The 55,865-nt window shown below is 34.9% G+C and overlaps 1 protein-coding gene across 1 annotated transcript; it reads right to left on the bottom strand.

The window, feature by feature from the left end:
- Window positions 1-13,306: 13,306 nt before the first annotated feature.
- LOC102419763 (ovostatin homolog 2-like) lies at window positions 13,307-50,362 on the bottom strand. Its single transcript, XM_014451667.2, has 36 exons — window positions 50,203-50,362; window positions 49,741-49,924; window positions 49,067-49,223; window positions 47,832-47,884; window positions 47,446-47,466; window positions 46,667-46,835; window positions 46,080-46,164; window positions 41,866-41,983; window positions 40,739-40,850; window positions 40,178-40,287; window positions 39,685-39,843; window positions 38,165-38,392; window positions 37,105-37,159; window positions 36,520-36,665; window positions 36,026-36,175; window positions 33,135-33,305; window positions 32,215-32,359; window positions 30,901-30,997; window positions 30,218-30,446; window positions 29,706-29,835; window positions 27,586-27,701; window positions 26,950-27,001; window positions 26,111-26,194; window positions 25,215-25,391; window positions 24,038-24,119; window positions 23,274-23,430; window positions 21,367-21,453; window positions 20,373-20,538; window positions 19,393-19,604; window positions 18,011-18,220; window positions 17,451-17,575; window positions 16,041-16,131; window positions 15,604-15,672; window positions 14,884-14,986; window positions 13,825-13,898; window positions 13,307-13,433 (listed from the first exon to the last, which is right to left on the bottom strand). Exons 1-35 carry the CDS (start codon window positions 50,265-50,267, stop codon window positions 13,846-13,848), a joined length of 4,368 nt encoding a protein of 1,455 aa, XP_014307153.1. The 5' UTR covers window positions 50,268-50,362; the 3' UTR covers window positions 13,307-13,433; window positions 13,825-13,845.
- Between the last annotated feature and the right edge of the window lie 5,503 nt (window positions 50,363-55,865).

The raw sequence follows: 55,865 nt of genomic DNA on the forward strand, positions 1-55,865 counted from the left end.
TCTTTCTTCTTCTTCTTCCTTCTTCTTCTTCTTCTCCTTCCTCCTTCCTTCCTTCCTTCCTTCCTTCCTTCCTTCCTTCCTTCCTTCCTTCCTTCTTCTTCTATCTTTCTTTCTTCTTTCTTTCTTTCTTCTTTCTTCTTTCTTTCTTTCCTTTCTTTCTTCTTTCTTTCTTTCTTTCTTCTTTCTTTCTTTCTTTCTTTCTTTCTTTCTTTTCTTTCTTTCTTTCTTTCTTTCTTTCTTTCTTTCTTTCTTTCTTTCTTTCTTTCTTCTTTCTTTCTTTCTTTCTTTCTTTCTTTCTTTCTTTCTTTCTCTCTTTCTCTCTTTCTCTCTTTCTTTCTTATTGTTGACCTTATTACAGATGTCCCCTATTCCCCTCTCCCCACCCCCCAGGAAAGTTCATTTCGATACTCACTTATCACGCAACAGTAATTTGAGATGGAATTAAATGTAAAAACTTGAACCAGGACTTTTGTTCTCACATATGCAAGATTTCATCACCACAAAGATCTCTCTAATGCTATACCTTTATAGTCACACCCTTCTCCCTTGCTCTATCATTCATAAGCCTGGGAATCACTCATTTTTTTTCATTTCTGTAATATTGTCATTTCAGGAATGCTATATAAAAGGAATTATACGATATGACCCCTTGAAATTGGCTTTAATTTCACTTAGCATAATGTTTTTGAGATTCACCCAAGTTGTGTATATCAGTAGTTTGCTCCTTTTTATTGCTGAGTAGTATTTTGTAATATGAATGTACATACCACAGTTAGTTTAATCATTCACCTATTGATCAACATTTTAGTTGTTTCAATGCTTAGAAAATTGTGTGCTTTTTCTACCTTCCTGTGGGTTACTTGAACATTTTTTGCAATTCCATTTTATTTGAAGTGATTTTGAATGCACTTTTTTGTATAATATTTTAGTGTTTTTTAAAAAATTATGGGGAATAGGTACATATTTCAGAAGGGAAATATAACATTGATAAGGAACAAAAGAAAAAATAGAGTTGTAATTATCATAAATTTATTCAACATACAAATTGTATCTATTTCCAATTTCTCTTCCTTCTTTCTCCCACTATCTTCTCTCCTGATAAGTCTTTGTTCTTCGTTTGTGGGGAATTTCATTTGATAAGACCCGTACATTTCCATTTTCAAGCATTTCCATGTTCAGATTCTACACAGTAAAAGGAAAGGTAGAAATATTAGGGAAATTCTGTGTTTTACGAAAGGAATAATGTTCATATTTTATTTATAAAGAATAAATATTTAAACTTAATATATTTTAATTATATTTAGTGATAGAGCTGTTGTAGTTTTTTCTTTTTATATTTTAAAGCAGAGAATTGAAAGTCTCTCAGCAAGTGTTCTACCGTCAAAGATGAACCCTGTCAACCTCTAGAGGAAGGTCTTGTAGATCACATCTCTCACTCTGTGCTGTATGGATAGTTACAGTGAAAAGTTTCCTAGTCTAAGTTTAGAAACACTGTAGGAAGGTCACAGATGATAAATGTATTACCACTAGGTATGGAACCTAAAGTAAATATTAGATTACTTGTTTTTTTATATGCAGCAAATTACTGAATTCATCTTTAAACAAGTTATCCCAGACACCAGTAATTATACTTTACTTGCATTTTTCTATTGAGAAATTCTATAATACATTTGAAATACTTTAATTCATAAATGATGCTCCAGAGAGCTTTACAATTTCATAAAGAGATATTCAAGAATCAGCATTGTGCAGGCAACAGATATTTATTTTCTTTATGTTGGCATTAGATTTCTGTTTCTACTTTACCAGCACTGCATGGAGCACTGTATTAGTTTCAGGTATAATCCAGTGATTACACATTATATAATTTACTAAGTGATCATCCTGATAAATCTAATACACATATCTTTATAGCACTGGTAATTTATTATGATCTAATTTCCCATTATAATAAATATCCACTTTTAAACCTTAAAAAAAAACACACAGAGAGAAAAGCAGGAATGTAAGAGAAATTTGAAGATGGTGTGCTACTGGCATTGAAGATAGAAGAAGGGCCCATGGATTAAGGAATGCAGGAGTTCTTTAGAAGCTGGAAAGGCAAGGAAACAGATAATTACCTCGAACTCCAGACTGTTGACACCTTAATTATTAGCCCAGTGAGAATTTTGACCTAAGAACTCTAATAAATTTGCATGGTTTTAAGGCAAAAAGTATATGGTAGTCAATTACAGAAGCAATAGGAAACATACAAAAATATACAGAGTGAAATTTTTCTTTGGTGAATTTCTACATTTTCAATTATTTTCTGCATTTTTAAAACCATTATAAAATGAATATATTTTATTTTAGAAATAAAATTTAACATATAAAAATACTATAAAAAAAGAAAAAATACTAAATGAACCAAACCTCTACGGCATCCTGTTGTATCAGCTTCTTCATGAAGGTTGTTGATAATTTTCTCTAATGTAAAAATAATCCTTTCTTGCTAAAATGCTCAAGATTTGACAATATGAGAGAAAAAAATAGGAAATCCTGATAGTACTGACTGTCCCCTTGTTCAATGGACAACACATGGATTCCTGATTGGGAGATGCTTCCTCTTGCTTTAATCTAAAGACAGAGGAGATTGCATTTATTATTATTTTAGAGGGTACATATTAAACTTAAACGTATTTGTCATGTATGAGTAAACAATAATCTCACTACTCCAACCCAGAAGTTATTTTGGATCACCAAGTTTTTCTTCTAATGCTTTTCTATGTGTATAGTTATGTACGTTAAGTAAGAAACATATACTTTTACAAAGTTTTTGTATTTCACTTAATATCATGAATATTAACACTTCAAATTTTCATAGTTTTTTAACAAATATTTTAAGATCTATTATATCCAAAACAACCTCTACTGAAGGCAGAGGTAAAATATATGTAAATATTCTCTATAGTCTCTATTGAAAAAGCACACAAACTAAATGTATTGACACTCTGTATGCCAAATACTGAACTAAATAGTTTTAGGATTTTATTTAATTTGCACAATAACCTTATGAAGTTGTTATAAACACCACTTCAATATTAGAATAAGATGACTGACATTTCTCTTTACAAATGAGATTAGGTAAATTGTCCAAGGTCACGTAATTAGGAAGCAATAAAACTAAGATTCTAGGTTATTGTCATTTTTTAAAACTTTTTCATAGAATTTTAAAGAGTATTATTTATAGTTAATGTTCCTATACAGAATTTCCTACACATACATTTTTTCTTCTAACAATGACTTACTTGGGTAACTACTAGCTTTGAGTATTTTTAATTTTGAGACATAAACAGGTATTTTAGCCTCAAAAATATCATATCAATTTATAATATGCCTGTGAATGTACTTTTCCCCTGCAATTGCACCAGTCATAAACTTTGTAAATTATTAGAACCTTTATACATATAAAATGATACTGCTTTATTATTTTAATTTTCACTTCTCCAACTAATGTCAAAATTAAATATTTTTCCAGAATATTGCTTAACATTTTTATATTGATATCCCATAAATGGCATTACTTAGATAGAAACCCAATCTTTTAGGGATTGAAAACAATTAGAGCTACAGTGGCTTTTATTCTTACCAAATAGTAGAAATTTAACTTCTTTTCATCTTTCAAAATCTGTCCATTCAGGGTGTAGTGTGTCCGGATCTCTTGGGTTTTCCCACAGGCTATGGGATCAGCAACAGTTTCAAGGTGAATATAACTCTTGCTTGGGGAAAAAATACGACTTACAGTGTGCGCTGCTTGTGGATGAATTTCTCCAAGCCACCAGTTATCAAGGCAGTTGCTTTGCTGTATGTAAGTGACCTAATGGAAGGAATAAATGTCTTAAATAGGCTTTTTATTACTAATCTATATTATGCATTTGTTAGTCACTCTTTATAATTTATTGAAGATTTTATGTGAATTATACGTACTTTGTTCTATTATAGGCTGATTCTCCAAATAAAGCATAATCTATGGATGATTTTCCCTTAAGTTTATTTTAGGTTATACTGTACTGATTTAATACATATTATTCACTCATGATCAAGACCAATTACTTTTTCTTCATACCCTTATGGCTGTAAATTGCACAAGATCATTTGATTTTTCAACACAAAACAAAAATAGTGGTATACCAAAGAAACCAAGAAAAACCTAATCTATACTAATAAAAGGGTAATATGCTAATTAGACTGGACATCTTTCGGACTTCATTCCGGACGTCCTTCCTGATAAAGCTGGGGCCCAAGGGAAGCCAGCCCAGGTCCTGGGTGCCTGTGGGCGGCCCAGGCAAAGCCAGCTGAGGTCCCGGGTGCCTGTGGGCAGTGGGAAGAGGAAAGCCTGGATCCCAGGTGCTGGAGGGAAGCCGGTGCTGGCAGCCAGGGGAAGGAAGGTCTACTCTTGCACAATATTTTCATGCATCAGGCCTCTAGTTTATTATAAAATTGTAAAAATATTGAACTTTTCAAGGGAATATCAAGATGATCTAACAAATATCTCCCAAAACTGTATCTATCTAATAATAGGATAATATGCAGATTGGTCGGGATGCCGTCATGTAACGACTGATCAGCAGGGACCTGAGGCTGTGTGGTGCCTGGCTGGGGAGGGGGACCTCAGGCTGCGCCTCCACCATGGCAGGGCTTGAAGTGGGACCTCAGGCCGTGCTCGGCCCAGCGGAGCTTGATGGCGGACCTCAGGCCACACCCACTCCCTGGCGGGGCTTGACAGAGAACCTCAGGTCGCACCCAACCTGAGGCTACGCCCCCCACATGGCAGGGCTTGATGGAGGACCTGAGGCTGCACCCCCTGCCCAGTGGGGCTTGCCGGGAGTGGGGCCGGCTGGGTCTGGGTCTCGCCCAATGTGGGTGGGGCTGGCCGGGTCTGGGTCTCCTGCGATTTTGAAGTGCATGCGGGTAGGCAGGGACTTGACTCTGGGACCCGCAGCATGCCCCAGGCTCTGACAAGAGAAAGATTTTCATATACATTTTACTAATTTTCTTTCATCTCTGACACTTATTATAGAGAAAGGGCAAATAGCAATATTAAAATATTTAATATTTAATATTAAAATATTAAAATATTTATTCTAATTAGTTCCCTTTTAATGTGCATGAATTTCATGCACCGGACCACTAGTTATGTTATAAACAGAGTCGATTTAAAGTAAAAGTTTCTTATAATTTAAGTCTCTACATTGTTTGATTTCTATTTTACTCTTTATTACCTTTTATCCCTAGAATAGTGTGCTTACCATATATTCTTAAACTATGTGGCTTTAGTGATTTCTATCTTCAGTTCCAGATGTCCCTTTCCACTTACCTTAACTATAATCTTAGAAGATGTGAGGTTAGTGGTATCAATGGAAATGTTCACCAAACCATGCTCATTAGTAGTAGAGCGGGAATATATAGTTAGATCCAAATGGACAACTAGAGTTTTATTGGGAATTGGCTGATTCTTCTCATCAGTTAGATGAACATAGAAATGTGAAAATGACAGCTGGTTTCAAGTATAACTGACTTAATCAAGAAATTCTCTCACAAAGAGTAATAATGAACATAAAAAATCATTCATTAAAGCCAAAATTAATATTAGTAAAATTTTAGATGAGTGGAAATGTTTAATAATAAGATATATGTCATATATTGCCTTGATAGAATATTATTTACCTATCAAAAGTGATAAACATGAAGACTATCATAACATCAAAAGCTTTATTAACTTTTGTATGGGAAAAAAAACCAGACCAAAACCTAAGTTTTGACTCTAATAATAATAGTATTTACAAGAACAAGAGAATAATGAAATGTGAAAAGAGCTGACTTTGTAATTGCTGATAATTCTGACATGTTCATTGTATAACAATTTTTTAAAACTTTCATAATAAATCTATTTTAAAAAACTATGAAAGATATTTTTACCTTTGTACATATTTTTAAACCAATGTTATTTTTCAAGAAACAATGTGTTTGCAGAGGATTGAGCAACTGTGAGTGGGGGGAAATGAAAGTGTCCCTGCCACCAGTGTACACTGGGGGAGTAGAGTTAGAATCATTAGCATACGAAACATTTATAGCAATATTTGTAATAAAAGAAGCAGGAATTCTGGTTGTGATCACTACTCCTTCATGATAACTTGCTGGTTTTCTGTATATTTTTCTCCTTTTTAATGTTTGACCAGGTAGAGAGCAGGCTGGACAATTCTGGGGCTTAAAGGACACATTTTCATTTTTTAAGGACTTCCTGGCATGAATTCTGAGAGCCAAGACAATGATAAAATAGAATATAAGAAATGTGCTATTTTTTTTTTTTTTTTTTAGGAAGACTCATGTTTAATATTACCATGCTGGTTCAGAGATCAGGCCAGTGGACTTATCAACTGAGTTGTTTAGACTACAGTAATATTTTCTTCAGACACATCATTAAAAACTGCCCCAGTGGCAAAACAATGTTCTATCTAACCTAATGTTCTTCTTCTGAGTTATTAGTAGAAGGTTTGTGCAGGAGAATGGCATTTTTCCATGCCTGCCACCCCAGTTCCCACACCCCAACCTGCTGACTCCTTTACCTTGTCTGTTTCAGCCGTACCAAACTCCTTGCTTTCCTCTAGCACTTGCGAACCTTCCTGCCTTAAAGACTTGGTAATGTTTGTCCTATTCTCCTGCATTTCTTTTCTCTTATATGTCAACATAGATAGCTAACTTTCTCACCTTTGCTTCTCTATCAACTTCTCAGTGACAAACAAGGGTCATGTCTTAGGGGCACATGATTCTTTATCCATTTATTCAACAAATAATTATTGAACTCTTGCTATCCCTAGATATAGCTTTCATTGAGAAGGAACAGTGACCAACAAGGCAAAAATCTCTGCTTTATATTCCAGTGAGAGGAGCTAGGCAATAAACAATAAATACAATAAGTAAACACATTATATAATATGTCAGTGGGGGGCATGCAGGAGGCAGCCAATCAACAATTCTCTGTCATCATTGATGTTTCTATCTCTCTGTCTCCTTTTCCTTTTCTCTCTGAAATCAATAAAAACATACTTTTAAAAAAGAAAAACAAACAATTTAAAGTCAAAACAGATTAAGCCTCACTCAAAATAGAATTACTGACCTAGATGATACGTATGAGAGCAAAAAAATTATGAGTTGAAAGGGATTTGAAAAGGAAATAATTTTGATATTCAGAGAAAAATGATCCAAAATAAATATCACATGTGTCTCCCAAAGCATACTAACAAATAGAAAAAATATTTTTAAGAATAAAGACACCACTATTTTGAAATTTAAATTGCGATTAAACCTAAAGGTCATCTTTTGAGTATAAAATAGTCAAAGGAATCCACAAATCCTTATTTTGCCTTCCATTCAAAACACCAAATCAAATGTAATATTATGGGAATTGGAATTCATTTCAGCTCTGCCTAAAGATGGAAACCTTTGTGTGCAAACAACCCTCAGGCACAAAGTAGTACACTGCTCTCTCATGTCAGGTTTTCCAGGAAGTACTGGGTGATAGACACCACCTTTAGTTGAGTTCCCTGTAAGTCCTTTGGCTGAATTATTCAAAACAAACAAAAAACTATGAGCTGAGAAAGAAAAACTGTCACTCTGTCACTGATCTAATTACTTGACTGCATCCCTCCATTTGCACTGATTCAATTTTCATTGATTTAGCTTGCTGCTCTTAAAAAGTGAATCTTTCTGGTTGAAGTCTCTCTTCTTCGATTTCAGAAATGGAGTGCTTGCCATCCAAGGTAAATTATCCTTTATTCCCAAAGTAAGGTGAATTGGATTAGCAGAAAACTATTATCAAGGTTGTATAATTCTTTTAGGACAAACAAACATCTAGAAGATGCCAAGAGAAAATTCACATTGGATGATGAAAGCGCTAGTAACTGTGTTCAGCTCTTTAGATGGAAGAAATGTTGCAGGAAGAAAGTATTAGTCGCTTGAATTACTTCACTCCCTAATATCTATGTTAGTTCTACAAAACCACACATAACTGTAAATGAACTTGTGAGGATTATGGTAGTATAGGGATGAAGCATGAGTTCACTGCACCAGTATTGGATTTGCCATGAGCCCAATATTAGGCACAGCATCCCAGTAGCATTGAGGGAAAACCATAGACTATAGAACTTTCCCCAACTGAACTGCAGTGACCTAATTGCCTGTGAATATTCCAAATAAAATCTATTGGATAGAATTTAAATCTGTAGGGATAACCACAGACTTGGTTTCACTTTATATTCTGAACAACAATATTTAGTAGAAAAAGAGTCTCACATAAATGCCAGATTTAGTCATCTACCCATGCCAGGAAACTGAGTGGCAACCTTATGCTCAAAAGTCTTACCAAAGTGAAAATCTCCTGAACGTTATTTTCCAGAATTATTCACTGGGTATTCCCTTAAACCTACTCATAAGGGAGGTTCTCTCCCATAAAGGTTTGCCTTTCACAACATTGTGTCTGTCTTCAGAATTTGTGGTTACTATTATTTTATCTGTCGCCTTTATAATTCGTAATATTAGCCTGCTGACTTACTTTTATTTCTTTTTTTCAAAATATATTTTTATTGTTTTCAGAGAAGAAGGAAGAGGGAGAGAGAGATAGAAACATCACTGATGAGAGAGAATCATTGATCGGCTGCAACCCTCTGACCCCTCCCCCCAACTGGGGACTGAGTCTACAACCCAGGCACTTGCCTTTGACCAGAGAGAGAGAGAAACCCTATTGGTTTTGCCTTCAAAATACACCTAGAATCTGATTGCTTCTTACCATCTCCTCTCCTACAATCCTGGTCCAAGCCACCTTTATTTTTTACCTGGATTACTGCAATGGCCTCTGTCAGGTCTTTTTGCTGCTACTTTGCATTCCTACAGCCTGTTTACACAGAAGTTAGGTGATCATTTTAAAACATAACCAGATCAGGTCGCTCCTCCGTGCAAAACCCTGCATTGGTTCCCAGTTTAGCTCTGCGTTAAAGCTGAAGTCCTAATGGTGACCCTCAGTTGCCTACTCTATCTCCCCATTCTGATTTTCATCTTCTTATCTTGTTCTATATGCTCCCCTTGCTTTCTCTTTTCTGGCCATAACGACTTAGCTGCTGCTCCCCAAACACAGAGGACACACTTCTACCTAATGCCCTTACATTTTACTTTTTCTATCTACGCCCGCTGCCTCAAATATTCTTCCCTCAGACATCTATTTGGCTAACTCCTTCACCTCCCTTAAGCTTTTGCTCATATCTGACTGCCTCAATAAAGTTGGCCCTAAATTTCCTACTTGGTATTTTAGCCTTTTTTCTTTTCTCATGAATTATCAATAGTAACTAATAAGTGTGAGAGATGAGAGAGGGAAGGAGTTAGGTTGATACTCATATGATTGTTTGGTGATGATATTATCACACACTGGATAGGAATCCCAGTAGAATATTCTTTGGGTGTAGATGATGGATCCCATTGAGGTGCCTATTGGACATTTGGTTAAAGAATACAGTAGGTAATGGAATACATGGGGCTACATGGAGATATAGAGGCATTTATGTTGAAATCATAAAAATACAGATGATAATTTAAATCACAAAATTTTTAGTATGTATAGTAACAACAGAAGAGGGCTTGCTACAATCATTAAGAAATATTATTTAATATTTGGGAAAAGAAATTAGAACCAAAAAAAAAGATGAACAAGTTTCCAGAAAGTGAGAAGAAAAATGTGTATATTATGGGAAAGAAAGAAACATCTTTAAGTGATGATAGAAAAAAAATAAAGGGAAAGAATCTGAAACTAAAGAAAAGAGAAAGAAGACAAAATTGATGAAATGAGGAGGGGACCAAAGAGGAGGGGGTTTCTAGAAGACGGTAAAAGGGATTTAAGTATTTTAGGTATTAAATGTATGTATAATTTATTTCAAGATGCAAAATAATGTGTGATTACTATGTAAGAATATGACAGACGGAATGGATTCCCATGGTCCAAAGTACATTTGTGTGGAGGGAAAAGAGGAGCAAGTACCAGATGATGCTTTGAAAACACAAGCCTTATTCAAACCAGATTTATACAGCCTCCACTAACTATTTCATGGTGGTCTAATTTACTTCTTAAACACACACACACACACACACACACACACACACACACATCAAAGCTTGTAGTTTCCTATTCAAACTCTTAAAGTGGAATGCTCCTTATACCCAAGTTTCTGTTAAAATTGGAACTAAGGAAATGACTCATTTTCTGTGAAAAATAAACTAGAGAGAGGTTTCAGGGAAAGGGTAAGTAACAGAGCTATATTGTTCATCTAGTCTTCAGTTTTTTTCAAAGATATTCTGGCCTTGGTTCCTTATTACATTCCATTCTCATTGTAACACCAAGAAATTTTGCAAATGTAAATAGTAAACCTAAGACTTTCTCTGTGCCTCGAGGTACAGCAAGTAGTTGACTCTGCATACCTTCCTCGCTTGCTTATCATTTGAGGAACAATATTACTATGTGAGCGGACTAATACTCAATACATGTCAAATAAAATGCAGACTAAGAATTGATCACTTACTTTGGAAAAAAAAAAGTTTCCCACCAAGAGAAATGATTTCTCTTAAAGCAAATTCCCTTCATTTTTTCTTGAACCTTTAGCACAAAATATACTAGAAGAGTCACATTTTTCCTTGAGTGGAATCTTTGAATAGCTATAGAGCCTGGGGTGTTTTTATTTTATTTTTAAAATTTTAGCTTTATTATTGAAAGTATTGCAGATGTCTCCTTTGTTTCCTCCAATTGACCCACTCCACCCTGCTCATATACCCTCTAGGCCAGTGATGGCGAACCTATGACACTCATTTTTTTGGTTGATTTTTCTTTGTTAAATTGCATTTAAATATATAAAATAAATATCAAAAATATGTCTTTGTTTTTACTATGGTTGCAAATGTCAAAAGATTTCTATATGTGACACAGCACTGGAATTAAGTTAGGGTTTTTCAAAATGCTGACACATCGAACTCAAAAGTTTCGCCATCACTGTCCTAGGCCTTCACCACACTATTGTATGTGTCCATGTGTTATGCATATAAATCCTATGGTTAATCTCTCCTCCCCCCCACCCCTCTGAGATTTGTTAGTCTGTTCCATGCTCCCATGTCTCTGGATCTATTTTGTTTGTCAGTTTATTTTGTTTAAGCCTGGGGTGTTTTAAAAAAATAAGAATAATTATGTCTTTTTTTTTTAAATCCTCACTTGAGGATATTTTTCCATTGAGTTTTAGAGAGTGGAAAAGAGAGGGAAAGATAAAGAGAAATATAGATCTGAGAGAAACACATCAATTGGCTGCCTCCTGTACACACCCAGACCCGGACCAGGCCCAGACCAGACCCACAACCGAGGTATGCACCCTTGACTGGAATCAAACATGTGACCCTTTGGCCTGCAGGCCGACGCTCTATCCACTGAGCCAAACCCACCAGGGCACGAATAATGATGTCTTATCTACTCACCTGATGCGGCATGTTTTGGTAAAACAGGAGAACTGAGATGGTGTATGAAGTGTGGGAAACCGTTTGTCTTCACTAGCTGATAAGCGTAGACAGAGAACCCCCCCCCCCCCCCAGCCCCAAGGCTGGGTGCCTTTGAAGTCCTAGCAAAGGTCGGAGCTAGGTGCCACCTCTGTTTGTCCAGATGGTGGTAGCTGAAGCAACTTCCCCATTTATTATTATGTAAATCCTTGCTGATGGGCTAGTCTGCCTGTTGCCAGGGTCACCTGCCTAAGGGCTATGCTATGGGTGTATCCCAGATCAATAAAAGCTTGGTGAGGCCTGAGCATGGGAGGAAGTCCTTCCTCCTGAATTGGACTTACTCGCCTGGTCCCCCAATATTTCCAAATTATCTCGTGTATTTTCTCTGTCATTTGTGTGCAGCTCTGCTTCCAGTTCCTGAACCCTGATCCACGCGGGACGTGGGAAGCAAACACTCAACAATGAAGAAATTATTAACACAGTAAAATAAACTTCTGTAGCATCAGACATGGATGGACCTTAACAATTCATCTGTGATAAACCATTTATTATGAGCCAGCTGTAATTTAGCTATTAGAAGGGAAGCTACAGAAATAAGTAAGTCTAACTATCTTCTATTAAAATACTGTATTTTAAATTTGTGAAATATTGATGGAACACTCTGTTTTCAAATTTCTTCCCTCCAAAACTAGAACATTTACCTATGGATTTTTCTTGTCTGCAGCAGTAGCTCAGCAGTCAGAACCCTGTGTTAAAGTTAGTAGTGAAATTGTTTTCATTTCTTTCCCATTTTCTCCAGTTTTTTCCTGCTCACTTTTTTCAATCTGAATTCATTACATGGATAGTAGTGTTCCAGGGGTGGGCAAACTTTTTGACTCGAGGGCCACAATGGGTTCTTAAACTGGACCGGAGGGCTGGAACAAAAGCATGGATGGAGTATTTGTGTGAACTAATATAAATTCAAAGTAAACATCATTACATAAAAGGGTACGGTCTTTTTTTTTTTTTTTTTAGTTTTATTCATTTCAAATGGGCCGGATGCGGCCCGCAGGCCGTAATTTGCCCAGGGCTGATTAAGCAAAGGACAGACTTCGAGTATCACTTTTCAGTAATAAGTGATAAGCTCAGAAAAAAGAAAAATAATTTATTATGATAAAATGCCCTTGGATTACCTTCTCAATCATAAACATAAATTCACTAAGTCCATCCATCAGTCAATTTGTGACTCTCTAAGCCAGCCGTGGGCAAACTACGGACCGCAGGCCGGATCCGGCCCGTTTGAAATGAATAAAACTAAAAATAAAAAAGACCGTACCCTTTTATGTAATGATGTTTACTTTGAATTTATATTAGTTCACACAAACACTCCATCCATGCTTTTGTTCCGGCCCTCCGGTCCACTGTGGCCCTCGAGTCAAAAAGTTTGCCCACCCCTACCAATGCCCCCCTCATTTTTTGATAATCTTTTACTGAAATATTTCTGTGTGTTTTTGTTGTGTTTTGGTTTTTATTTTCGTTTTCTTGAACTCACATGAAATTCTCTTCAATTTAGTCTCTTTCTCTACTCCTCATCAACTCTGACTTTCTCTGGATGTTGGGGATTCCATATTTTCTGTATGTCACAATGTCTAAAAACTTGAATTTAGTATTGACAATAATATATAGTTTGCTACCAAATGAAGTCCTGTGTTTTCTAGGATGAAAATTATGAATGAAGTACTGAAAGAAAAAAAAGTCATAGACTCAAACGTGAAATCACAGCATTTAATGGGTAATAAGGAAATAAAATCTGAGAAGTATAACAGGTTACAGACTATGAGTGGTTTCTTTCAGTTGATTCAGAAGGATAAGTTTGTTCAAAGCAAATAGCTTTCCACCTGGGATTTAAAAACATAATGAAATATAAATAAATATATAAATATACAAACATACCTATATACACACAAATACACCCACATACACATTTAACAGATACATGACTATGTATAAATAGATGTGCATGCATATATAATGACCTATCAACTTATAAAACAAAAATGAGAGATTTTTTTAAATGAGAAATTTGTAAAAAGCATATACATAGCTACACATTCTTTCAAGCTATTTTAAAGAAATTAATAAAATCTTAATGACTATGAGAATACTCATCCAATATCCCAACCTCCATAAATGCCAGAGACCTCTCTTTGTGTCATTCATTGCTATCTTTAGGTTTTCATTTGCTTACCAGATGTGTTTTCAGTGTTTTATGATACACAATTTCCTTACCTTTTTCTGTGCTTTGTTTTCTCATTGGGAAACTGAAACACTGTTGACATTGTAGAAAACAATGGCATATTCATCTGGAAAATAAAGGAAAAATTTATCCTTATTAAATCTCCAACTTTCTATAATCAGTTAAGTCAGACAATTGTAGATACATTAGGTCTAATCTTTTCAGTAATTTTGCAAGAGAGCCAATCACTTCTGTTTTTGAAATTCAACAATATCTTATTGAAATTTAAGGCACTTGCCCTAGCCAGGTGGCTCAGTTGGTAGGAGCATTGTCCCTTATAGCAAAAGGTTGCAGGTTCCAATCCTGGTCAGGGCACATACCTAGGTTGCGGGTTTGATTCCCCGGTTGGGGAATGTACTGGAGGCAACCAACAATGTTTTTCTCTCACATCATTGTTTCTCTCTCTTCTCTCTCTCCCTCTCTCTCTCTCTCTCTCTCTCTCTCCCTTCCTATCTCTCTAAAAATTAATAAAAATATATCTTCCAGTGAAGACTAAAATAAAGTTTAAGGCACTTGATGAAATATATTCTATTAGTAAAGAACAGAGCCAGAATTCAAATACTTCCTGACAAACTTTGTATGACATTCAACAAGGAAATGATATCACTAACAATCCAGGGAAATTTTGTGTGGTCTCTATGGCATCTTAGTAATTGGTTTGGAACCTAATCTAGTAACATTTTCCTATAACATTTCAGAATATTGTCCATTCCCCTTCTCAAATTGAAATTCATAAAGGGTAGCATAAAATGATAAGTCTTGTCAGTAACAACAACAACAAAAAGGAGTTGACACTTAACATAGTTTATATTTCAAGTGACAGGGATGCTCTTGCACATTGTGTCTAAAGGATTCTAGGTTTGAAAAACTCTGTAATTGGAAACTGGTCCACTCTGTAGATATATCATGAAGTAAAAAAAAATCAGTACAAAACCATTTATTGTATAGTCTTTGTAGACTGAAGGTGGTTTTGGAAAATTTGGTAGCTCAGGGATTGTTAAGATTTAGATATGATGTTCAGTAGCTTTAGGGCATGGTTGTTGCTTGCCTACCTTTTTCATAATAATCGTAGACCATAACTGGGGCTGGCTGAATGTTGGACACAAGGTTGCTTTGCTCAACAGAGAAAGTGAAACTCTTTGCTGTACCAGAAACCTATAAAGACACAAATTACAAATACATCAGAGTAGATGTGGAAACAAAATCCCTGAGAAAATATCTCTAAGAGTTCATGATCTACCCAATTAAATAGATCTATGATATTAATATCTTATATAATTTTATGTAATAACTTAATATTAAATAATTAGGTAACATTAACTTGTATATAAATTTAAGTTCCATTGCTTATATTGAGGTGCAAGAAATTTAGTTGAAAGCAATAATGCAGGCATTCATGTGAATGGTAATGATATACACATAGAAAGAATGATTCTAGAACTCATGCCACCTTCACTGGAGTTCAAGTCAAAACTATAAAAGAATTATACATCTACTCTATGACCAGACTATGTTAGATGCCGTGAGGAGTGAAAAACAGGGAAATTATGTTTCTAAACTTGAGAATTACCTAGTCAGGCAGTCAAGACACATGAAATAACATTAGAGTTAACAGGGTTAAGATGAGCACTGGGATAGAAGACCACTGATAATCTTTAATGTCCCATATTTTTGAGAAACCCTGTCATGTATATCTACAAGAAATAGACTCATCCAATTACCCTCAGAAGAAAAAAAAGAACAAACCATGGAAAAATTATTGCTCAACTTACATTTTCCAAGTAGAAAAGAACATGGTTATTCTTGACTTCAGTCTTCATCACTTGGCCATTGTTTTCAAGCTTTGAAGAAATTGTCAGGGAAGAATGGGGAACAAATATTAAAGAGTATTATTCTGGTATTGAATACTTCATAATTTTTTTAACCAATTGTCAGGAACCTATATTATGGAATGTTCCATTGTGCCATTATGTTTGCATAAGTTTAGTAGAATTAAAGTAAGAAATAGATTATAAGCTATGAAAATAATGTCTGTTAATTGCTCTAAGTTAATAACACCACCCCTCCACTGTTACAGCAAAAATGAGAATGTGAAGTATGAATAAATTTGTTTAAATGAAGAATTCCACAGCTTGGTTTCGCTAACCAGTTATTTCTTCTATACACTATTGCTTTTCCTGTGCTGAAAGATTGGACTTCTATTATTTACCTCCTCAGTGCATGACATGACTGGAGTAAATCCTGAGAGCATTTTTACATCAACAAGGACCATTTTGGAGATATTGCGCATTCCAATGTATCTGAAATTTAAAACAAAGCACAATGTAGATATCAGTTTAGAAAAGTGACTTATTTTACCATCAGGGTTGTGGGTACAAACATACTAATTAGCCATAGGTCTGGAGGAAAGGCACAGCTGAAGAAAAAAATACCTGATGAAAGTCATTCTTTTTTTTATTTATTTAATTTTTTAAAATATGTCTTTACTGATTTGAGAGAGAGAGGAAGGGAGAGGGATAGAGAAATAGAAACATCAATGAGAGAAACATCAATCGGCTGCCTCCTGCATGCCCCTACTAGGGATCTAGTTTGCAAGCCAGGAATGTGCCCCAAGTGAGAATCGAACTGGTGACCTATTGGTTCATGGGTCAACCACTGAGCCACATCAGCTGGGCAAGAAAGTCACTCCTAAACATCTTAGAATAGGCATAACTAGAATGATAATGCATGAGACGAGACAAAGCAACATAAGTTGGAGTAAATAATGAATTATTTGAAACTGGAATCTACCCAAACCCTGCTTTTAAGATTACCTGAAGTTTCAAAGACAGAACTTATAAACAAAGCTTGTAAATTGATATTACATATACCAATAGTAGCCTTAGATTTGGACAAAACTTAAAGAAAATCTTTGTTTAGAAAGTGAGATATTGGCAGAATCATAGACATATCCCTAAGAGATCTAGGCTGTGTCTGTAACACTTCATATTTTATTGGGACATGAGGTTAAAAGTTTCAAAATGTATTTAGTTCTTATTTTAGCTCTGGTGTTAATGATATTATCATTTGGAAATCCTAAGAAAATCCTTCAAACTAATTTTTCTCAGTGTTTATTCACATATTAACTAAGGTTAAAACTCTTTGGTGTCTACATTTTATATTTTAAGATACTTATTTTGCTTTCCTACTCTGGAAAATAAAAATCTGAAATTTTATTCTGTACAGTTATAAAATAGCATTTGTAGGTTTTGTCCTCTAGGCCTTCCTGTCTGTGTTTTTAGGTGGAAAAAATATAGTATCTCTATTGTCCAAAACTGACAGAATTTCTATACAAAAAAGAGGAAGCATTGTTGCAGTATTAGTGTGTCAGAAGCTTGCAGATTTTACTTGCACACAATATAAATTATATTTGCATAATTCTAGCTCTGATTTAGTTTAAGATGTACTAAATTGTGAGAATGCTATAAAGTGGCTATGCTATAGAAATTATGCACCAACAAATAAAATCATCATTGGTTACTATTGTTCATATTTTGTTACTGTCTAAAATAATTACATATATATATATATATATTACCCTCTCTCTAACCTGGGAGTTGATATTAAAATGGACACTTACTTGACGGTTACTGTCAGTTCAAAATTACTCTGGAATCTATCTGAACAGTTTTTCTTTACCATTTCCAAGGAAAGGAAAAATCCAGATTCCTTCTCAGATGGTAGCACATTATACCTAAGGGTAGCCTAGGAAAGATAACAAATCATTAAAAAAAATACATCCACTTTTTCTTTGGAAAATCTGAAGGACTTATTATTTCTCTTATTTCCATGATTAATGTACATTATTTTATATCTCTACTTATCAGGGAATAAGGCTAAATGTAATTGTTTAGTTTTCAGAATACACACGAATCTTTAACAACATAATTTAATACAAATATCAGAATGCTTTTTAACAGTGACATTCCTCAAGAAACTTCCCAGTTACCCAGTTATCTTTAAGATTAAATACCTCTTCATAAAATAACTAGCATTTTCAGCTATTAAGTAGAGCATATCAATGAGAGAATGAGTAGAAATAATGATGGAATTCTGTAAAATGGTAAAATAGCACTTCATATATAACTGAACTGATAGCCTGATCTTTTTACTGGCAACATTCATGTAGACTTCCATTACCTGAATAAATGCAAAACCTTGTCCTTCTACATCTACTGTGTATTCTCCATATGCTTTTGGTAGTTCTGAACGTTGGACTAGTAAGCGGTTGTCATCGTCAATCTGGAAAGTCTCACTGGATTCTTCGTTGCTAACGGTGACATTGTTTTGACCATTAGAGAATGTTAGCTTCATGTAACGGGTCATGGCAAGAAGACAGACGGCAGTGTCCTGCAGGGAAGAGTACAACCTATAGTATCAACTCCATTATGCTGCAGTATTAGTTATCATTAACAATGAAATTTAAATCAGTCCATGGAACCATTCCTAAAACAGATCAATCTCTCTATATAAAAGCCTAATATGAAAATTGTCCCCATGGGAGTTAGATTGGGAGACCGATCACTCACTATGATGTGTGCTGACCACCAGGGGGTGGTAAAAAACAAAGGAAGGGCCTGGCTGGCAGCTGGAAGGCACCAATTGGCCCTGATCGGTGGCCAGGCCTAAGGACCCTATCTGTGCATGAATTTTGTGCACTGGGCCTCTAGTAAAACAATAAGAAGCAATATCCTAAAGGACAGGAACATATATTTGCTTGTGCTAGTTTTCTACCATTAAAATTGATTTTCTTCTACAAATCTTAATCAAATTTTATTTTTCTTAAGAATTATATAAAGTATAATCTCTGTTTTTGTTAGTAGTGCCAAACACTTTCTGAAAAATCAAGATGTTATGTAATTAACCTGCCTTGGACAATGCTTATACCCAACTATCTTCAAAGAGAGAAGTCTGAACCTCAGAATGTGATTGTATTTGGAGATAGCTGTTAGGAGATTCACAAACATGGTTTTAGTCAGAAGCCAAGACCGAAAAAAAGTGAAGAGGGAAGTGATGATTTTCCCTGTGGGAGTAAAACTGCATGTCTTTGCATTTAAAATTATTTTTCCTGCTAAGGAAAAATATACATAATTGTTTTTCATAACTATTTTTTTCTGTTATGCACTCATTTCATCTGTTTTTTCCCAAAGTGCAGACAACAGAAATAAAGCAAAATACTTCTTCTTGGTTGATATGTACTTTAACTAATATCATCAGCTATCTAACTTATCATCAAGACTCTGGTGTTTCTGACAACAATCCCTTCTAGACTTACATTTTATTTTTACTGTGTAAATGGAGATATAGGTCAGGCAAAATTCCTTGAAAAGGAACCTCATTTTATTAATCTGTACATAAATAATTCCTAGTAGAGTCCCTGATACACAAGAAGTGACCAATAAACCATTGTGAACTGACTATAATAGGATTTAAACAGCAAATATCCTTTATCTTTGCAGGTATTTTCTATGATTACCTTTGCTGTCAAATATTGTTATTAGTACCAGGCTCACACCAATTACCTGTGTGGAAGAGAAGCCTCCTTGGGAATTCATTTGTTGAGCAACCCACTGCACAATCTGACTAGCATAGGTGAGGTCAGGAGCTTTTTGGGAAATGATGGCCAACAGCACGTAGCAAGTCTTCTCAGTGTCAGCAGAAGGTGCCAGAGGAATAAAGGATGGGGGTGCTTCTGTCTTGGATTTCTTAGCTCTTTCCCAATATATTACATTATCTGAGAAAAAGAAAGAATTTTAACACAGTCCCTATAAAGAGAACTGATTACACATAAGAATGATGCAAATTCCATTCTTGGCCTCTGTTATGGACTGAATTGTATCCCTCAAAATTCACATGTTCAAGTCCTAAATGCCAGAACCTCAGAACATGACTCTATTTGGAGATAAGGCCTTCAAAGAGGTGATTAAGTAAAAACAAGGCGGTTAGGGTGTGCCTTAATCCAATCTAATTAGTGTCCTTAAATGAGGAAAGTTGGATACATGAAAGGGACACCAGGGGTGCATGCACACAGAAAAAACCAACAATGTGAACATGGAGAGAGAAGATGGTTATCTACAAACCAAGAATAAAGCTTCAGAAGAAACCAAACCTGTTGACACCTTGATCCTGGAATTCTATCATCAGAACCATGAGAAAATAAACTTCTATTATTTAAGCCGTCTAGTCTGTGGTATTTTATATGGCAGCCTTATGAAATGAATATAGCAACTTCTTAAGGTCAAAAGTGGTATGTGATTAAGTTTTACAAGCAGTTTTTATTATCTATGGTATGGTCACTATGCTTGATTTACTTTATTTCACTCATTTAAAAAGAAACTAGTAGAAAATATATAGTATTCTTTAAAGACAAAGGGCCATTTGGAAATTCCATAAGGGAAATAAAAATATACTAGTGAAGAGAGTGTTCCTATATGAATGCTAAGGAAGTTTCATCACTTTATTCCCAAGGTCATCTCTATTAGAAAAAGTAAATAATAATTACTTTCTTTGGTAGCAGATTGATCCAGGACCTGGAGTAAGGATTCCACCTGCTCCTCTTTTCCAGCTAATGCAAAAACATAAGCCAGCATTGCATGATTATAGCCATTGGTGACACCATTTTCCAATGCCTCCTCCAGGAAAAAGAGCCCGTGTCGCAGAGCAGGAAACTAGTCATGTAGAAAAACAACATATTTTAAAATTATATACGAACACTTCACAATCTTGCTGAAGAAACTAATCATTCTTTATATCTTAGGTTATGTATCTTAAAATATACAAACCTGTCCATATGTATGCATATGTATTTTTCTTTATAAGTGTCAATAAAATTAATTTTGGATGGATTACTAGAGTTTGAGAAATAAAATTTAAATAATCTAAAAATGCCTTTTCTATATCTGATCAGTCATATTTCAGTTAACAATATAAATTTCTTATATGTGGCAAAGAATACACATTTACTTAAGATGTGTTATTCTAATACTTAAAATAGGAGCTTATATTTCTAAAGATGATTTTTGAGATAAACAATGATCCTGAAAGTTCCCAGTATCTTTTTTTAGGAACAGAGTGTACAATCAGATAATTTAACCTTTGGATTAGGAGGCAGCCAAGATGAACAACACTTAAGTTGAAATGTCTACACATTGAATTGGTTAAAGAAAGAGAATCTAGGTTATGGTTATACTTAGTGCACGGGTTCTTAATCTAAAATTCATGGCTGAACTTCAGAAGATCTGTAAGTATTGGAAGTGGTATGGAAAACTCTTTTGTGTGTAGATCTGTATATTCTCCCTAGGGAAAAACTCAATAGTGTTCATCAAAGATTTCTATGAATGAAAAATAGCTTGAGTAACATCAACTCAAAGAGAGGTAATGATTGAAATGTTCTTTTGATGTTCCATCTGTTGTAAGAATTTCAAATCACTCTTCTTTCACAGTCTATTTAATATGCGTGCAGCTGACTGAAACGAAAAGATGATGGGAATCCTTACAGTGAAATTGAGCCCAGCTTCAAGGAATGCTCCAACAATATATGCAGTGAGTAAAATGTCCTCCTCCTCCTCCTCTTCTTCTTCTCCCTAAACACAAAGGAACAATGAGTCCTACAGGATGGTAGAGCACAAAAGAACAGCTATCCTTCTGAAGTGAGACAAAGTATAAAAGAAACACTGAAAACAATTACCATTATTCATAAACACTTGAAAATGTGTAATTTTTAAATTAAGTTGTTAATAATCATGCTGTTTGAATAAAAATTCATCAAGACCCAATGTAATAATGAAATAAAACATACAATTAATCTCAACTATACTTAATCACATATATAATTGCAGTATAAACTTAGAAAAACATTTATAAGTTATATGGTTTGCAAACTGTGCATAAAAATACCCTGGGGAACTTATGAAATAAACCAGTATTCAAACAAGAGATTCTGATTCAAAAAGTCTGGAATACGATATAGGGGAATTAATTTTAATGGGTGTTCTAGTGATACTGAAGCAAATAACATTCATAAGACATTTGGGGTCCACTGATCTAATATTAAATTCTTTTTTATTTATTTAAGCAAAAGGTGACTTCTCTTTAATATATATATATATATATATATATATATATATATATATATATATATAGAGAGAGAGAGAGAGAGAGAGAGAGAGAGAGACTTCTGAGGAGCTCAGTTATTAAGGTGTAAATAACTGGAGATGTCGGGCCCTAAAATAAGATGTGGGGACCCACAGCACACACTTAAGCTGTAGCAGGCTGTATCACCATTCCCCTGCAGTGCAGGTTTTTATTTTTCTCCTTGCTTCTTTCTCTGACCCAATTTAAAATGGACACACACAGAGTTATGGAAAAGGATTGGGTAAGATCAGACAAACTGATGTAGGGACCAGTAACGAAGCCATTAAGAAGAAATGTGGAGATATTTTAGAAGAGAACATGAAAAATTCTGTTTTCCCACATAGGAACAAGTGCTATTCTCTATCAGGGGCCTCCTATTGTGAGGAGTAGGTTTGACATAATTCAAAGACATTTCCCCATACTACATAATCGTAAGGCAATGTGAAAACAATTCACATTAAAATTAAATACCATCCGGAGTTGCTATTGACCTATATTTTGAAGTGGATTAGCTTTACATTCCAAAAATCCAAAAATAGAAGTGGTGATTATGAGGAAGGACACAAGAGAAAAGCCCAGGATATCCCAGAGGCTATCAGGGCACGATAAAATATCACGAGCAGGGATTTATAGAAGTAAATACAAATGTTAGGAGAATCAAGGACACAGAGGAGGGGATGGAGGTGGGCAGCAGTCTACAAAGGAAAACAGGATGGAGAATGCTAGTGATTTACCTAAAGATGGACAGAAAAGGGAAGGAGTGATTATTGTCAGACATACATCATCTCATCTGCTTTTTGACTTAGGGCAAGGTAGGCCTTCATGCTTTGACTTGAGAAGGTATTGGGAGAGTGCTTCATTGATACAGTGTAATTTACTAGATATTCCCCCTAAATTTTTTTGTCTCCCATGAATAGGAATGAATGACTTACTCAAGGCCCCTCCTTTAATATATCTTCTGGCTCCAAACTTATGAATGTTTCCTCTCTAAGTTCCTTTTCTCCCCCATCCCTCTCTTTCTAGTTTATATCTTAAAATAGATTGCTTCTATGGAAGGGCTAAAGACAGTAAGGCAAATAATAGATTCATGAGGAGCTATATCTAGCAGTGATGCTGCTGACTAATACACCACAGGCCTATGACCTCAGCAGACTCAGAAAAGGTAATATTCACAAGAAAAAATATTCATGTTCCAGGCTAGTTAGGCCAGAGGCAGGGAAGGCAGGCAAGACAAAGGAGCAAGGAAAACATACTACTGTTAATCTCTCACCTCCCAGGCATTGTGGAAAATCTTGCCATCACTTTTAAAGGCTCCATTGCTTTCCTGTTTGCTTGAAAGCCAGATGAAGGTCTGTTGTTGAACTTGTTCATCAATGAAAACATATTTCTTCATTCTCTCAAATGTCTTAAAAGTAAGGGCACTGAGCCTGTAATGCACACCACCCGTTGGACAAAAGTTGAATAAGAAGGAAATGATCATGTCAGTTACTCCACACATTCATCAGCATTGTCCCCTTTGGGTAATGGGTGCATCCAATTTGGCTAATGTTGACTAATGAGTATTGATAGCGGCTCTTTCCTTCGGGGCAATAAGATGTTTTGAATAGCAATATGTGAAAATAAGAGTAGGTAATTTCCAGCGTGTTTATACACACAGTTCTCGATACATAGTTCATTAGATTATCCTTATGTGGCGAGAGAGTGGGTGTAACTCAATGCTTTGGGGACATCTAATTTTCCTCTCCTGAATGAACATGGGACTCTGAGAAATGCAGACTGAGTTGTGGCATTTTCCATGGAGTTAACAAGCTATGGAAGTAGAGGAGCTCTCATTAAACTTGCCATGAGACTCTAAGTATACTGCATTAGAACTGGAATTACCAACTGTTTTAGTATTATCTGATTCGCCTCTGTAAATTCACTTTGAAACCCACTTTGCTTTTATATTTCCACTGAACTCAATTGCTCTCATTCTCTCATAAGCCCTCCTCAGATCATTTCTACATTATTTAAGATAAAATTTTCATGTCTCACCATATGCTTCCTTTCTGATTCCTCCGCCAAAACATGCTATATGAGCCATCAATGTTCTTGAAAGACAGCTGCTTTTGATAGCCTAAAATACAACATTGTAGGAAGTTATTTTATAATATAAGAAAGTTAGAAGAAAAAGGATGATGTAGTATATGAGCCTTGTGTTTTGGTGTTAGACATAAATTACTAGATGATCATTTCAATTTAACTTCTGAAACTCAGGTTCTGTATCTATATTGAGAAAAAATAACTTCTACCTTGTCAGGGTTTAATGATGCTATGTGACAATATGGTTATAACAGTAAAATAATAAAATCCCCCCCCCCCCAAAAAAAAGATATTACATGTGACTGAGCCTAGCTCAATAATTGGCATTTACAAAATTTCATTAAGGTCATTTTGTTTGTGTTATCTTTCTGAAAAGAAAACCCAAATAAATCATACCTCTGACTTTTCCTTAACATCACATTTTTACAAGGTTTATGCATTTTTTTCTGCACACAAATTCAATCACTTGATTGCAATGAAACACAATTGAAAGATAAATATAGAAGTTGATAAATGAACCATTTCTAGCTACTATTAATAACAGCAACAGTAACACACAAAGTAACTTGGCAAAATATTAGGCACTAAAAAAACCTGAACTCGGATGTGAGGGCGATCTGGCTGCGACATCTGTCACCCCATTGATCGCCAGGGTTGATTCGGCTGATCTGGCTGGCTAGGCGGGTGTCCCCCTCCTCCCTCACCGATCCATGTTCGTCCCTCCCGAAGCTGCGCGCTCGGTCGAAGAGGACGACCTTCCCCCCACAGGAGAGGACCGGTCTTCGGTCAAGGGTATACGAGTAGCTGCGCTCCCCTGCTAGAACCTCCAAACAAGCTCTCAAGGTCCAAAAACCTGAACTCATAATTTGAAATGCTGCAGTGTTACATTGTGAAACCAAATGACCACACAGGTATTAAAGTCTAAAAAATCTCGAAAATACCAAAAACAAAACAAAACAAAACAAAACAAAACAAAACAAACAAAAACATAGTTCAAACTCAGAATATACCTCAGTTCAGATCCATTTTTCCCCCACGGGACTAACTCATAATAATAGCTTTTTGACATCTGGATATAGGAACAACTAATTTCATCTATTATGGGCAGAAATTACTTGAACCTTCTCACCGTTAGATAAGAAAGAGAAAGCCCTAGATTTAACTTCCTCTGTCAATTGTTGAGTAGATTGCAGGTAGTCAAGGACGTAAGTATCAGACGCTAGGAGGGCAATATTCTGCTCTCCACTTCCACTGGGCATTTGCAGGAGATTCTCAAGATTCTGCATCGCGAGACCTAGAACATCCCCTAAAAATAGGAAAAGCAGAAAGTTGCTGTCACTTAAAGTTGGCATCTGACCATTAATAACTATAAATTAAAGAGGCATAGTGAAAATATCTAAAAATTGAGTCTAAAAGGTGGAAACAAGGAAAATTTTCATGAAGTAATTCTGAAAAGGAGACAGATATGAAGGGTCAAACTAATGGGGTTTCTGGTATGAAAACTGTTTCTGAAAAATTTCATTACCAGGAAAGAGAAAGTTAAAAAATTATGTTTGCTTGCTTCTTTGTTTTTGAGAAATTGACCCTATGAACTATGAACTGTAATTCATCCCTTTCCCCCAAAGTGTTAATGCTAATGATAGATAAACAAGTTTTACTGTTGAAAAACAGAATTCTCCTATTACTGGGGATATTTCCAGCCTTTATAACAAGCAAAGATTATTCTGATTCTCCAAAGGGGAATTTAATATTTCATATTAATATAATACAACTCTTTGTTTTCTAAACACCAACGATCATCCACCAGAACAAATGTTTCCTAGAGACACAGATTTGAAAATGATGCTATAATTCCTTCAGATCCTCATATGAAAACAAGTTTAGAGGATAATCCTCAATAATAACTCTGCTCTAATGGATAGCATCAGAAAAATCTCTCCATCCTGTTATTTTAAGGAATTTTTACAGACCACCTCAGTCAAGACTTTTCAAATCATTGTGAAACACAAAATTTAACCAACGTACCCACAACAGTGATAAAGGCTCTGGCTGATCCTTCTACCACATTATCTGGCAAATCCAAAACCACTGACATGGAGACATTAGTGCCTGGAAAGAAAATATCAATAAAATAAACAATGTGATGGCTTCCTTTCATAAACAATAGAAAAAGACTTGTGGGACAAACATATGATAAAATATATTCCTTTTAAAAAAATTTTACAAGTTGCTTGTTAGGAGACATAAATTGAGGTTTTGATCTAGTTTAGAATAACAATACATTCAAAAAATGGTATATGCATCTGTATGTTAGATATGGCCACTATTCTCCATTAGTTTAGTGCCTATACTACTTAAATCTAAAAAATGTCAAAAACTGCTGACTATGACATATAACATAGCACACACACTAGGTAAATCTTGGAGATACCTATTAGTCATTAAAATCATATCATTATCAACCAGATAAAACAGTACTGTGAGGCCATTAGGCAAGCAATTGAAGGGCAGTGATTGTTTCATCCCAAGAGTACAAAAGCAAAGGTCAGATTATGTGTGATTTGGGCATAATCTTGATTTACCACTGCCCCACAGTTTGTCATAATCATATGACAAGAGAAGCAGAAAATATATAAAATAGGAAAAATAGTTTGAGGCAGACCAATGAGTTGGGTGAACTAAAAATAAAATAAAACACCATAAATACTATAGATTTTTATGGCAAAAATTATACCATAAACTTAGGAAGTGAAAAAAATAATCCCCCATTAGGTATTTAGAATGAAATCTCTGGGGAACTCGACATGACAAATGTTGATAAATCTTCATTAGGACTAAGTCTACCCCCTAAAAGATCCTCTTACCTTTTGTATGGATAAAGAAACTTTGAGTCATTTCTTTTTCAATACCTTCGGGCTGTCAAAGAGTAAACAAAAACAAGCACAAAGTAATGAGTCTGGGTGACCTTTTCATGAAGGAAAAGTAATCAAGTATGAACTTACATAGGTATGGCTGGACATGTTTGCCCTCGGGAGCGATTCATTCACTGTCCCCTTCTGTTTATATCTGGAAGTCACTGTACATTACCAACATCCGTTTTAGGCCCTGTGCGGCCATATTTTGGATAAAGATAACTTTGTTGTCGTTTGGGGACATGACAGATGCTGATAGTGTTTAGCATCTCCAATAGACAAAGTTTTTTTGCAGGTGGGGATGATGGAAACTACATAGGATTGTAAGGCAAGTAGATTTGCCTTGGATTGGAGTCAATTAAAAAGGAGAAGGGAATAAAAATAAGTGTACAGGAAACATGAGTTAGGAGCAGAGAAAAAATCTGCTAAGTGTTAAGTGATGTTTTGCTATTCTGGGTCAGATGACATGTCCTGTGTCAAAAGTAACTCTGGTCAATTAAGTCTCTTCAAAGAGAATGTCTTTTAATATTTAACCTATTAGATACTACTTCTCATCTGGAAGAGCTTGATAGCTTTGCATGTACATACCTCTACCAACAAACTTTTGACCACAGTATCTTCCCAGTTTAGATTTTGCTGCTCATCTTCATTTGGGCAAGCACTACTTTGTCTGGACTCAGCAACTACAGTGATATTCACTTTACCTGGAAAACATTCCCAAACATACATTAAATTGACCATTGGACCCTTCTATGATGGGAAATGATAAAGAGTTTGTGAACCATATTTTCAATTGGAGGAACTGAATTCTATCATATTTATGCTTAGACTAAAATACATTCTTTCTCCTGACAGGAAATAATTTGGTATATTCTGTTTTGCCTGTTTTAAGATTCCTTATATTAAATAAGTGATTCATTTACTTAATTAGAACTTTTGATTTAATTCTTTTGATTTAATATTACCTATTTGCCTGTATACCAATATGTATAACAAATATACTGTTCTTATTTGTTGTTGTATTTTGTTTCTTTTTAAGAAAGCCTTCGATATTTCCCCCTTAGAACTGTGTCCCCCACTTTTTGCCATAAAGCCATAGAAGTTAGTACAGTATTCTAACTCAATTGTCAGGGTAAAAATTTTGAAGACTTTGTGTAGTTAGAAATATTGAGAAACAAAATCTAAAAGGAAAAGTAGTTTTAGGCAGGTAAATATCACAGATGAACTAAAACGATCTCCTAAAAATACTGGTTGTTGGTAATGGAAGGAGATTTGACTTGGGGTGGTGAGCACACAATACAGTAGACAGATGATGTATTATAGAATTGTACACCTGAAACCTACACAATATTTTTAACCAATGTCACTTTAATAAATGATACAACTTTTAATTTTTAACTTTTTAAAAAATATATATTTTATTGATTTTTTTATAGAGAGGAAGGGAGAGGGATAGAGAGTTAGAAACATCGATGAGAGAGAAACATCGATCAGCTGCCTCCTGCACATCTCCCTCTGTGGATGTGCCTGCAACCAAGGTACATGCCCTTGACCAAAACCGAACCTGGGACCTTTCAGTCCCCAGGCCGACGCTCTATCCACTGAGCCAAACTGGTTAGGGCTAATTTTTAACTTTTAAGAATATATTTATTGATTTCAGAGCAGAAGGGAGAGGGAGAGATAGAAACATTGATAAGAGAGAATCATTGATTGGCTGCCTCCCAGGCATGTGCCCTGACCGGAAATCAAACCATGACCTCCTGGTTCATAGGTCAACACTCAACCACTATGCCACACCAGCCAGGCACCTTAATAAATTTTAAAAACTCAGAGAAATAATACAATAAATATGGTACATGAAATATGGTACTAAAGAAAATTTTGATGGCACTTAATTTCTTAAATTAGTGATAATGATAATCATGCATCTACCACATCTATCATTCTTTGTTTTTTAGAATCCTTTTAGCTTTTCCCTTCCCTTATATTTTCAAGAAGATATTTGCAAATTTATTTTTTCTATGTTGCAGGTAATATATACACCAAGACAATGCTTTTCAGTGTTTGATCTCCATCTAAGTGTTCAGGGTTTTTGGTGTCTCGTGATATCCATAAAAATAAAGGCATAATATGCTAATTAGACCAGATGTCTTTCTAGATGACCTTCTGGGCCAAGCTGGGGCTACAACGAAAGCCCGGGTCCCGGGTGCCAGAGGAAAGCTGGTGCCGGCACCCGGGAAGGAAGGCCTACTCTTGCACGAATTTCATGCATGGGGCCTCTAGTATTTAATACATTTGCAAATCCTGACAATTGTAATTGAGGAGCAATTTTTGTATAAGTGACATGGGTTCATGCTGATAGGTGAGGAAGGAATAAGTGAGAAGTAAAGGAATTGGTCAGCATTAATGAAAATATGGCCTTCATTTGGGATAATATATAGATTTTATAGGTCATGCAATTTAGCATTTCTATTGTATTTTGATCACATTATGCTTTTATACAAATGAAAGGCAGTTTTGTTTTACGCAAACATTAGCAACCAGATATTAGTTAATAAAAATAAGACTTTTTAATTGGAAATTTTTTAAAAAGTAGTATTAAAATTGTGATGGAGAAAATTATTTGTATAGACAATTTAAGAAAAATAGGGTCAATAAAAATGGGTTGGTTTTCCACCAGAGTTTGGCATAGGTACATAGCTGCTTACCCAACTTCTTAGGTATAAGAGTCCAGACATATGTTTTCCTCTCTCCAGCTTGAATAACCTCACTGTCATTGTTTTTAGGGGTGCTGATATATGCCTCAAAATTCTCAGATTCTTCCAGTTGAACAGAAATCTAAAAAAAAAAAAAAAGTCATGGCAATGAGGGTGACATGCTAAATGCTTTGCTATTATTATTCCTCTTCCCAACTTGAGAAAATTCTGCTTTACCTGTTTTAAGTTAGCAGAGATAAAACATACCAAATGACTCCTCTTATACAAAGATAAAAAAGTCAGAACACACATCACTATGAATTGACATTCTCAAAGCAGTATTTAAATCACTGCTGTGAATTAAAGCAGTTGTTTTCGTTTGAGGACTAAGGAAACAAGTAATAACCTTATAGTACCATTTTGCATTGGAGAATCAAAAGAATGTGGCCATATTCCAGGAAAACATTAAGTACTTTTTTTTGCCCTTGTTAGATTTGGTCTCCAGAGCAAAGGGAACAACTGACCTCTGCACATGTATTCAGGTAGCTGAAGACATTGACAACCACATCAGATTCTTCCTTTCGAACGACTGAAAAGGGTAGGGTCACTTCGACGAAGAAAGGTTGGGAGGCTTCCAGAGCAATTGTTGACGAAATGCCAAACCCTGCATCACCATTCACACAGAAGCCATTTGCCTCCCATCGAGTTATAGTATCAGGGATGCGGAATGAAACATTTGCTGAACCTGAGGAACTACAAGGACAGATTATTACCAAAATGAGATTTTTGTCTAAACTGGCACCTAAAATTCAGCCCAGAGCAAGCAAAAATGAATAAGTAAATAAACAAACAAACAAACAAATAAATAAATAAATAAGCAAGCAAGCAAGCATTAACGAAGGGTTACAAATGAGTTATAGCTCTATTTCTATAAACTTTAACCTTAAAAAGGTCACATTCCTTTAAACAAGGAATTGTGTTTTTTTTCCTTTATTAAATTGAGGCATGTTACATCTATATGCATGAAATTGATAAATGAAAAAAATGCTGAAGAAAAAAAATGTAGTCAGCACATACAAATGAATGGTATTAGATAATTTTACAGATGTGGCACTGCTTTATATACCCAGAAATAATGTTTAATAAATAACAACAAAAAGAAAATAGAAATAAAGACACATCAGAAAGAGAATTGTTGAAAGCTCACTCGACACTGACGAGGTCCCATATCCATGTCTCTGGAAAGTTCGTTCTTACTGTTTCTGTTATAGCCCATTCCACAGGGCCTAAGTCCTCATTCGCGACTTCACCAGGTAAAAGAAAAGAGAAATGCTTTATTTTGGAAGAATGAAAATACGTGTTTCAATGACACACACCTATAAGCTACGTCTTTAACCATGTATGCTCAGTATGAAGCAGTATAAGAATTTGCTCCTGAGGCTCATTGTCAATAAACATGTATCTCAATCTAGGTATCAGCATTTTGATGCTCATATCTCTCCCATTATTAACAACAAATAGTCAGCCTACATCAGTGATGGCGAACCTATGACACGCGTGTCAGAGGTGACATGCGAACTCATTTTTTTGGTTGATTTTTCTTTGTTAAATGGCATTTAAATATATAAAATAAATATCAAAAATATGTCTTTGTTTTACTATGGTTGCAAATATCAAAAAATTTCTATATGTGACATGGCACCAGAGTTAAGTTAGGGTTTTTCAAAATGCTGACACGCTGAGCTCAAAAAGTTCACCATCACTGTTCTAGGGCCTCTTGAACTCAGCAAATCTATCCTTGTATAAAGTTGTCAGGCCTTTCATTTTTCTCAAGTGGTGTTTCTGATATCCATCTTCAGGATCAACCCCACTTAAATTACTAGTCTAATCCTCAATGGTAGGCCAGAGGGATTTAAAAGATGTTACTCAAGTGTTTTCAGATCTGAAATACAACTTTGATTTGGGTTCTATTCTGATGACCTTCTTTCATTTTGCTTCCCTGATGAAATTTCTGTATTGGAAATCTACCTAAGTGCCTTATTCATCTAAGATTATGACTGAGTTTTGTGCTTCCAGGTCTTCCACTGGTAAATGGACTAGTATTTGAACACACTGCTCTGATGCCATCTGTTTGGTTATCTGGGAATCAAAATATCCTCTGCCTTGAATTCTGTGAATTATGGTCTATACATAATAAGGATATAACGCCCCATAAGGACCCCTCATTCTCTTGTATCATACTCACTTATAATGACTGTCCTTCCATATCACCACACATTACCTGCTCCTATACGCTTCTGATATTGTGTTCTCCCAATAAAAATAAACTTCCTCTCATGTTTGAAGCCAGTTCTTCCTTTTAGCCCAAACCATTCCCATTCTGCATTATTCTGCCTACTTTGCTGATGTCTAATTGTAGCCAAAAAACTGTCATAATTCACAAGTAAAATTCTATTTTTTATAATTTTATCCCAAATACTCCTTTGGCCATCTCCCAAACACAGAATTCTAGATTACTCACATGCAATTTTAGGTTGGGGGGCACTGTACATCGGTTCACATAGGGGTCCAATTAGCAATGATCTCTCGGAGAATGGCCTCCACTCTACTGAACATATTTCTGGCTTCCGATAATGGAGATTGGTAAAGGCTTTCAGACCCATGGACTTCAAGTAAACAAACAACAAAAGAAAAGTTGTGCATTTCCTTCACACAACACCTAAAACAGGTCCATCAGCTACATTATAGTGTTAAATATACAGATTTCCTCTCCTAGCAAAGGTCTCAGATGTTAGAAATTAAATCACTTGTATTTAACATATGAAAAATATCTAATTTGAATAAAAAATGATAGTCTGATTTATCCACCACTTATTATGTGCTAGAATTTTGCTAAGTATTTAACATCATTTTTCACTTAATTTTAAGGGAAAAATACGAACAGCACTACTATGATCCTAATCAATATCAAACATATACACACTCACACACAGATATACAATGTATAGTTAGTAATTTGAAGATCTGGGACTTAAACTAAAGTCTGTCTGATTCGATGCCCTTTTTCCTTTATATCTGTGACTTCAATGATAAAGATCCTTTCATGGGGTCTCAGCATATCTAATTGGTAGCCCAGATAATATTCTAGACTCTTTATTTGACTATTTCTGCATAAGGTTTACCACAACAAATTGAAGACTATCTCATTACTTCAAACATGAAGTTTTATATTTTTAGCTGCCACTTAATTTATTTTCAACAAAAGAATCAACAGAAATGAATGTCTCTTTCTTGTAAGACAACTTTTGAGTGTTCTTTAAGTGGATTACTGATCCCTATCTCAAAGAATAGGAAAAAACTACATAAATAATAAAACATAGATATGCAATATGAGCATTAAAAATGAGATAAAATAAATAAAAAAATTTTAAGTGTTCTTACCCTGATAATATCATAGGTATCTCCATCTTCATAGTTGCCTGCAGGTATGTAATACAAACCATTGTAAAACATATCCTTCTGAGGAATGCAAGGGTCTTGCTTGCTATCATCAAGGTTGAGACCATGATGGAAATAACCATAGAGTTCTATATTTGGAAGCAGGTTATACACCTGTGGAAAAAAAATCACATGGTTTTCAATGATTTTAAGCACTCATTTTATTTCTATAAAATTGGAAAATTTGTGCCATAACCATTTATTGTGGTTTTGTTTTAAAAAAAATATTGAATCTATTTAATCCAACACTTTTGGGTCATTCTTCCACCAATTATCAAGAACTGGAAAAAAATGAATTCCAACAAAACTGCTGTAAGATAAAAGAGAAATAAACTCTAAATTATTAGGAGCTTAAGAAAAAAATAGATCGAAAGAAAATGTTAAAAAGTAGCATAGGAAAAAAAGAGAATAAAGAATGAATTAAAACAGGTTATAGGCAAAGTGGTTGAATGCAGGTAGAGATGAAGCATATTTATAAAGTTTTAGTAGAAGGGGGAAAGAAACAATGGAAAAATTAAAATTTAAATTATAATTCAAGATGAATTCTGGAAATAAAAGATCTATGTTTACACATTGTATGGGTGACTGTGTACTTAGGAAAATTTCCCCCAAACAATAAATTCTGACAGGTATTTTACTAAAACAATTTTAAAATTTAAAATTTAAAGAAAAACAGCCCTCAAGGCCTTCAGGTAAAAAAGATTAAATAACTTACAAGGTCAAATGAGTTAGACTTATGTCAGAAGTCTTAAAAGCAATATTCAAAGCAAGGCAATAGGGGAGTGACATTTTTAAGATACTTAAAGGAAGCAGAAACCTAGAACTTAATATACAGATAACCTGCCCTTCTCATAACAAAACTTTAGTAAAACACTTTTACATTGGAAAAATTATGCAGTTTATGTCTTGATTCATGGTTATTAGGTATTGTTATTAATTATTTTTTATAGATTTTTATTTAAAACTGGATTTACTATAGAATGTTAAAGGCAAAATACAAAATTGCATTTTTTCAACAAGATCTTATTTGTGAAATATATACATATGCCTCTCTCACAGGAGCACACCTATACTTTACCCTTCCCCTTCTTTTTCCACTCAGGTGAGTTATCTTTGCCTTTCCCTTTCCTAAGCTCCAAGGGCCCTTCTTTTGCCTCTGTAACTTGTTTTCTAAGCCTTCACTGCTCAGCTGGCTTACTTTCACATCTGTTACTTTCTAAATAAACTTTCACTTATACTAGTAATTTGAATAAAATAAATAAAAATTACAACAAAAATGTACATATGTCTAACTTTTACAATTATGAGTGATTTTTAAAACATTTTCTCTTTTATCCTTTTATTTTGCACATTTTCTACAATATACTGGTGCTGCGTGTCTTCTCAAAATGCATATGTTGAAATCCTAATGCCCAATGTGATGGTATTAGGAGGTGGGACCTTTAGGAGGTGGTTAGGTCATGAGGACAGAGCCCTCAAGAATGATATTAATGCCCTTATAAAGGAGAAGTCTACCACCAGGAAGAGACACTGCACTTGATTGTGCTCGCATCAGGATCTCAGACTGAAATATCTGTGATTTGTAAGCTACCCAGTCTGTGATAGCCCAAATGCTACAGCAGTCCAACTGGAGTAGGACAATAGGCATAATTTTAATAATACATTTGTGAAATTATTAAATTAGTTTTAAACATGATCATAAATTCCTAAAACAAACAATTAAAATTGAAACAGACTCAAAGATACAGAGAACAGACTGATAGATGCCAGAGGGGAGTGGGTTTGGGGGACTGGGTGAAAAAGGTGAAGGGATTAAAAAGTACAGATTGGTAGTTACAAAATAGTCACAGGATGTGAAGTGCAGCACAGGAAATATAGTAAAAATTATTGTAATAACTGTGTATGGTGCCAGGTGGTACTAGGAATAATGGGAGGACCACTTTTTAAAGCATATGACTGTCTAACCACTATGCTGTACACCTGAAACTAAAACAAAATAATATTAGAGGTAAGGTACAATAAAAAATAAAATTAAAAAATTTCCATATTTATATGTACTTGTGTTAAAAATAAAGGGAAAATATTCAACAGTTAACTGAAACAAATTGGTGTGAAATTCTGGGATTGCTGGGCTGAAAATGCTTATGAAAATATAAGATAAATCAATAGATTATGACTTTAAATTGTAGCCAAGCATATCTTTTGTTGTTGTTGTTAATCCTCACCTGAGGATATTTTTCTATTGATTTTTACAAAGAGTGGAAAAGTGGGGAAGAGACACACAGAGAGAAACATTGACGTGAGAAAGACACATCAATTGGTTGCCTCGGACCCTGACCAGGGCTGGAGATCAAGCCTGCAAGCTAGGTACGAGCATCCATTGACTGGAATCAAACCCGGGACTCTTCAGTTCTGGGGCGGATGCTCTATCCACCGAGCCAAATCCGCTAGGGAGCCAAGCATATCTTCCAACACAGAGATTTAACTCTACGTTCCACATACATATAATTACATCTATTACCTTTTTTCAAAATCACATTGTTATATGATCCCTACCCTGTTATAACTATCTACTGAATTCTGTATTGTTTTAAGTGCTGGGTCTGACGAGAGAAATAATTAAGTATATAATCCATGAAGGAATAAAGGAAGAGAATATTTGATATTTCAACTCAAATATTTAGAAAGTAACAGATGTGAAAGTAAGCCAGCTGAGTAGTGAAGACTTAGAAAACAAGTTACAGAGAATATTTGGTATTTTCATCTCAAAAATACCATCTGAAGGGTTAGACTTGCAGGAGTTTAGATAAAAGTTGGGAAATCAGAGAGCTCACACTTTCAGCTGACAGCTCTTGCTCCGATTTCAGTAGAAGGACGCTTTTATCCAAAGCCCGGAGTGCGCAGAAGGAGTCAGGGGCTGCTTCTAGGTAGAGGCTGATGTTGGAGCCGGGGAGTCCCTGCTCCTCAGAGAAGTTGATGCTAACCTGAAGGTGAGGAAGAGAAGAATGCGAGTAAGATAACTTTATATGAATATAATTTGCATATTCTCAGTTTTTTTCCAAATACATCTTTATAGATTTCTGTACCTATATTTTCCGGCCTACTATCACCCTCACTTCCCCTCCAGGGACATCCTCCCATCATCTCAGGATTGACATTGCTGCCAAAATTTATTCATTCTGTTTGGCGATTCTATTATCCCCTGATAATTTAATCACACCAACATTTATTGTGCAAGTCCCCTGTAAAGTTAATAGGAGTGAGATGACAGGGAGAAAAGTGCTCACCCCTCTCACCCAGGACCAGCAAGAAATAGAAAAAAAATCACCTTGTTTTTAAAGCATTTCTCAACCTGGAATTTGACAGTGTCAGCCACAATTTCCCCGCTGGGGTGAAGGGTGTAGACGAGCATGATGGCCACAGGAGCCAGATCAGCGCTAATGTTGATCGGGAACGAGAACTGTCCATTCCAGGCTGTGTGAATAGGAGATGTCATCAACGGGTGCAGTGCCAGAAGGCTCCTGGCTCACTGGGTACACTTACATAAAAGGGAATGGCTTATGGATAGAAAGAGCAAATTGGGCTTTACTCTAAAGACAAAAGAATTAAATAATGGAAACGCTATATACAAATAGCAACACTGCCTAATTGAGTCAATAATGAGATTTAGGTTTTGGGCATCACTTTTCTATAATGTACTTAATCACCTGGCAATAATAGAAACTGGCTGAAATCTCCTTCATCAAATATTTAGTAAGTTACATTGGAGCACGCTAACTAGTGCCCTCCATTCACAAATGGTAATGTTAAGCACTCTTCTAACCTAACCTTTTGACTCTAGCACTATAACATGTTCTTAAAAATAAAGAAAAATGAAGGTGGAGTACATATTTAAAAAATGTATTGTAAACACCTTTGTCTCTGATTTCTGTTTGTCCACTGAGCAAGATAGCCCCTTTTGCCATCATCTGTGAAGCAAAAAGAAAACACAATAGCTGAAATCATATTATTTAATATATCATAAAATTATTAAATAATCAACAATCTAGTGATAATTCTATAATTCTGAACAATCTAGTGATGTATCTGGAGGATAGGATATTTTCTATGAACAAATAGTAAAAATGGACTTTGCAAAACTTGGAAAAGAACAGAGAAAGTCACTACAATTTATTGAGAGTATATTATGTGCTAGAAACTTGTTAAATAGTATGCAGTGCACTGAGTAAGAGTTGTATAAAGCTCTGAAATTGTCTAGCCTGCCTGGCTTTGAATAAGCCAAGTCATTTCAATTCCTTGCCTCTGTTATTTTATTTGTAAAATTGAGCTACTCAGAAGGGTGATTAATGAGTTAACACATGTAAAGCCCTCCTAACACTGTCTGACACAAACTACTGGCCCTAGTAGATGTCTTACTATTTCCAATTACAAATATACAGCCGAGGCAGCTAAGGCTTAGGAAGTTTAAACAATCTGTCCAATATCAGCCAACTTGCATGAAAACTAGGAGAGGGTGGAGGATTTTAATTAGGAGTCGTAATTTCCAAGTCTGTAGCTTTTCACCTTTCAATATGCCTTCTAGAGACAAAACAAATAAATATAGGGACAGAACAAAAAGGGCTAATTTCTTTTAATATTTATCAAAATCAGCTTTCCACTTAGTCTCTGGTATCTGCCTAATATTTTACTCTTACAAAGGGGCATAACTACTTACTTGATGTGAGTTATAATTAAATTCTTAAAATAGCAGACTCAGAAGAATAAGTTTTTCAACCTTAGGGAAATTGCCTGAGTCTTTTTTATGTGTTCATTTATTTCTGAGGGTTTTTTTTTAATGGTGCCAATAGCATTCACCAGCAAAGTGAGGTGGGGTTGGCCTCCTCAGACTGGCATGCATGACTGAGGGACACGTTCTAAACTGTACCATGCTAAGCAGACAGGCAAGATCCAAGAATCCACCAGCCAAGACTTACCAAATAAAAGAAGTTTATATTTGACTCTTCCCTGTATGCTTCACTGTTTAGGGAGTAATGCACATTAACAATCTTTTGTTGATTGCATCTAAGCTGCTTTGGTTCAGGAACAATCTTCAGGAAGCTGTTGGTTCGGGAGTAAAAGCGTGGGACTGATATACGGGCATCCAAATACTCAGGCGTCAACCATGTGGGAACATAGCAGTTCTTCGGGTGAACAAATGTGGCCTGATAAGAGAAAAGAAAGCAAAGGATCTTAGCGCTATCTTTCAAGGACAGTAATTACTACCAAATGAAAGACTTCTGATCCCTTCAAAGCAGAGAGAAACCTCAGCTTGTGGCTGACTTTAAATATTAAGTTATTGGAAGTTAAAATAACATAAACACTCTCCTCTTTTTGTATGCAAAACATGACCATAATTGTATGTCTGTTTCATTAGGCTTACAATGAAATATTTATTTTTACTTTGTAATTGAAGTCAGAGATGAGCCTTAAGGTCCTGTGTCTTTCAGTTACACTTAAACATTGATAAATTGTTTAATTGTAAAATTCTGTTTAAGAAGCAGAAAAAGAGAAATCATAGTGTCAAGACTCCTAATCTATGCATAAAATGATCAAAGGAAAAGAGTCAAATAATTTTCATGAGCGATTTCTAGTTTCTTAAAGGAAAATAAGTTGTTATAGAATCCTATATAACAGTGGTTCTCAACCTGTGGGTCGCGACCCCTTTGGGGGTCGAACGACCCTTTCACAGGGGTTGCCTAAGACCATCGAAAAACACATATATAATTACATATTGTTTTTGTGATTAATCACTATGCTTTAATTATGTTCAATTTGTAACAATGAAAATACATCCTGCATATCAGACATTTACATTACGATTCATAACAGTAGCAAAATTACAGTTATGCAGTAGAAACTAAAATAATTCTATGGTAGGGGGTCACCACAACATGAAGAACTGTATTAAAGGGTCGTGGTATTAGGAAGGTTGAGAACCACTGCTATATAATAAAAGCCTAATATGCTAAGTGTCCGATTGTTTGTTTGACTGTTCGACCAACCTTTTGACCAGTAGCTATGATGCCCACTGACCACCAGAAGGAAGATACTACAACCAGTAGGTTAGCTTGCTGCTGGGGTCTGGCTGATAGGGACTGGGAGAGATGGCCTGGACACGCCCTGGAGCCCTCCCATGGTTCCTCCCCGGCTGGCCGGCCCCAATTGGCCCCAATTGGGACTGGGTGACTAGGCGAGACTGGACGGACACACCCTGCATGAATCCATGTACCAGGCCTCTAGTTTATAAAAATTATGAGCTGTTATTATCTCATCTTCTTGAATAAGTATTCTCATGTATTATCTAATGAACAAGCAAATATATAAAATACCCTAAATTTTGAAACTCTGTTAAAATACATTCTCAATATAAGTTATCTTTTAAGAGATTCCTAACGTTCAAAATTCCTAACATTGGAATCCTCTGTGGGATCTTGTCTACTCTTTGAAGTCTTACTTTCAGGTTGAACTCCGGATCAAATATATCGGAAGTGTCAATGGATAACTGAGCTTCACCATTCTCGTCTGTGGTGTAATTTCCTATAAATTTGTCATTGAGCTCCAATTGCAATAGTTTGTTCACCATCGGGACATTATTAGGACCAGAAAATTTAAGCTGTACAAAAAAAAAGAGAGAGAGAGAAGCATTGATTTTTAAAATTCAAAATGTCACATCTCTACTGAGAAGAAATGTTCTATTCATAAATGTAATCATTTATTGTAACTTTCTTAAATTCTGACAGATGTTCCATTAAGTAAATATATAATATGGAAACAGCTATATTTTTATCTATCATTTTCTTTTAGCCTAGGACTTTTCCCAGTATGTCAGATGTAGTAATGTTGAAGTGTGTTATGAAAGTAGGAAAAACATGTTTAGAAAATTTCAAAGGGCAATCTATGGTCCAAGAAAGTGAAATGAGAACATATATATTTTTAGTCAAACCTACTGTGCCAAAAAAAGGAATTCCTCTTCTATAGAAAGGGTCCGTGTTCTCAAAGTTCACTGTCCCAAGAAATGAAGTGATAGATACAGGAGCTTTTTCACTGATCTGCACACCTGTAACAAATGAAAAATACTGTTAAGGAAGATGAATCATTGGATGTGCAAGCTTATGAATTTCTCACTAACTTTTGCACTTGTGATGATCCCAGTTGTATTAGATCAGAGATTGACAAACTTCTCTTGTAAAGGATCTGACAGTGATTATTTTAAGCTTTTGGACCACACGGTCTCTGTCACAACTGCTCAACTTTGTTGTTGTAGCTCTTAAGCAAGGCAAACAAACTATTCCAAGTTGAGCGTAGCATTTACATAATACTTTTATTTTAAATATTATTAGAAAAACCGTATTCAGAAACAACCCTCAAGTTGACCTATTAGCAAATGTACTCCACTTTACTCTATTGAGCAATTAATGATCTGTAGTTGATGAGTATTACTAACTCAATAAACTTCTTTCTGGTAAGCTGCATATGTCCTCAGGTTACCAATAAAATACAACCATTACCTGTCCCGGTTTCTGTCACAGTTACAGTGATATCAAATAACATGGAAAATCCAGAACGGTAGAGTTGGAAGACTTTTGTATTTACAACTTGAGAAACACAACCATTTTCCAACTGAAAAATAAAGAGAAGATACAAAGAAAAAGTTAGGAACCCAAAAGTCTTTAAAGAATATGGAATTTCAGCACAGATACTTATCTCCCTCCACCACTCAATGGCTCCATCTCACAAACTTGTTGAAATGACCACAGAATTACCAAAGATGGGGGAAGGTAGTTTTCATCACCAATTAAAACAAAGTAAGGAGCTATTGTATATTTCACAGATGTCAGGGTTATTCTCCTGGAAACAATGTGGAAGGGAACAAGTTAAAAAATATTCTGGTGAACAAAATAGGAAGAGGGATAGATACATGGAACAGACTGACAGATCTCAGAGGGGAATGGGGTAGAGGGGAGATTGGATAAAAGAAGGTGAAGAATTAATCAAAGAACATATATGCATAGCCTATGGACACTGACAACAGTGTGGTGAAGGCTGGCAGGGCGGAGGGAGGAAGTGGGGGAGAGTGGGTGGGGAGGGGGGAGGGGGGTCAGTGAAGGTGGGCAAAGAGGAGAAAAATGGGGGACATTTTTAACAGTGTCAACAATAACAAATTTTGAAAAGATAAGCATAGAACTGAATGATATTTAAAAAAATGAACTTCAAATCTAAAGTAATAAATGCAGATACTCTGAATTGCAGATGTTTGCAAATGACCTTTTTTTCATAAGAACAATTCTAGGTTGCATGGGGAATACTATGAAGGATTCATTTATTTAAAGGTTAATTAATGATTCTCCAAAGAAAGATCAGGGAGGTCACCTAGACAAAATATTATAACACAAGGGAGCCAATAACAGCTTCCAATTCTAAAAATGTATTATTCTATAGGTGGGTAACAATTTACATAGCCTAGAGAATAAAAGACTATTGTTAAACATTATATTTTCTTTCTCATTCTTTACCTTACTTACCTGCAACCTCTATTATTCACAAGATGAAAAGTGTTGTATCCCTTTTATAAATGAAATCAAAGAAAGAATAATAATAAATTGAACTTTTTTGAAATAAAGATTATGAACTGTACCTGCACAATAAAATGTTCACAAATTTCATTGTTGTCTCTTTCACAATCTCCAAAGGAAAAATATTCTCTGCACACCTTGATTTGGGCTTTTCCTTGCACAGGTTGGCCAAAGGTGTACCTAGTAGGAGAAGGTGTATTGGTAATTATTAATGAACAAAACCAGGGTAATATTTTATGGTCTTCTTCAGAAATTACATATGAAATCTCTAAACTATGACTACTTCAATGACCAAATTCTATTAGGAATTCTCACTTCTTGGTGATATCATCCCCACAGAATTTAGGTTAAATTAGGTATTTGATCAGGCAGCAGGATTCAGCTGCTTTTTAAATAAAATTCAAGGTAATGTAGACTCTAAAATTTCAGTGAATAGGATTTAATGATTAAGTTTAGTCTTTAAAATTATATTTTAATCTGATAGAAATATAAAAATTGTTTGCATCACTTTTTTTTCTTTAGCAGAAAATATATCCCTAAACTAAATATGCTTTGACCAAAAGTATAGTGTCTTTAAGGGGTGGGGTTAAATACATATCTCATTTTCTACTAAAACACACAAAAAACATCAATACAAGTTCTTTAAAAGTTTAACCAAAGACAAATACAGTTAATTTGAGTTTTGTTTTGATTTTGTTAGTTGAGAATTAGGTCCACTAAGATTCTGAAACACAGATAACAAATGTGAAATTAGCATATGGCAAAACTCAATGTAATAAAATTGATCAATTAGAATATATTTTTCTAATTGGTGGATCTAGTATATATCCAGTGTGTACATTATGATATCTTATTCATTTTTCTCAGGGACCCTGAGATGTAGGTATATTATCTCATTTTATAGATTAATATACTGAGATCAAGTAACACTTTCCCACATTATAACTGATGAGATTAAAATTCAAAATCAGATCTTCCTCAATCTACAGTCCATTTTCTTTCCATTCCACTAATTTATTTCTCTCTATTTAAAAATCCTTAATGCTTCTGAGATTTTGACTCAATTCAAATAATTAAAATCCTCTGTCAGACCCTGTCAGCATGACTCAGTGGTTGAGCGTCAACCTATGAACCAGGAGGATTCAATTCTGTGGTCAGGGCACATGTCCAGGTTGCAGGCTTGATCTTCAGTGTGGAACTTGCAGGAGGCAGCCAATCAATGATTCTCTCCTATCATTGATGCTTCTATCTCTCTCTCTTTCTCTCCATTACTCTCTGAAATCAATAAAAACTATTTTTAAAAAATCCTCTGTCAGCTCTAAATATTAGTTACATGTGAGAAGCAAGGTTAAGTTATACCTGAAATATCTTATTTCTTCTTACTGTCTTTTATTTATGAAGTACAATTCTTATTGTAGTGCTAGTGGCCTGGTGCACAGATTTGTGCCCATTGAAAGGAAATTAATTAGAAGAAATAACAGCACGATATAACAACAACAAAGAAATGATATAAAAACAACAAAAACATGATATAAAAACAACATTGATAAAAACAATGACTGATAAACTGATTAAACTTATTCTAATATCTCCTTGTATACCACATTAAGAGTAAAAATATTTTCAGAGTGCTTGACTAATTTCCCTTGTGATGAAGTATTTACAACTTTGTCACATGCTCTTCGAACTCTAGAAAAAGCAAGATATAACTGACCATGTGTGAAAACTGGTTCAGGTAGGAATATTCCTACTCTGTCTAGATTGGCACCAGTGAGAGCTTTATATGTATTGTGCATGTGCAAGTCAATGTTTATTTTTAAATTGCCAGTGTGCATCATATGTACCGGCCGGCTGGCTGGCTGGCCAGTTGGACAGATGGATTGTTGGTCACTTGGCTATATATATATATTTTTTTTCTATAGGTTAACATATGTCCTTGAAATATGTAGTTTAAATTTCCATACAGGTCAAAATAAACATTCTCTCTTCGTTTTTGACTTAAAAGCTTTTGCTGGATATTACTTCAGTTTACTAATATGTCTGTGAGCAAGTTTTCTTCCTTCTTAAAAATGCAACTTATCTCTGAAGTTTTTGACTAAAATAATCTAATTTCCTTTTTTTTTCTTTATTGGTTCCAAGCTTAGTCCCAGGGAATACTAAAGAAACAATGCACAGACACAGTTATACAACTTGAGGTAAGCAACTGACTCACTGATGTTAACTTCCAGACATAGCCTGCCCTGAAATAACCTTGTAGCATGCACAGCTCCTATCTCAATTGCCTGGTCCTGTTGCAGGATATTATTATTGCTAATACTAAAGTACTATTTAATGTCAAATCTAAGTAGAATATAACATGAAAGAAGTTTCAAGATGTCCCAATTCCATATCAATATTTAGCTTAGCAAGTCTTTTATGTAGGTGATACTTGATAAATATGTTGGTTCTTCTGGTATGTGTTATTATCATGCCATTGGGCAGATAAATTATAGTTGTTAATCCCACTGACAATTTTGGTTTTGTGTAGGGTTTTTAAGTGAAGCCAACTTAGGTTCCTGGATTTCTTCAAGCTTAAGTTGATTATCCTGTTATCTTTTAACACAGATAGTCTATGATCTCTTACATATTACATTTATGAAATTCTGGCATATGTTCAGCTACTCTTTTTGAAACTCAAAAAGTATTACATTTCTTTTTCTAGAGTCCAATGAACATTTTAAATAATATAAAAAAGCTAAATACTTTTTTCAAGATTCTTTGTGGCATCCACGAGCACTATCCTAACTTGTTTATTAGCTAGTTAATAAACTAGTATTTACCCAATGTATCTTTAATATACTGCTTAAAATATTCAAAGGCAAGTAATTTTCACATCACCAATTAAACAGTGTTTAAATATGTGGAAATATTAATATTTTAAATTTTGTTACATAAAGTACAACAGAGTTTTTGGTTAAGAGAGTAGTTCTGAAGTCAGATAAGGTAGGTCTAAACCCAAGTTCTGCCATCAAAAAAGCTTCATTAATCTTGATAAGTTATTTCAATTCTCTGTGACTTATAATCTTTCAATATAAAATAAAAATGATAATAGCGTCTATCTCATAGCATGGTGGTAAGAATATAATAAATGCAATGCTTAGCACAGTAATTGGCACTCACTAAATATTATCTATTTTTAATTATTTTTTAGAAATTTGAGAAAATACATTACACTTTTTAAAAAGGTAAATATCATTAGAAATAATTTTCCAAAAGTAAAATAAAAATTTCTCTCATCACATAGAAATCTTTTTTACATTAAAATTATTTAAATTAACTCAAATAAATTGATAAAGTACCTTCTTTTTCACCAGGACATTTCAAAAGTTTATGTTCTTTTTTAAAAACATTGAAAACTCCCAAGATAATGAAGATTCAATGAGACAGGCAAAGTTGGAATTGTACATTTGCACAATATATTGAGAGCATTATGGCAATCAAAAGACTAAAAGAATGTTGCACATTTCATTTTGGTAATTCCTATTTTTGAAATATTTCTTAAGTAATTTTTAGTTCAGAAGCGACTTCTTATACACTTACTGGTATACACAAAGACATATGCTATAATACTATTTATTATTAGAAAAAACAAATGGAACAGCCTACATGTTATATAATAAAAGTGGTTGAGTAAATTTGGTATAGCCATAGAGACATTTATGTAGCAAGAAACTAGAATTCATGAAAATATTGGCATATATGGGAACATGTTTCTTAATTATAGTGGGTAGAAAAGTATGATTGCAATTATAGAAACTTCATGAAAGATTAGAGAAAAATAAATCCCAGTATCAATGGCATTAGTGGAATTAATAACAGTGGGGCCTTGACTTACGAGTGTCCTCATTAACAAGTTTTTCGAGATACAAGCCGTCTCTTGGCCGATTTTTTGCTTTGAGTTGCGAGCTAAAATTCGGGTTACGAGCCAGCTTCAGATGCTCAACCACTAGTTGGCGCAGTGAAGGTCACAATCAAAATTGATTTGACATACGAGTAATTTGAGTTACGAGCTCCGTCACAGAAAGAATTAAACTCGTAAGTCAAGGCCCCACTGTATAGGTAATTTCTTATGTTTTTCTTTATATTTTTAAAATCTCTTATAATGGCAATTCATTACTTGTCTGATAATTTTAACATAAGCATACAAATAATTAAAGTTACATGCTTAATTTCATTTCTCCTCCTCTCTGAGCCTTGCATTGACATGCGATGTCAAATATCCTGAATAAATACTTACTTAGCACATGCATCCACTTGGAATTCCTCATCTGAAATAGTTACTGTTTGTGGTACATTGACTTTTACTTCAAACTTAGGCAACACTGGAAACAAAGAGAAATATAGTTCAGCCCCTACAAATACTGGAGAGCAAAATTTATTACAATTACGTAGCTAGGTATGGTTCTATGCACCATATTTTCCTCTGTGTATATCTGTATAGAGTATAGACCATGTTTCAATTGCCCCAAATTCTGTGTTGCACCAGTAAGTGATGGTGTCTCATTAATGATTAATTATTTCCCTTTCCTTTCTCTTCTCTATTTTCATAACTTTATATTTATTTGTTGTAATACTTCCCAGAAGATTGTGTAGATTTTATAAATGAGATATTTCTTACGAAGTAAAGGCAGGGGTCAGAAAAAAGGATGAAGGCAAGGAGTGAGAAGCAAGAAAGATAATAAAGCAGAAAAGGCCAAGAAAGGAAGATGGGAGAACACCAAACAAAGCTTCACCTACTTTTTCTAATTCTAACATAAAAGCTACTTGGTCGAGTCCTCTGAAAGCTTAATTTATATAGAACAAGTATAAGTAGCAATTGGTTACCATATCTATTAACGGTAAATGGGTGTGTCAATGTCTTTCCTGATGCCCTGTTCACAATGATAGAGTATTCGCCAAACATTGGTTCTGAAATCAATCTGAATGAGAGTTGGGTAATATTTTGAAAAGGAGCCACATTTTTCCATTGAAAAATCCCATTGTTTTGAGGATCCTAGAAAATAAAGAAGAAATAAAAACAGAGGTCATATAAGAGTATCATCTTTTCCTTCTTCATTTGGGTACTTTCTGTAATTATGGGAAGTAAAGAAAGTTTTTCATTTTATTGAACTAACTAGAGGCTTCAAATACATTTAGATACCATACTGCACAATATCAAAGATCTGAATTAGTAGAAAGAGACTCCATTAACTTTTTCCTGAAAACCAAAATTCTATTTTATAATAATAAAATCACCTTCTTAGCTAATTTCTAAATTTGTAGGTGTATATGCTTTCTATTTCCTTAAAATAACATATGGCTAAATTAGGATTAAGAAGGGCCAGCAGCCAAAATTAAGCAATTTTAAACATAAAACTCCTTTAAAAAGAGCTCAATCTTTTCTTTTCCTTGAAAACTTGTTACTGCACTTGCCACACAGACTATACTAAAAGCGACAGCCCTTTGTTTAGATCTTCATCTGATGTCTTATATTGTGTATATAAAGATTTTCTCCTCTGCTATTTCAGTTATCTTAACTTGTAACTATGCATAATGAAAACTAGACACAAATCACTATTTATCTGAATATTTAAAATAATAGAAATGAAAAAAAGATTTCTTACCTGAAGTGTGATTAAAGGATACTGCAAGAGGAAAAAATAAGTAGGTTAATATTGTAATAGTGCACTGTTTTTTGGCCACATATTGCATTTATAAAGATTATTTGACTTAATTTAAATATTGAGACTGCTCTTGTTTTCACAGAGAGCAAAGGGTTTCATGCAACCCATTCTTACATGATGAAAAGTCTTAAAGAAATATAAATTAATTCAAGATAAATGAAAGTTTTATGTTTAAATTTGAGGTTTAGCAATGAAACTATACCTATATAGTTCTCTATGTTAGAATCTATTTTCATACTTATGAAAAACTTCCTGATGACACTTTCTATAGCAATAGATTTAACTTGCTTAAATTTCAGTGTATCATTAGAAATTATTGAACTCACCAACTCCTCGACAGGTTTGAACTTGGTATTCAGTGTCACAATACGAATTTGAACTAAAAGAAAAGAGGGGAGGGGCAATATTTTTTCTTGTTATTTCTCTCCTAGGTATAGTTGTTTACAAATAGACATAGAAATAAATTGCCTTCCTATCATAGAATACTGCTCTCCCTTCTCCCCTAGCTCTGATTTGATCCTATCTTATTGCTCCATGGTAATTCCTCTGCTGATGACGCTGGTTGCTGCTAAAGCTGACACTAGCTACTGCCACCACCGGAATTTGTGGCAGAATTAGTCATAGAAGGAAAAATGTGAAATATGTATGGTAGGAGTTAAACATAATTTTTCTGGGAAAAATGTATTGATGTTAACAAACATTACTGTATATTACTTGGAGCAGAATTCTAGAAAGCCATCTTAGCTTTTTACACATGCCTGTCCATCATAGTATTTTAAAAACTCCAGAGAGAGAATATAATGCCACAAAAAAACTCACCATATATATTCTGTTTCAATTCTTTTATTTCTTTTCAATAAATCAGACAAAATCTATAGTTGCTCTCATTTAACCTTCTATTTTACATCTCTAAGATCAGAATTTGCTTGGCAAATGCCAATAAATCATTAACAAAGTCAAGACAAAACCAAATTCTTTTGAGTCCTTGGTTAGTGTTCTTTATGCTATCTTCTACTTACAATAATAAAGAAAATAGAAGGGCTTTGCTTTGGTTTTCAGATTTATGATTACTTCTACTGATATGGATAATAATAATAGTGATAATAAATGTCATTTATGGAGTCTTTACTGGATACTATCCTTACAATATTTGTATAAGTGAGATATTTTGATTATCTTTATATAAGTGAGATATTTTGATTATCTTCATTCTAGAGATTTAAAAAGTTGAGACTAAATAGAGATTGGAGCAACAATTCAAACCAAATAATTTTGTTCCACATCCCATGCTTGTAACCATTGTTTTATGTATGCCTGTCACTAGAATTTGTACAAAGTAAAAATGACGTGCAAAATTTTAAGAAGCAAAGCATTCAATTACTGGAGCTTGAAGGAATTATTTTATAATTGACCTACTCAACCAGTAAAAATTCTAGAGATCCATGATTCTATAACATTAAGGATAAATTTAAGACTAAAATTCCTATGTTTGGCTTGCCCTAAATTTGAAGAATGTGCTCATAAGGTCAAGAATACAAAGGAAATGTGAATATTGACTTACCATTCTCTCCAGGTTTGTAGATGGGTTTATCTGTCTGCACGAAGGTTACTGTCTCTTCTGAAACGAGTGCTACGGACCGCCTCTCAAAGATTTCAAGAGTATCACCCTTAGCCAACAATGTCACAAAAGCTAACTGTTCAGAGGACTTTTGAGAAACCTGTTTATGTTAAAGAACAGAGAATGGGACAATTATGTGTAGACATTAAGAAGGTGAACAATGTCTTAATTTGGGTTCTCAGTCTGAGAGCATTTTAAGCTCATTATTTCTTAATGAGAGACTGTGAATACTTGTTTTAATTTCTTTATTTTTTTAGTATGAAAACAGTTCTTAATAAACTTCTTTTTATGTCTTCTTGCCTTCTATGTTTTTGTTGCCTCGAATTCCAATTCTGTTTCCCTTTACCTAGATTCTGTTTTCTTATTTTGTTGAACAGCTCTGTCAAAAAGCAGTAATTACATTTAATCACTCCATATAATAGAAAACGGCAATAGCTCACACATTTTTTGCCTATGTTAATTTTCATTTTGTTTATTGCCTCAGAAATTCTCTTGTTTTATTCCCTAGCTTCCATAGTCATCCAAAATCAAGATTTGTTATCTCTCTAAAATGAAATTTTAAATAATAATTTCATGTTCCCATCCTAAGTTCTGAAACGGCAAATTCAGTGCCTCACCTGGAAATCTGCACAAGCATAGAAGTTCTCCTCCTCCACAGGCTGGTCAAAAATGGTGACATTGACTTCATCATACTCTAGGACAATACTCAAGGATACAGACTCATTAAGGTTTAAAAGGTGGAGACAAGCTTTTTCTGTAGAGTGACTCTGAATCACAGAGGAGACCCATAGAATATATTGCCTAGGTAGGAGAAATGCAGAACACACATAAAAGGCAACGTTAGCTTATTGAAATGGTCCTGAAATACACACATCTTTCATTACAATGAATGCTAAGTATACAGAGAGAGGTATCTTAAAAAATATGTCAATTCCCTTTATACACTTGTTTAAAAATTTATAAGGCAAACCAGCACTCAGTCTCAGAAGTGGTAAAGTATCAAAATGCTGACACAGAACAGGTTTAATGAGGTCTCTGCTAGTACTTTAATATGAATAGAGAGTATAATATTCCCTTACGGTTCTGAAGCCACAGCAACAGTAAAATGAAGCCAAAGGGTGCTCAGAAGCAGGGTGAGCACCATTTTATCCCAATGCCCGAACAAGAAAGAGTTCACTATGACTATTATCTCTGTCTTTGTCTCTCTTTTTCTCTCATTAGAAGGCAGCTGCCTCAACTCTCCACTGTCTTTCCTTCCTTCTACTCTGCCTCTCTCTGTATTGTGTTGCTTTTATAGCCACACAATGAAGGATCAATTACTTTTTTTGGAGCAAGTATCATAAGAACCATCAATCACACTTAGATCGCCTTTCCCATTATTTTCCAGGGGGTTGTTACTTAATATACGACTTCCTTCTTAAATTCACCGATGCTGCTGTTTTTGGAATTAGCTGTAGAGGCTGAACAGGAAGAAAGAGGAAAACAAAGAAAGCAGTTGTGTGACACTTAGGAGTTCATTAGCTTAATTTAGTATCTTGCTCACAGGGCTGACCGCAGTATCAAAAGCATTAATTTGTAGAAATTAGCACATGAAGGAAAACTGCCCCTCTAAGGAGCTGTGGTTAGGACAATTCCCGAAAGGTAAAATTTCCAGGCTTCTGAGAGAAGTAGCATATCTGATGTTGCCAAAACCCAGATACAAATAGATATCTCAATGCAGACTCATTTTACAGATAATTGAATAAGTCATGCTTTTATAATTTCATAATACAGAATACAGCATTTAAAATGTTGCTATGCATTCAACATTTACTATGATTTTCTTTTTTTACAATGTTCAATATCCTTTTGTATCTTAAATATAAGAAAAAAATGAAAGAAAATGTGTTGAATATGTGTGCATGCATACACACATACTAGTCACTTTTGGTAGAAAAGAAAAAGATTTAACATAATTTTGATTGTAAACCATTTCTACCAGGAAAATGAGCCATACCAAAGTAACTGGCAAACTCTTGACAGCGTCCAGTGTGATAATTCTCCCTTCATCATGTTTTCTTTAGCATCCTTTCTAGTTCAAATATAGATGGAGTTATTACACTAGGTAACAGAAGACAGGAACTGGTGTCAGTCTTTTAGAAATAGGCTTGCAACAGTGCAACAGCAAGTACAAAGGGAAAAAAAGGACATAACCAATTATAACAGACGAGAGCTGTAATGGAAGGTAAAATACAGGCAGCCATGAGACCTAGGGAATGTGACAACAAGGGCTCCTTGATGACCACATTCCACATTCCAGTGAAGAACTGTGCTCATGACAACTCTGAGGATGTTCACTCAGTTGAATTAAAACATGGCTCCCTCCCCATTCCTGTTTAGGACTTTTGTGGGGGTTTTTCAGCCTTTCCTCTAAAGTTGCTAATCCTCAATTGTTGACCTGCCTTACCAGTTTTAAGATTTACTTTCTTTCCACTGGATCGTCAAGCTGTTAGCTCTGTTTTTGACCAACATCTTTCCTTCAGCCCCTTAGACTTATTATTAGAATCACTCTCTACACTACACCCTCCATACTCATAAGATAAATTAAGTCACTAGCTTCCAAAACAATGGAAGCTCAGAACTTCAACTCATCAGCATTCAAGACAAGCAGCACCACAAGGCAGATTGTTTATAAATCAAAGCAACCAATTCTTTATTCTCAATGCTGGAAAAAAAAAATAAAGTAATGAAACTTCTCTAAAATAGCTTTATTTTCCAAATGTATTTTTTTTCTGAGTAAATGACTCAATTTATCTTATCTGGTCAACATGGTCCTGAGATTATTGGACTCTTATTCCAGAAAATTCAGATATGAATCCAACAAGATCTATTGAGTACTTGTTTATTACTCTAGTTTCTAGAGATAACAAGATAAATAAGACACAGTTCTCAAAAAGAGTTTACCTGCTAGTAGAGAAGGAAAGAAAGAAAAGGGGAAAGGGAGAGAGGAAGAAGAAAAGCAAGGAAAAAGGAAAGGAGGGAAGAAGTATGGAAGGGGGGAAAGAGAGGGAGAATGAAAATAAAGCAAGGGGGAATGTTTTGAAGAGGGAGGCTGCTTGCTGAGTACTTAATAATTAACAGGCAATGTGTTATATGCTGATATTGACAGGATCCCATTTAATCTTCATGAAATACAGTTTTAAATTTATTATTTATTCTCATTTTACAAATAAGAAAAATAAAGCACCAGAAAAAGTCATTAATTTTCATAGGGTCACTCAGACAGTAAGTGATTGGGAAGAATTTCCTTTAACAACAATAAATTAAGTGAGATTAAAGGATATTTTCATAGGTAAGAATATGATAGGACATGGATTAATGTACTATCTTCTAAATTCTCAGTATGTTTCTACTGAGGAAAGGGATATATAATAGAAAACAGATATTACATCATCGTCACTTAACAGACTCAATACTATTTACATTATTAGTGGTTCCTACTATGGGAATACTTCTATTCACATATTCATTTAGTACATATTTATTGATTATTTGCTATCTACTAGAATTATGGTATATGGTTGGGATGAAGAGATGAATATAAGTTATTAGAGTTATTCTATCAGGAAAGGCAAATTCTAAATAACTAATTGAAAAATTAATTATTTCACTACAATTATGGCAAGTGTTGCAGAGGAAAATGAACTATAGGGCATCATGAGAATGTACGTTGGGAAGGACTTAGTATTGAACCAGGTCCTGATGATAAACAGATGAGTAAGACTACTTCTTTTCTTAGAATAGTTCACTATTCACCCAGCAGGATATGTAAGCATAAATTGCAATGCCATGTGATACAAAGACTGTTCTATGGAAACTATGAGCAATGCTCAATGGAATCACATTAAAAAGATACATGTGAAAGCTGAAAAAGAGTGAAATATGGAGGTTTGAGTTGGAAATATTAACATGATTATGACTTTTTCAGATAGAGTAGAAACTGAAGAAATTATTACTGAAGTAACAGCTTTTTGAAGAGAACTATGATTATAATCAAATATTGGGTATGTTTTTAAAATAATAGTAGGCTCAGTTTTGAAGAGCAATGAGTATAATAACTCTGTATTTCATAGAAAACAGAAATGAATGAGAGTAAAATAGCAGTAAGAGAAGTATGAGTTTGCTCAAAGACTATCCTAGGTTACAGAAGTAAGAGCAATAGTAAATACCATATATTTACTCTAATGCTAGAACTTGAGGTGGTTTTGATATGTGATGAAGAAGACAGAGAGGGTGAGATCGACACTGATATTGAATGCTGTTTCAATTAGACAAGAGAGAAGACAAAATGAACATATAGATGAGGTGATGATTTAAGTTTAGCATGTTAAGTGTGGAGTTACTGCAGTACAACAGAGATATGATACTCAGTAGACAGATGAAATAATAAATCTGCAGCTCTGAAAAAAGTTGAAGATGTGGATAAAGATTCTGAATTATTACATCACATATATGATGCTTGATATCACAGACATTGCTAACATTATATGGAAAAAACATTTTCAAAGGGAAAGAAGATAACCAATGGTAAGGGAAAGACTGGTGAAGATCTGGCTGGCTACTCTGCCACTCCAGCTGGGTGCTATTCATCAGGCACGGGACAATATTGGTTTATTTTCCTACTGTCACTGAGTTGAATCTGAGGCAATGCCTGGAAGTGTCATTTTGACATTACATCTTTTAAAAGTTCTTGAAATAATGGGGATACATTTTCTTGATTTTTCCAGCTGCCTAAAAGAATGGTAGTCCATTGTAAGTTTCAGAAATTTGAAATCTATTTCACAGTTCCTGAGAACATCTTGAACTTCTAGTTCACCTTTATAAAGTGTTTAAGCAAACACTACAAATAAGAGTATTGCCCAAGATTAGTAATGTATAGGCTGTCAATTATGTTTTAAACTAAACTAAACTAAACTATACTAGGCTATTCAGTTCCTGATGTTGTAATCCATTAAAAGGGAAATCACCTTTTCCTTATAAAGGAACAACCAGCTTGACAAGTGAAATTGCCCTTCTTGTTCTCAGATCTTTATCTCCTGCAACACTGATTGATTGTTAGAATTGCCAAGAAATTTCTAATCACACAATAGCAACCTGTGGATGAGTGACCAAAAAAATAATAAATAAATAAATAAAAGGAGAAATAGGTGGATAATGAAGGGCAAACTAAATACTTATGATGTGACTGGGTTTATAGAGCCACTTATTATTATTATTTTTTTAATGGGCAAAGTTCAACACTGTTAAAAATAGGATTTTATCCCAAGTCACTTAGAGTCAGTTTTTATATTTCAATTTGCCTAAGTGAGCACCACTAATCCTATTACTTCATCCAAACCGACAGACAAATAAAGAGAAATGTCAAATGGAGTCTTACCAAATGTTACCACCAATATGGTACTTCAGGCATCTTTAGTTTTATAACTTTTTTCTTTACTAGAGAAAATATTAAAATCCTGGGACGAGGGATGGATAAGGTAAAGAAAGGATGTGTAATAATGATAAAAATATGATATGGTATTCATAATAATGTAGTTCATCACTGAAACTACCATCTGCCTGGGAATTGCTGCTACCATCCTTGGACTTTAACCTCCATTCAACATAGATGTTTATTTATTAGCTAAACAATATTAATTAGATGTGATTTAGATTCTATGATTCAATAGAAATAAAAAAATTCTATATAGTTCATTTTCTTCAAGCCCCAAATCAACTTCAAACCATGTAAATGCATTAATAGAGAAAGAAACATTTTTAAGAAGTTTTCTACTTGGAGAATGGCAGAATCGAAGAGGATTGCACCAAAGAGGTGTCACTTGAGGATATTCAAGTTTTTATTTTGTTAATATATCAAACTCAGGAGCCTTAGTAAATGTTGTACTCCCTGCCTAGGACTATTATTACACTTTAACTTGAATAAGGTAGATGATGTGGCAATAAATGAAATTTGGAAGAGGTTACTAAGCTGTGGGGCCAAAAACATATTTAATTTGGAGCCTGGACATTAAGTATGAGTGATGAGGTATTGTCTGATGGTGGGGCAAAGGTATAATGGATACCTTAATGTGAAACTATCTTAAAATCAAAGACTGCTGAGGCAACTTGATAGAATATAATAGAATTTATTATGGGGTAGTTTACTCACAACGATGTAGGGTCAGAGCAGACAGATGACCCAGCCATCTGTACAGATTATTCTTCACCAATAGACTCTTGTTACAGGACTTTTTCTTTTTATATAGCACTAGAGGTCTGGTGCATGAAATTCGTGCATGGGGGGAGATCCCCTCAGCCCAGCCTGCACCCCCTCCAATCCGGGACCCCTTGGGGGATGTCTGACTGCTGAGGATCAGGCCTAAACCTGCAGTCGGATATCCCTCTCACAATCCTAGACCACTGGCTCCTAATCGCTCACCTGCCTACCTTCCTGGTCGCCCTTAACTGCCCCCTCTGCAGCCTGGTCACCCCTAACTGCCTCCCCTGCATGCCTGGTCGCCCCCAACTGGCCCCCCCTTGGCCTAGTTGCCCTTCACTGCCCCCCTGCCATCCTAATCGCCCCCAAAAGCCCCCCCTGCGGGCCTGATTGCCCCCAACTGCACCTCCCCCACCAGCCTGGTCACCCCTCACTGCCCTCTGCCGGCCTGGTCGCCCCACACAGACTGCTGTCAGTCATTATGATCGTCCCTCACTAACCCCCCTG

The sequence above is a fragment of the Myotis lucifugus genome, unplaced genomic scaffold (assembly GCF_000147115.1).
Source record: "Myotis lucifugus unplaced genomic scaffold, Myoluc2.0 scaffold_10, whole genome shotgun sequence".
Classification (NCBI taxonomy): Eukaryota; Metazoa; Chordata; class Mammalia; order Chiroptera; family Vespertilionidae; genus Myotis; species Myotis lucifugus.

Bases quoted from the DNA above. Each gene is read 5' to 3' on its own strand.
- LOC102419763 (XM_014451667.2), bottom strand. From the start codon at position 50,267: ATGGTGCTCACCCTGCTTCTGAGCACCCTTTGGCTTCATTTTACTGTT. The intron at 49,224-49,740 runs GTGAGGCACTGA...TAACATAAACAG, and splicing joins ATGCTTGTGCAGATTTCCAG to GTTTCTCAAAAGTCCTCTGA. The intron at 26,195-26,949 runs GTAAGAGGATCT...TTTTCTTTCCAG, and splicing joins TTTCTTTATCCATACAAAAG to GCACTAATGTCTCCATGTCA.